This window comes from Periplaneta americana, chromosome 1, assembly GCF_040183065.1.
Source record: "Periplaneta americana isolate PAMFEO1 chromosome 1, P.americana_PAMFEO1_priV1, whole genome shotgun sequence".
NCBI lineage: Eukaryota > Metazoa > Arthropoda > Insecta > Blattodea > Blattidae > Periplaneta > Periplaneta americana.
In genome coordinates, this window is record NC_091117.1 from 82,777,795 (window position 1) to 82,849,883 (window position 72,089).

At 37.1% G+C, this 72,089-nt stretch overlaps 1 protein-coding gene across 1 annotated transcript; it reads right to left on the reverse strand.

Annotated features, from left to right (window-relative positions):
* Positions 1 to 18,462: 18,462 nt before the first annotated feature.
* Positions 18,463 to 45,723, reverse strand: LOC138700739 (tetra-peptide repeat homeobox protein 1-like). The gene is made up of 4 exons (XM_069827526.1): positions 45,262 to 45,723; positions 43,213 to 43,395; positions 18,535 to 19,219; positions 18,463 to 18,466 (listed from the first exon to the last, which is right to left on the reverse strand). The coding sequence occupies exons 1-4, from the start codon at positions 45,419 to 45,421 to the stop codon at positions 18,463 to 18,465; spliced, it is 1,032 nt and encodes a 343-aa protein (XP_069683627.1). The 5' UTR covers positions 45,422 to 45,723.
* Between the last annotated feature and the right edge of the window lie 26,366 nt (positions 45,724 to 72,089).

The window sequence follows — 72,089 nt, forward strand, 5'->3', positions numbered from 1 at the left end:
ACAGGGGAAATCACATGTCAGTTACTTCCTTAACCGGGCCTTTTGTTTTAAACACATTTACGTCTATATAACACTTTTAAGTTGCAACAAAATAATTTTTCATAATGGTTTTGTTACATTTATGGCTTAAAAGCCCTGTTAACTTAAAAATAAAGAGGTGTTCAAAATAAAGGTTTCGTTTAGAGAAATATAACAGTGAAAATCGCAAGTTTCTACGACTTTCCGTTCTCTTAAAACTGCGTGTATAATGATACACAGACTGTAGTCGTGACGTCACAACTCCAGGTAGTTCACTGCGATTCTTGAGCTTCACTCAATAGCGTTTCGTACGGTGAAGCAACTAGTGCCTTATTATTTTATATATAAGTTTGTGTGCTATTCTATCGGAAATGCCTCATTGTCTTATTTTTGGGTGTTCAAATATTACGAACACATTCATGTATTTCCTAATCGCCAAAGATCACCGATTAGATTCAAAGCGTGTGTGAATCGAATAAATCGGTGTAATTTCGAACCCACCCGGAATTCTGTCGTTTATTCTGAACACTTCACACCAGAAGATTTTGAAATTACATCTCGGCTTAGAAATGAACTTCTGCGTATCAAAATAAGTAGATCGGTTTAAAAAAAAGTGCAATTCCTTCTTTCAGAATTGAAACCGGATGAAATTAATGGACCTCATCAATGCCAGAGAAAGACTGGTGCATATGTAAGGAAGAAGATTATAAAACAAGCAATAGACTAGTCATTTACAAGTTCATGCAGCGAACTTTGTGAGGCAGTGAACGAAGAAGCAGGGACCAACAAGTGATGATACCAATTTAAACACACATACAAATTGCAATGAATTAGGTGTGCAGTGTGGGCTGGGGAGTGAAATTTTTAGGGGTATTTCAAACTGTGAAAGTGAGGAAGTAAATGATATCGATGTATCCTTCTGTGAAACAACTAGTAGCAGTAGTGACGAGTGCACTGACTCCATAGGAGAAGAGGTTTTACCGAAATATAACAATTTAAAAATAGACAAGAGTGCCATATTTTTTATTGTGTAGAAATGTTTATTCTCTCTATTCGGCCTTTGTCCAATAAAAATTTCGATGTGTATATTGATACAAATTTATCAGTTAAAACTTTGAATTTGCTTTAAAAAATGCAGGTTGTAACAAGTTTTTGAAATTGATTACTTTTTTCTGATCGAGTTAACACTAACATTGAAACAATTATTATAAATGGCCAACAATATGTTTATAGGAGGTAAAGTTATTAAAACCTTATAAATGGAAGGAGCAATTTATTGGTTAAAAATGTATCAATTAAGGTAATTTTTTAATGTTCTGAGTGTTGGTTGCAAAATATAATAAATTATGGTGATTTTTTTAAATTAAGAACAATTTCTAATTAACAAAAATTCTAAATTTCCCTTCTATCGGCAGTTTGAAAGTTTCTCTACTCATTGTCAGGTCGTGACGAATTTATTTTATTACACATGAAGGTATGACTTTTCTGTTTCCTATTCCGAGGGGATTCCAAGAATTAATCCAGTAAACAGTTTGTAAGCTACATATCGTATGTTCCTGTTATTTACCTCCCGTAAATCTTCCCTTTCAAAATTAAGACTTCGTCCTCACCATCATAACATGCCTAGTAGTATTCAACGTGTCTCTGTTTAGTACAACAGCGTGAAATGCATTATGAAAATTATGTACTCATAATACTCGTACACTCAACACTTTCCTTTACATACCTTACCATTGCACTTCCACAGCAACAGAAACACTCTCGATGAGTTGCTGAAGAAACACCAGTCCGCTCTATATTCTCACTGCTTTCTTTCCATATTCTTACAATTTTATATTTCCTGGGCTCAAATTGATATGGCCTGATTCCAGCCGTGATTCATGGAAATAACTATTTCATGTAAGACATGACACCAGACACCAAAAATTTACACTAATAATAGGAAGAGACTGATGCGGGAAGAAGCTTACAATTACCGTTTGCTGCTACTCAGGGCCTGGCATACTCGGCATAGTGGAGTTGTGACGTCACTTCTGTAACTCCGGGGTTTTAACTGTGGATTGTCGCTGTACTATTAATAGTACGACGCTCGGGTTTTCACAGAAACTAATCTCTACACCTACTCTGTTAGAATCATTTTCTACCTAAAAGTGCATTTTTTTAAGTTGACAAGGCCTTTAAGAGTAACTATTTTAATACTTTCATTAATAATAATTCAGTTTAAGTAATGAATAGTTTGCAACGCTGTTACAAGATGCGTACTTCACCCTAAGCCAGAGTACCGCGGGGACAGAGTGTAATGGCAGTCTCCTCATCACTGCCATCAATGCTGCAGGGAAGATTGTTTCCGTCTAGTGGCAAGTGCTACTGAATTCACTGCCATGTAGCAGTTTTTTCTATAAACCAGTGGCTGCTGATTAACTGAGGCAAGTGAGGCCAGGCCTCAGTCAATTGGCTTAACTGAAATGAAATTTTGTGTTTTTATATAATATTCTGTATTAGTCATTTGAATGAAGCATATATTGCTGCAGAAGTATTTGAAAACTTTGTGATGTATATAGACCTGTTTTGCAGTAAAAATTTGTTCCTGTGGCCAGAATCGCTCGTGTCGACTCTGACTTCTGCATTTCATAAGTTTTCGCGGGCTTTGTGGTTGAAATTGAAACGTTGTATCTGAGAAACAATTCGTCTGGCCTCGTGGCCTGGTCAGCTTTCCCTCCTCCCATCCATGGACTGTCTCAAGGGTGGAATGGATTGGGTATAGCAGTGACGACTTGTCTTCCTAAATAGGCCATAAAGAACATAAAAATTTCCGCTTTTTAGCAGGCAGAGACCCACATTGTTCTCACCCGTTATGTCTTAGTTTATGACTTAAGCGAGAGTGTTGTACTATTGTATTTCATAGTACAGTAGTGAGGTGGTTCAATGTTCTTATGTGTTTCGGAAAATATAAACAGAAATAGACGCCAGGAATAATGATGATGTATTTAATCCATTGTTAGAGTGTCCTTTTTCGATAAGAAATTATATTGAAAGAAAGGAAGTTTTAAATAAAGACATAGCTTATCGAGATACCTACAGCATCGCTGACAATTTTCTTGACAGATAATCTTAAAATGCGAGTTTCTATTGCATCCTGATATGTGCAACATAAATGCTTAAGTAGTAATGTGGTGCAAAACAAATTTAAATAAAAATAAACCTTGTTTGTTGTTGTTGAAGGAAAAAGATAAAAAGGAAAGAAAGGAAGAATACTGCTAGAAACAAAATCGATTTCGTAGTAAATAAAAAAAGAACACATATTGGCGAAGGAAGATCCTATTCCTCTTATCTTAAGGAATTAGTGTGAGAAGTTACTGTTATTGAACACCTTCCACTCTGCATGAATTTTCGTACCACCATTCACAGAAGAGATGCAGCTCTTTGCTTGTTTCATTCTCTTGAACTGAAACAACCCAGAACTCACCACGTGGAGGTGGCTGCATGTCGAGTCCCGCCCTGCCCATCCCAACCTCCCTACCATGTGGGCAAGTGCATTCCATCATTCCTTCTTTGTCATTTTCAATTAATGTTCGACTTGAATCAGTATTTAGGTTTCCATTTCATATCTTTTTTGTTTCAATTTATAAAAGTCACATGATTAAGGTACTATAATCAAGCACTGCATGTCAGTACAACGAAAAATATGAAGAAATGCTTGATGTCATGCTTTTAGTCTGTCATATATTTGTTTCCCTTCTGTAGGACCGTGCATATAAATGTATACACCATAGTTAAATGTAAGGTAACTTTCGGTACGATGGACAATATTTTTTACATGAATTTAGGTAAGTTTAATTCCTTTTATTACTGATCCAGGTTGTCGTACTGTACAAGATGGTCCTAATCACAATACCATCAGGAGTTACTTTCAGAGTATGTTATATTGAGACGATGAAGATGTTTTCCATGTAGTTCACACTATATTTTGTCATTATGAATAAAACGACGAAGTCTCTCCTTGTTCTACAACAATCTTTCATCCAGAGTTCATTTGTTCTCTTTCGTAAGTCACATTTCCGTTGAACATTATAGCAGTTCAGTCCAAATTCAGAATTAGTTACACGTTTAATAAATTCTTGTGATTTTTCTGTTTCAGCAGAAGAATCGTAATTTTCGATTGCAAGTATAAAATTTTGAACAAATCTTCAATGTAGGATATTCTAACTTTCTTGATGATGCAAATGATACTGATTAAAAAAATTAATATTCTTAAATCCATAGGCATTTTACATAATCATTTATATAATATTTAATTTTTAAACTTTCTAAATTGCATATTGTGGGCTACTATGATAACCACCTATTGTACTAATATATCCCTTATTTGTCTCCATTCCATATATGTATTTTTCTGGCATTGTTTTCCGGACCTATATGGTCATCTATCATGGTAGACGGATGTATTAATAATAATTATTTGTATCTAAAATTTCTGCATTCTTGTAGCATAAAAGATTATTGATTATTGCAGACAATAGTAAAATTTATTGTAATTTTAGAAATTACGATTATGTCCTTTATTATGGTGTTGCAATATCAAAGTTTAAAGTTTGCATTGCGATGGTGTAGGTCGATAAATGATCAACTGTTTAATATTTCAAGTTGTATACACTGTGAATTGTATGTCTCTGTTGGGTACAATTTTAGTTCTGTTTCTTATTCCAATTTCCGTTATTACGTCCATATATTTCTTCAGTAAAATAAGTGTTCTCGAATACAAGATTAATACATCTGTATAACATGTAATGAGATTTCTTGAAGTCATTCCTCAAAATTTAGGTAAACAAATTTTTTTGTTACAAAATTGCAGTGACAGTGACTATTCAGTGAATACTCGATGAAATAATTTAGAGAGCGGAATTGTAAACCATTATCTGAAGTTAACTCTGCAGTTTACTATTACTCGTCCATGTGAAAACAAAAGCATTACACTCTTTCCTTTATCGATCGTACAGTCGTATCCAAAGAAACTAGACACTATAAAAGAGTCAGTTTAATTTATTAACAGCTTACCATCAAGTACATATTGTAAACTTAAATAGTACATACTTCAACTGAAGTATTGTAGCTAATGTAGATGTAAATGTAACGCATTCGCAGTAGGTACCAACCACTTTCACTATAACGATCGCTATCGATCAACATATTTGAAGAGAATTATACCAGGTGTCCCATCTGCGCCGTTTTGAAAACGGTTATAGAAAACCTATCAACAAGAGAGCACAAAGGATTTTCTAAATTTCAGGGACAATGCTTTCATTAAATCAATGTGATAGCGATTGTTGCTGGTTTAGATCCATGGCTAAATATACCGAAAAAGAATTGTAGTTTGTAATTATTATTATTATTATTATTATTATTATTATTATTAATATGTTTATTATTATAATCATTATTATTATTATTGTTATTATTATCATTATTATTATTATTATTATTATTATTATTATTATTATTATTATTATTATTTATTAACATCACTTTCAAGCTACTGCCGGTAAAGCCTTCGAGTTGCAGTTGCATTTTGCTTTGTTTCACCGTAGAGCAGAACAAAGTCAGTGTCCTCATCATTCGTAAACGCACCAGGATCTTCGTTTTTATCATTTATTAGTAACAAAACAGGAACAAAGTAAATGGACCGGGCTCATAATCCTGTTACTAGTTGTACTTGACATTTCAACCAGTAGGACAGTCGAGTCAATCCGTTCCCTAAGCCTCAGAACTAGGCAGCTATTTAGCGTTTTATGTACGAAAGGAAGTCACGTTCAACAAAAGAGGACGCAGATGGGCCACCTGGTAGCTATGCTCTACATTAGGGTTGCAGTAAACAATGGTGTCTGTACAAATGAAAATAGCCGAAATTTAAATGAAGTGATCACTTAAATAGTGCTTACACTGCAAGGAACTTCTTTGAATGTCGAAAAATGTGGTAGATGCGTAAGAATAACATGAAATATCACTGATTATTTTTCATGACGAAATCGTCGTGTCACAAAGTGGATGGCCATTGTATGTTTTAATTTCAAATAAGAATTGATTTATTCTTGATAAAAATTGTGTCGTGTGTATCATTTTGGGGTAAATTGACTGGGCAACAAAATATTCAGCTGACGCTTCATAAACCGAAGATTCCTTATAATAATTATTTTTAAGGAGCTATTACTATTAAACTGTTACAGAAAATAAACGACACATTTTTTTAAGAATTTGAAATATAATTTATTTCACTTCAATGTAATTAGTGTCAGCGAGATGATATTTGGCGAAGTTGATTCTGAGATTTGTCATTTTATTACCTGACAATCGTTTTATAGTTAGTATAAACCTCTGGAAAATAGTAAACAGATAATCAACTCAAGTGGTAATCGAACCCACGCCTGAGCACACCTCCGATTTTCAAATTTAGTTTATCAAAACATTCAATTAATATGATGTAATTTTTGTTACTTACATAATCTTACTTCATGAGCTGCGTAATATTAATATGAATTGGCGATATCTGATTATCACAGTTACACGTCCAGTAAAAGCTCTCTGCACTTTTGTCCACTCAGTAATCACTGTAGTAAAGTCAACTTCAACTTGAAGAACTTAGAACAGCTGCAGCCCAGTACCTTTGCTGCCACAACTTGAAATGTTTACAATGTTAATAAAGGAAACGTGCAGTGGAATAAAAATATCTCATAAAGATCCAGTTATTGAAAAGACTACAATTTATTTTTAAATCGACAAAACTGATTGTGTAATGATACATTACTGGATTGTAGAAATTTAAAATTAATATAGGGCAGATCAGATCAGATCAGATCAGACACTAAGGTTTTAGTGCAAAAATAAGGTTCAGATTAAAATAAAGGGTGTATTTAATGTACGTAAATTATTAGATATCACGAAGTTACATGTCAGCATTTTTACCACAAATAAATTTATACAGAAGTTACAAACAAGCAATACATAAAAACAAACAAATAGAAAAAAAGACAGATATAGAAATGAAGCTCAGATTAAGAGTAGGGGAAGGCCAGAAATCTGCGATAACTAAGGATTTGGATATTAAAATTGCAAAGGATGCGATAAAAGAAATGTAGGGATGTGATCAAGAAATGCAACTAAAGTGGAACTGTATAAAGATCGATAAGTTTGAGAGAGAGAGAGAGAGAGAGAGAGAGAGAGAGAGAGAGGAAGTGTAGAATCAAATGAATAGAGAAAAAATATAAGTAGGCCTATTTATTGGAAGTGAGAATAATGAGAAAGAAAACTTATGTGTAGGTGGAGTAGTGAAAAACTGAAAATGAGCGCAAATAGCAAGAGTGAATAATAATAGCGAAAAAGTGTTAAGAGAATTGAATAAGTGACAACAAGAAAGTGGTGCTAAAATTTGAACTTTGTAACAGTAAAATAATATAAAAGAAAAATAGGAGAAAAGGTCAATGAAAAAAATAGGGTAAATGACACAATATGATAATGTATAGACAAAGTGAAATTAAGATTTTAGTGAATATTAGAGAAAAAGGGGGGTTGAAAGAAGTAGCCTATGTATTATCTCTGGTCCTGGTCCTGGTCCTTGTCCGGGTCCTGGTCCTGGTCCTGGTCCGGGTCCTGGTCCTGGTCCGAGTCCTGGTCCTGATCCTGGTCCTGGTCCGGGTCCTGGTCCTGGTCCTGGTCCCGGTCCGGGTCCTGGTCCTGGTCCCGGTCCGGGTCCTGGTCCTGGTCCTGGTCCTGGTCCGGGTCCTGGTCCTGGTCCTGGTCCTGGTCCTGGTCCTGGTCCCGGTCCGGGTCCTGGTCCCGGTCCCGGTCCTGGTCCTGGCCCTGGTCCTGGTCCTGGTCCGGGTCCGGGTCCTGGTCCTGGTCCGGGTCCTGGTCCTGGTTCTGGTCCTGCTTCTGGTCCTGGTCCTGGTCCTGGTCCGGGTCCTGGTCCGGATCCTGGTCCTGGTCCGGGTCCGGATCCTGGTTCTGGTCCTGGTCCTGGTCCGGGTCCTGGTCCTGGTCCTGGTCCTGGTCCGGGTCCGGGTCCTGGTCCGGGTCCTGGTCCTGGTCCTGGTCCGGCGGGTCCGGGTCCTGGTCCTGGTCCTGATCCGGGTCCTGGTCCTGGTCCTGGTCCTGGTCCGGGTCCTGGTCCTGGTCCTGGTTCTGGTCCTGGTCCTGGTCCTGGTCCTGGTCCTGGTCCTGGATACAGCAGTTTTCCTTTGTTCAAACATATTAAATTGCCCTTTCATATCATCTTTGTTGTATTTCTTTCTACGTTTTACCCTGATTACCTGTAATTTGTAAGTACGTTTCATGCAGTTTTTATTTCTTCCACCAGACAGTATTGTTATACCATAAAGAAATTTAAAGAAAAAAAATGGTCTTGTGGAATGAGAAAAACGCTAAGAAAATAACATCCCAAGATAATACTGCTACATAATCAGTGCATTGATAAGCATATATTTTTCACGAAGAAGTATACAATGGTAATACTTATCATTTAAAATTATTTGGACCACAAAAAGCAGCAAATATTCTTCATTTAACAAAGGAAATCGGATGTTGTATTCACTCACAAATTCAAAGCTACAAATCTCTTGAAGTAATTTCCAAAAGAACCGCTCATGTTATTGCAAGAGCGCAGTGAACAAAATCTATTTTATAGTACAACTTCTGTCACTTATATATGTCACCAAAGTTACACTTATTTGTAGTTTAATTTCATGGTAAATTTAAAAATAAATACCAGGAAATTATCCGTGTATCGAAATTAGCCGAGTTTTCCCTATTGATTAGGAATTATATAGCAATAAGTTTTTCGAGAAATAATACTAAGAGATTAATTATCAAGGAAATACAGTAATTTAGAGTAAGGTAAATAAAAATTACAAATTTTACTGAATAGAAGCTTGTGTGGAATTGAGGGCAATTTTAGCTACAGAACTACGACGGCACGAGAAGACAATAGCAGAATGCAGTTAATTCTCAGTTAGCAAGATGCAGTGTTCACAACAGTAATTCAGAAAACGGGAAACTTCTATAACACTATGATATGCCAAAGCATTTAATATTATCTGGAAAATGAAATTATGATTTAACAACATTCAAACATTATACTAATTTTATAATATTATAAAACTAGTTTATCTTCCTGTATTTAAGGTGCGATTACAATTGTAGCTGTAGATTTAATTTTTCTAGAATTTGTCTTTATTAAATTGGTCTTTTCAAAATTATTTCACACATATGTACAATACATATGCACTCATGTAGGCCTAATGGATACGAATAGGAAACTACATTGTGTAGCTGATAATAATTTATTTAACTGTTCTAATGTTGTTATGTTAATGCCGATTATTGTATATTATTTCAGGCACCTACCATCTGCCCAAAGCCATTTCGTATGTTTTTTTTTTAAATTGCAAGAAAACTCAATATTTTGTGTACAATGTAAATTTAATATCGATAACATTAAGTAACATCCAGTGTTATACTTAAAATATTGGTACAGTAACCATTTAGATTATATAAACGCAAATAATTTATTTTTATTAGCGTTTCTCGAAAGGATACATGCTTCAGTTGCCTTTGATATAACATTGTTAGTCCGAAATTACATTTATGACTATTAATCGCTCTTTAATTATTCCCTTTAATTTACATTTCCAAAAAAAAAAAAAAAAAAGAACATGACAAAGAGATTTATCAACTTACTTTAAATGATTTTTAATCCAAATAGGCCTAATATTCAAAGAAAATTCTGGACGCTGTTTTCTTCTCATAATTATGTAAATAATTTATATTTAACTATATATCTAATTGTTTTTGTAACGGCTGCTCAGAGTTCGCTGTGGTGCTCCATGGATGGTTAATTTTTTTAAACATTGATCTGCGAGTATTGCATGATATTTCGTAAATTATAAAATATTACGGAACTCATGTTCAATAAAAATGATTTGTAAGTTTTCTGAAACTAGTTATGATAGTAAAGGGAAGTTGACAGAGTCCCTTTTCTTTATTCTTTGTAACTTATTTAATTTGCAAAAATAAACTGTACGAACTGTATGCTTTCAACGGTTTCACTACATCTAATACAGTTACTTAACCTTTATTTTAAAAAACATCTTTGTAGAGTGGAATGGATTGTACAACTAATTTCATCTTCGGAATATGTATGATAAGAACTTCCTTGTGTTAAATATTAACGTACCTTGTTAACATGTTTCGACCTATTTTCAGTAATCTTCGGAACTGGTCGTTGTTGGTCTTGGCGCCTCTTGTTTCCTGTGTTGGTGCGTTCGTAGTGTAGAGTCAACACACAACTCAATTTCAAAACACATACACTCTTTGACTCCACACTACGAACGCACCAACACAGGAAACAAGAGGCGCCAAGACCAACAACGACCAGTTCCGAAGATTACTGAAAATAGGTCGAAACATGTTAACAAGGTACGTTAATATTTAACACAAAGTTCTTATCATACATATTCCGAAGTGATACAGTGTTAAAAGTTGTGTAATCAAGATGTACAACTAATTTCAGTTGGCTCTAAATACATTGATACAAATGGTGCGAACTTGAGAAAGAGCCTAAACTATGTTTTTCCTTGGTATCATTAAATTTAAATGTACTTATTGTCTGTTTCTATGTAGAACGGGAACATTGGGATATTTTCTTAGAAATCGTCCTTTTACTTTTCAAAAATCCCTGTTTTTCAGATGTCATTCATTAAAATCCTTTGCTCTAATATAAATTTCAGTGGTGTAATTTGAGCGAGCTAATCTAGAGAACTGAAATGTGAGGATTCGATCGTTAAGTGTAACTGAAGTGGAGCTGAGGAAAAGATCTAGGAATAATTAGTTAAGTGTTAAGGAGAAGACGCATAGAATAAACCAGTGAAAGGGAAATTAGTAAAGAGAGTTAAAATAAGTCATAAATGGTAAATAACCAACACTGAGTGTTTTATGTAGTACAGAGAGGAAGAATCTGGGAAGTGCAGTAGACAATAAATGAAAGTGAGTGCAAGTAGGGAGAAGATATACCAATGAAACAGAAAGAGATATAAGTGAATTGAAGAAGACTACTAAGGAAGTTACTACAAACATTCGAATTTTGTAACATTGAATGAATGTAAGAGTAAAATTCTGAGAAAATGTCAGTGAAAAATAGGAAAAATAATGTAGTACAGTAAAACGTAGAATATAGATACGTAAAAATTAGTGAATTTTAGTCAGAGATAAATATGCTTGAAGATAAAAAATTAGGGATAATAGTAATAGAAGATAGCAATGACAGTAGAAGAGGATTAGTTGGATTGTAGCCGAGAGTGTTTCTAAACAAGAATAATGTACACAAGTATTGCATAGTTATCAGGAATAGGATAGACAGAAGATAAAGAGTATTACAACTACTACTACTGCTGCTGCTGCTGCTGCTGCTGCTGCTGCTGCTGCTGCTGCTACTACTACTATTGCAACTACTACTGCTATTGCTGCTAATATAAATTGTTGTTTTCTATTTGTTTTTACAATGAAACGACTTAAGAGCCATAATCAGATAGTTCACCCTTTTCAATGTACCAAAATAAAAAGAAAATAATTGTTATTAAAAATGAATTTTGCTGCACTCATCTCAAAGTTTAAGTGTGCTGTGATTTCCGAAAACGGTTAACAGCTACTCACTAACGTGTGCTTAATAGTAATATATTTTTTAATTTCTGTAGTGACTCTTGTCTTCGTCTCCCTCTGGAACTGAATTGATATTCTCACTGAATCAGTTATACTGGCTTAAATATTTAATACTGGGTTGCAAGGGACAGTGAAGTGCATTCCATAACCTCTCCTATCCAACCTCAACCTGCTCGTGGTGCAACCTGCTTTTACAGATGAGGCTCTGGGGACCGAGTATTGGTGGTATAACCACACCATCAGGAATAGAGGAAATGCTATTTCATCTCTTACGCTGGCCTGCCACTGCGTAGAAATGTTCCACAAGTGGTACTTGTGAGAAAGGTCGGTGGACTCTAAAACTCCTCCCGGCCAGGTCCGATGGACCCATTAACCAACGACAGGTGTGGCCTTCCAGTCATACTGGGGGTTTACGTGAATGGGTGATGTAACCACCATTACAAACAAAAAATTGGTGCCCACTTAAAAAACGGTTACACTTATGCTAATCTGTGAAGTTCTACCTGATGGATCCACCACAGAGAAATATTGGAGAGCAAGAACGCTAATGGCTTCGTTGCCAAAGCCCGGCATTAGATAACAACAACAACAACATATTTAATACTTTAATTTAGACGTGTAGTTGCAAAATCAGATACATCACTTTTTTTCCGAAATGAGTTAATGTTGTATTTCATATCTTCATATGATTCTACAACTGTTATAGCACTGTTATGCTCCAAAGCCAGATACATAACATGGATTTGTATAATGAAAAAGAGAATTGGTTGCAAATCCTTAGTTCCTTGCAAACGTTTTTCCTTCGTACTGAAAAATTATGTTTTGATTTTGCAACTATACGCCTCAATTCACTAATGGAACGGGTTTTATAATCTTCACATAACCGATACACACTCTTACCCACCCATGCACACGACAGACACAAGCTGTCACTGGCCTTCATAGATTATTTCCGATACATGTAAATCTTATTTTTAAGGGGAGATGTTGTATAAATTGAATTCTTACCTATTTTATGATAATTTCTTCATTTTTGTATATATAAATATCATTGCTGCAACAATTTAAATTTGAGATTACTTACTTACTTATGACTTTTAAGGAACCCAGAGATTCATGGCCGCCGTCACATACGCTCATCATCGGCCTCTATCCTCATCAAGATAATCCAATTTCTACCATCATATCCCACATCACTCAAGTCCATTTTAATATTATCCTCTAATCTATGTCTCGGCCTTCCCAAAGGTCTATTTCTCTCAAGCCTCTCAACTAACAATCTATATTCATTTTGGAGTCGCCCATTTGAGTTTAGTAAAAATAATTGGGGCAGAAATGTTGGGGGGGGGGGAGTATCAAGGCACTGTAGGTCACGATAGTGAATATATCTGAGCCATTTTTAAGATAAGTTCAAAACCTCTTTGTCATTTTACTCCTAAAAGAACATTCTTTAAAATGGTTGTATCATAAATTTGATATTCGTTTTCAAAATGTGAAAATAAAGAATACATCTTAAGAATCAATTTTGGAGATACCATTAGAGAAACATGTGAGATATTATTTTATCAAATGCAACAAAATAACAAATCTCTGTTACACAGAAAGTTTCCTAATTATCTAAGAATGTGTGTTTCAAATAAAATCCATGTATTAATAGTTCGAAGATATAAAAATATTCACTCTTTGTATGAGAATGAAGCAAAAAATTAAAGTTACCAGAAATTGCAATTAAAATTTAGTGTAATTTAAAAACTCTGTGCTTTAAAAATGACAGCCTAAAGGGTTATATAAATGTGCATTAAATTTTGTGCGATGAAATTTTGAAATTTCAAAGATTATTTTAAACAAAGAATTTTTCTTTTTAAAAATTCACTCGTTTTCCACCACATTTTAACCATTCTTGTTCTTTGAAAACCCTATGCATCATAGTTTTAAAGATAGCGCTGCAGTAGTTGACAAGGGCATATATCCTCATTAAATTTCATGCCATATATATTTCTCACATATTAAAGTGTATTTTACAGCAAAAACATTATTTTTCATTCAATGGTTTTCCACCATATTAAAGCCATCCTCCCTCCTCAACATCGCAAGTAGCATTTGCAATGAATTTTCCTATTGCTTTTCTTTTTGTATTAAAGTTTTATTTTCTCATTGCTTATCTATTTTTATTTAATTAACATTAAGCAGGAATCTGAATGTTTATAGAATAATCCATTAACTGTACGTAAAAAAAAGAAAATATGACGCCCGAAGTTAATTTCACCTCTGTCCATTTCAAGTGGTGGATAGTGGTGAGAGTTGCTGGGAAATATACGAATATATTCCCGCATTAATGGCAATTAGTTCGGTTTGGTTAAGTGGTCATAATTTTACCTTAAAACATTGGCGATGAAAGAGTAATGGAACAGAGGAAAAATTCTCTCCGGCGCCGGGTTTTCAGCTCTTGTGGATAAAGCATCAGCACGTAGAGCTGAAAACCCGGGTTCAAATCCAGGCGCCGGAGAGAATTTTTCTCCATTCCTTTACTCTTTCATCGTATTATGATGCAGAATATCTGCATGGAAATATCATATGTACTTCGGTACATTAGAATAATATATATGATATGCGTAAATCACTTCGTGATTTAAGACGGCGATTGTTCCGTCGGATCCCTACCAACTAGTCACTCATAACGAGTGCACCTCAGCACATGTGTGGACTTCAGTCCTACGTTCATAGACGTCTATGACGTAGTGCAGAGGGCGGCCACTAGAGGGAACCCAAGAGTTGGAACTTAAACTGAGATGATTCTGTCCAACGCCGGGTTGGGTATCCGGTGTGACTTAGCGGATAAAGCATCAGCACGTAGAGCTGAAAACCCGGGTTCAAATCCCGGCGCCGGAGAGAAACTTTCTCCGTTCCATTACTCTTTCATCGTATGATGACGCAGAATATCTGCATGGAAATATCATATGTACTTCGGTACATTAAAATAATATATATTAAAACATTGAGTTTAGAAAAAAATATTTCAAAATTTTTACCATGTTTCCTTATTAAACTGAAAGCTAGGATGGAGTTTTTAATGTTGCTGTTGTTTTCTAATACCAGGCGTTTGACAATAAAATCACTTGACCTCCTGCACTCCAATATTTTTCAAAGATATTGTCATGGTCAGCCACTGAAGCACAGATTTTGAGGGAGTTGTTAATGTAGTTTCAGACAAAATATCACATAATTTTAAAAACTGCTAGCCATTCATAATTACTAACTACATTCAAGAAAACAAAGCAAATGTATGAACTTACCTTACAGTAAGTCCATTGCCATCCAAACATTAATTTCAGTGCACTCTAGTGACAGCAAGAGAAAAAAGGATTTCTTAGGACTGAGGTTAAAAAAAAAGAATTAAGAAAAAACGTAAATCTCTTTCCTATTGTATGGCCATAAAGATATAATTAATTCATAATGTACAGGTCCAAACGTTTCTAAGCGTGATGTGCCTATCAGCAAACAAAATATTTAAATGGAAAATGCGACCACAAGTGTCTATTTATCGCTATATTGAGTGGAACCAAGGGACGGAGCGTGATATTCAGACATATTGTTAGAACATAAAGAAACAGGTAGCCAAATAAAATGAAAGGTTTGATGATAGGTAACATTAAGGAGTATATATAAATTACTATTACTCTAACAGAAGCTTTACTATGAACAAGTGGGGAGAGAAACATGGGAACACTCGGAGGGCAATCTATCTGAAAATGGCTCTTAGAAGTACAATATTTATACTACTTACGCCTCAAACGACAACAAAGCAAACAAAATATATACCTTAAACAAGACCAACACGTCGTTGTTGTTTCCTCATCTTCATCTTCCGTTGCTAAGTGCTCCAATGATGGTCCAGGCATGGAACCTGGCAAGGATTCAGGCATGGGATCTTCCATCGATGATGCTAGCAGAGGAGTTATCATGGGATCTCGCATAGGCGCTGGTAAAGGATTTTGGATGGGATCTAGCATGGGCGTTAACAAGGCATTTGACATGGGATCTAGCTTGGTTTCTGGCATGGGAACTGGCAAGGAATCTTGTATCGGAGTTGGCATGGGTGTTACCATTGGAGCTAATATTGGTAATGGCAAGGAATCTGACATGGAAGCAGGCATGGAATCTAATATGGGTGCTGGTATGGGATGTTGCTTGGTTGGTGACATGGGAGCCGGCACGGGATATGGCCTGGGTGATGGCAAGGCATCTGACATGGGTGATGACAAGGAATCTTGCATGAAAGTAAGCATGGAAAATGATGTGGATGTTGGTATGCGATCTGGCTTAGTTGGTGGTGTAGGAGATGGCATGGGTTCTGGCAAAGCATCTCGCATGAGTGATGGTAAGGAATCCGGCATGGAAGCAGGCATGGGATCTGGTATGGGGTCTGGCTTGGTTGGTGGCATCGAATCTGACAAGGCATCTAGCATGGGTGATGGCAAGGAATCCGGCATGGGATCTGGTATGGGGTCTGGCTTGGTTGGTGGCATGGAATCTGACAAGGCATCTAGCATGGGTGATGCCAAGGAATCCGGCATGGAAGCAGGCATGGGATCCGGTATGGTGTCTGGCTTAGTTGGTGGCATGGAATCTGACAAGGCATCTAGCATGGGTGATGGCAAGGAATCCGGCATGGAAGTAGGCATGGAATCTGGTATGGGGTCTGGCTTGGTTGGCGAGATGGAATCTGACAAGGCATCTATCATGGGTGATGGCAAGGAATCCGACATGGGAGCCGGCATGGCATCAGACACTGGAGCTAGCATGGGTTCTCGCAAGGAATCTGGAATGGGTGATGGCATGGAAGCTTGTATAGGATCTGGCAGGAGTGATGTTATTGAACCTGATATAGGTGTTGCCATTGGAGCTAGAATGGGGTATGGCAAGGAATCTGACATGGGATCTAATATAGGTGCTTGTATGGGGTCTGGCTTGGTTGGTGGCATGGAAGCTGGCATAGGGACTTCTATGGGTACTGGCATGGGATCTGAATAGGTTGCTGACAAGGAATTCGCCATGGAATCAGACATGGGAACCAGCATGGGGTCTAGCATGGATCCTGGCATAGGCGCTGACATGGAATCTTGCACTGGTAGTGGTATTGGATCTGGCATGGGAGCTGTCATGGGTCCTGGCATATCATCTGGAATGGCTGCTGGTCTGGGTACTGGCACGGGATCTGGCAAGGATGATGTCACAGAAGTTGGCATAGGTGCCGGCGTGTAATACGTCTCGTCATCTAGTACGGGACGTGGCCCAAAAAATATATATCTTAAACAAGACCAACAGGCATTCCTTCTTCGGTGCCTACCTTCTGCTGGCATGGAAGCTGGCATCGGTAGTGGCATAGGACCTGGCATAGGCACTGATATGGAATCTTGCACTGGTAGTGGTATTGGATCTGGCATGGGAGCTGTCATGGGTCTTGGCATATCATCTGGAATTGGTGCTGGTCTGGGTACTGTCATGGGATCTGGCAAGGATGCTGTCACAGAAGTTGGCATAGGTGCCGGCGTGTAATATGTCTCGTCATCTAGTACGGGACGTGGCCCAAAAAATATATATCTTAAACAAGACCACCAGGCATTCCTTATTCGGTGCCTACCTTCTGCTGGCATGGAAGGTGGCATGGGTAATGGCATAGGACCTGGCATAGGCGCTGACATGGAATCTTGCACTGGTAGTGGTATTGGATCTGGCATGGGAGCTGTCATAGGTTCTGGCATATCATCAGGAATTGGTGATGGTCTGGGTACTGGCATGGGATCTGGCAAGGATGCTGTCACAGAAGTTGGCATAGGTGCCGGCGTGTAATATGTCTCGTCATCTAGTACGGGACGTGGCCCAAAAAATATATATCTTACACAAGACCACCAGGCATTCCTTCTTCGGTGCCTATCTTCTGCTGGCATTGAAGCTGGCATGGGTAATGGCATAGGACCTGGCATAGGCACTGATATGGAATCTTGCACTGGTAGTGGTATTGGATCTGGCATGGGAGCTGTCATGGGTCCTGGCACATCATCTGGAATTGGTGCTGGTCTGGGTACTGGTTTGGGATCTGGCAAGGATGCTGTCACAGAAGTTGGCATAGGTGCCGGCGTGTAATATGTCTCGTCATCTAGTACGGGACGTGGCCCAAAAAATATATATCTTAAACAAGACCACCAGGCATTCCTTCTTCTGTGCCTACCTTCTGCTGGCATGGAAGCTGGCATGGGTAATGGCATAGGACCTGGCATAGGCGCTGACATGGAATCTTGCTCTGGTAGTGGTATTGGATCTGGCATGGGAGCTGTCATGGGTCCTGGCATATTATCTGGAATTGGTGCTGGTCTGGGTACTGTCATGGGATCTGGCAAGGATGCTGTCACAGAAGTTGGCATAGGTGCCGGCGTGTAATATGTCTCGTCATCTAGTACGGGACGTGGCCCAAAAAATATATATCTTAAACAAGACCACCAGGCATTCCTTCTTCGGTGCCTATCTTCTGCTGGCATGGAAGATGGCATGGGTAATGGCATAGGACCTGGCATAGGCACTGATATGGAATCTTGCACTGGTAGTGGTATTGGATCTGGCATGGGAGCTGTCATGGGTCCTGGCATATCATCTGGAATGGCTGCTGGTCTGGGTACTGGCACGGGATCTGGCAAGGATGATGTCACAGAAGTTGGCATAGGTGCCGGCGTGTAATATGTCTCGTCATCTAGTACGGGACGTGGCCCAAAAAATATATATCTTAAACAAGACCACCAGGCATTCCTTATTCGGTGCCTATCTTCTGCTGGTAGGTAATTGGAATATGGTGGTGGCATGCGACCTGGCATGGGAGATGGCATGCGGGCTGGCCTGCGAAATGGCATGTCAAATGAAATGGGAGCTGGCCCACGAAACCTATATCTTAAACGAGACCAGAGGCTCATTGCTCTTGGCGTGGGAGCTGGCATTCCAGTTGGCATGGGGGCTGGCACGGGATCGAGTATGTGACTTGACATGGGAGCTGGAATGATATCTTGCATTGAAGCTCGCATGAGGTCTGGGTTTGGTTCTGGCATGGGAGCTGACATGGTTTCTGGAATAGGTACTGATATGGTATCTTGCATGGGAGCTGGCATTGAATCTATCATGGGAGATGACATAGGCGCTGGCATGGATGCTGGCCTGCGATTCGACATGGGAAGTAGCCCACAAAATAAATACCTTAAACAACGCCAGAAGCAACTCTTCGTTCTATTGTCATCTTCTTCTTCTGGTGGGTTCTGTAATGATGGTGCTGGCACGGGTGATGGCACGGGTGATGGCACGTGTGGTGGCACGGGAGGAGGCACGGGTGGTGGCACGGAATGTGGCACGGGTGGTGGCATGGGATCTAACATGTGAGCTGGGATTGGTTCTGTCATGGTAGCTGGCGTGGTTTGGGGTATTGTACCTGGCTTGTCTTCCATGTATCCTGGTAAGTCTGCAAGAAGCAAAATAAACTTGATTGTTATGCATGTGTCACTGCATTCACTTGCTTTCAGTGAATGACATAGACCTAGTAGTAAGGCGAGGATACGTATTCAACTGCATAATTTACTCTCCATTTTGAAGTCATACAAAATCATTTTGTACATGTTTTAAACGACAGTAGTAACGAATATACAAAATTAACTGTACCTTTTTTTTTTCATATTTCAGGCGTTCCTGTGTATATTAACTATTGAGCATGCTATGCAGCATATTTTCAGGACTTCATGGCATAAAGCTCCAAATTAGCATACTTGGTAAAAACAATAATAATCTTAATTGTCAGCACATAATATTTTTCTCTTAACTGTATTCGATGGCGGAAATTCCTTGCATATGCAATGTGGAATGGCAGAACCAAAACAATCACACTATGCATTTGTTCCATTGCACTACTGCGCAACAAGAACCATTTCCAAAGACATCTATCTACCTGACTTCATCATCATCCATACAAGTTTTAGGTCATGTGGTCTATTAGATCTCATAATAAAGAGTAATTTTCTCTCAAACTCTTTATGGGGCTTCCCAGAAATCTTTTCCCCTAAGATAGATAGTGAAGCATAGCTTTTGGGATTCTGTGGGATCTCATACATCGCAAACGTCTCATGCAATTGTTCTCATATTTTGTATGAAATTGAGTATTGATTACAGGCCGAGTTCTTCCATTACTTCATCGCTGCGCTTATGGTCTCATTTTTATATAATACTGTTCTTCGCATAAATCTTATTTCATTAGCTGTTCTTTCCCCTTAATATATTTGCCTCACTACCATAAGTCCATTCCTGTGGAGTAACGGTCACCTCGTTTGGTCGCGAAACCAAGTGGTCCGCGTTCGAATCCCGATCGGGGCAAGTTACCTGGTTGAGGTATTTCCGGAGTTTTCCCTTAAGGGAATAAGAGCAAATGCTGGGTAACTTTCGGTGCTGGACCCCGGACTCATTTCACCTGGATTATCACCTCCATTTCATTCAGACGCTAGTAACGTGAGATGTTGATACAACGTCGTAATATAACTCAATAAAATAAAAAGAACTGCCATAACAGAGTACAGGGTTTGTTGAAGTCGTATTCTAGTGCTTTTCTGTACCAGGGAAGGTTTCATTACTCTATTGATCATTTACATAGTCTTGGAGTGTTTTACAGTTTTGCTCATTATTCTAAATAATTATCAAATGTTAATTTGTAGCCAATATATGTAATATCATTTGCTCTTTCTAAAATTTTGTCTTCCAAACATATTTTACTAGGGACAAGCTATTTTCGCCAGAAGGCGAAACTTTCTTTTTCTGTATTATTTCCATGTTATATTTTGCAATGATATTTTACTAATGTACTGAGTATTGTAGATAATTTTCTGTAGGTGCTATTAAAACTAGGTTATCCACAAATATTAATTAACATATTTTTAAATATCTGTTTATCTCCAACTCTTTATATCGCATGGCTCTCCATTCCTGAATAATTTTTTTCGTGTGCATTATAAACAGAAAAAGAGAAACACCGCAAATCCGTTTCACTCCTATGTTAATTTCGAGCTATTCTGAGGTCGTGTTATTCATTTTGTCTAAAATTTAATTTATCCTACCTGACTTAAAAATCCCATAACCACCTTCTCCTGTTTCACTTATTCTCAGTTGGCATCTCTTTTGATAAGTTTATTCATACACACTAACATCTATGATCGTATCACGTGTGTAGGATCTTTGGGTATATCTCTAGGCCATGGACTTTTGTTCTGACTCTGTTTTTATTGTCGTGTGTTATAAATGGCTTGTGTTCATGTAATTGATTTAGATTTTATTTTAATGTTCATGATATTGGTGATTAAGGGTGTTATGAATCATGATATGCAAATTTCCAATCCAGTATATGCCTTCGTGACTGAGGGAAACCATGAAAAACATGAGTCAAATTGGCTGGGCACGGAGTTTTAACCCAGAATTTTTCGAATATGGGCCTAAAACATTACCAGTTTTCTTTATTGCTTATCCATTTTTGTAATTTTATTGTTAGTTACAATTATAACAATAAACGTTACATTACAATAGACTATTAGGTCATGCTGTTTTGTGCAATACTGTCCAGTTGTGCAAATAAACGGTCTTCGGAGTAAACTTTGTTACTTAATCTTTCATCCAGTGTTCGCACTATGTAAGTTTTCGGGGCACTGTACTGGAATGTGACGCTTTTTAGATTGTAATAATGGTGAGGGTATACCTTGCACCAAAATATATGACGGTCTTTCTTCCTGGAATTGTAAACCCTCGTAAATCCCTATCTTCTTAACCCTTAGGCGCGTGGCATAAATACAATGTGATAATGACTTCAGGAATTGGCAACTCAGCTAAATTTTATATAAGTGTCTATCTGTAGCATACAAGAGACGTCTAATTTGGGTCCGATGAGATCGGTCGAGATCGGTCGCGCTGTGAGGAGTAGAAATTTTCAGGTGTAGCTAGCTATATTGTATGTCGAGTTCTTATTGGCTATCATCGACTAATGTGTGATTCGGAGACAAATAGAAATGTCGCTCTCAAACATTCCATGTGACGTCATAGAGAGGTCGGGCTTCGCGATCAGCTGTATGCTCTGTGCTATTGAAGAGAGATAAACGTTTCAATTTCGATTATAAAGTAATTCATTTCACTTATAGAATTAGTTACAAAACACTTTGACATTTCGACGGCTTAGTGTCAAAGGACACTATCGCCAAAAATCGACTTTCTGAATTATTTGTAGTATCATGTTGTACAAAGTAGCCTTTATAATAGTGTGAAAGTAATATGTCTCTACAAGTAATAGTTTTTTTTTTGTTTTTTTTTTTTGTTTTTTTTTTTAGATAGTGTTGTGTTAATTTAGACAGATGCTGAGTGTCAAACAACACTATCTAGACTTAGTTTTCTTTGACAATAATAAAATATAAACTAGAAGAACACTGAGTTGAGATAGTGTTCTTTGTCTCTAAATTATTTAACATATCTAAGATTTTATTGGTGACACTTCCTCAGAACATACAACCAAGAATGTAATACAATCACCATACTGTTTATTGTTAAAGATTTGATAATTTTTTTATTAATAGAACACGCATTCTTAAATCAATTCAGTTTGTAAGAAGTTTACAGTTTGTAATAAACGTTCTATATCTGGACTGTACACCTTAATCAAGGTAACAGGGTTGATGAATTGGTATTAAATGATAAAACATAGGTAGCACAGTAAGCCTAAGGTTGCGGTGCATCCGGATCAATGATGAGCCCAAATGTTGGGGGGAGGGAAATTCAGGAATGCTAATGTTCAGACAGAAAACCTTTCATATTAACGTCATATTTTCAAAAATAATTTTAATATAGCTTTTCATAATCCCAGAAAGCATCAATGCAATAAATGTTATAAATATGATCACATGTTTGAACTTAAGAAGATAGAAACGGAGGCAGTTCGTCAGTCCCACATTGAAAGAAAGGAAGCAGCTCAAGTAAAAGAAAATTACAAAATTATGGCATCAGTGAACGTTCTTTACTTTTTTTAATTTTATTTCGAAGCTGTGCGCTACAATCCAAGTTTTAAAATGGAATGAGTGTTTTATAAACGTAGATTAGCTGTAGGCCTATATAATTTGACCGCGTATGCTGTAGCCAACAGAACAGCACAAAATTTTATATGAAACGAGATAATTGCAGAAAGGGAAGCTGCAGTAGTACCATCACGTCTCTTTGCTCAAATGAAAAAACTGCAGAATGGTAAAAGGTTCTATTTCATGTTCGATACTTGTGGAGGAATGTACTTATATCAACCATGCTCCTCTACGCTGCGAATGTTTTTGACATACCTCAAATTGAACATATTTTTTTTAACCAGGACATTCACAAATGGACACAGTCCACGCGAACATTGAAAAAAAAAACAACCAAACATACAGAAATATTTGATCCATCAGGGTGATACACTATACTTTAAGCTGTATCAAAAATAGAAGTGAAACAGAGTGATTTAATTATGTAAGAGAAATTCAGAAGACATTAATAAAGAACAAGAAAGTTGACACTAACGGAAACATTGTAAGATGGCTGGATATAGTGTGGTTCCAGTATCGGAAAAGTAACAGTGAACACTTATTATTTAAATACAAGTATGATGAAGAATTCCAAAAATTCAATGTACAAAGCAAGATTACACTTGGATTTAGGCTGGATAATCGTCAGCTTAAACCAAAGCATCAAGGAGCACTAAAAATATACAAGATTAGAAAATTAAAAATCTATTGCAACTGTGTAAACAGAATATTTTACCAGGAAATTACCAATTCTTTTACAATAGTTTAAAAATGGAGAACAGGAAATCGTAATATAAGATACAGTACTCAAAATGAAGAGCAATGAGTGATTATAAAATTAAGAGGAAATTTCAAATTTTTATATGAGAGGTGTAGATATTGATACTATTCAAAACATAAAATACTGAATCAAATATAATATAATATATTCATATTATAATTTTATTCAATGTCATTTAGGGCACAAATTCTGAGTTAAGTGTGTGTTTTCTTTTCATTACGTGCAGACAGACTTTTAAATGAACTGAATTTGTAGAATTCATTATTTTTTAAATAAATTGATCATTAATTGAATAACTTTTTCGTCCAAACCCTCATCAGCTGTGGTATATTAAAGTAACATTAGCAATATTTAAAAACACTGATGTTCTAAAATGCAATGTAAAAATGAAGATAACTTTGCTCTTTTATTATTTTATAAATGCACTGTTAAAATTATTATTTCAGATAATAGTATAAATTGATCTAATAATGATAATATTATGCTTTTATGCTGCGTAAATAATATTAACTGGTATTTTTATAATCTTACTGATATGTTCTAAGTTTAGATAATATTCCTTTATGAAGAAGAAGAAATTGATATTTGCTGCTCACCACAATAATTAAATTTATTAATTTGCATTGTCAAATAGCTATAATTTTTTATTAAAATGTTTAAATTCAATATTTTGGCATTTATTTTTAACACTGTCTACTAAATTGAAAGCTTCGTTAGTAACAAAGAACACTATCTCCAAAATGTGTTAATTTTTAAGACAATACTAAAATATTTCTAGAAAATATGTACTGTATTGTATTGTCTTTAGGTTTATATTTGATATATATACAGTATATATGATTTAAATTTTATCAACATATCTCTTAAATTAAAGCAGTAACAATAAAATGTACACAATTAAACTGTTTTTTGCCTCCCCTGTAAAGTTGTGATTTTGGAGTTAGTGTCCTTTGACATTAGGCGTCGATTTATTCTAAGTCTCAGATATTGTGTTTCTCTTGAAATGAATAGGTGTAGTGGTCTAATAAGTGTTACATACATTTGTACGCCAATTGCTTTTAGACCTACACTTCTAAAATGTATCTTATTTATAATTAATAAGTAATGATTGTACAATAAAACATTAACGATTGTACTGTTGGGTCGAGTGAAATCAGTCGCGCATGTGTGATTTTGGTTCGATGCTTGTTTCCTGCATGTAAGGTTCCTATATTGTACTAACATAATATGAATATCCCCACAAAAAATTGATTAAATCCAACATAAATAATTAATATAAGAACATCATTAATAGTATGTTATGAAATACCATATAGGTCACTCACCATTTAAATCCAATCTACAAATGAATGTGTAGATACCAGTTTTTCACTTTACACTGCTGAACTGTACATCACTGTATATAAATCTTGCCACCCATAGATAATGTCAGGATAAAATGAATAAACTGTCTTATGAAGAAACGAATTTAACAAATACAATATTACTAAATAACAAACAAACAACAACACTAAAGAAACATGAACTGTTCATATATTTTATTGATCTGTTTCCTTTCTTTGCAAAAGTGACAGAGAAATATTTAGAACTTCTTTGCGGATTGGCTTGCTCATATCAGATTTGTTTTTGTATTTCTCTTTTGTTCAAAACGGTCAGTCTGTCGAATAGTCTATCTCTGGTTAATTTCATGAGAGTTGATATGTCTTTGTCTAGTCTTCTTGTTTTTTTTACAGTGTAGGTATATGTGCTTTAGAGCACTACGTTGCATCCGTTCTATGTGCATATTAATATCTATACCACAATTATTTCCTACGGCAGCAGGCCCAACACACTACGTTCTTCATGCAGTAGTAGTAAAATATTAAAAAAATAATGATAATTCAGTATCACCTGTTAAATACTGAAGGATTCCTACCAAAAGTTTAGCATAAGTGTTCTCGTCATTTTCTGTGTGAAGAACTCGTAAATACTTGTATGTTACGGCCTGCTAGGTTAAATCGTTTATTTTATTCCTAATGTTCTTACTCCATACTTTTTCGATGTGCCAGGTGTAAAACAAGCGTTTATCGGGAGGGCCCATCGCAGTTACCCAAGCTTTATACAGTGCGATCCAAAAGTCCCTCCGCAGCTCCATTAGTTCTAATAATCCTGTAGACAGCTGGTACGTAATCTTGTAGAAAGTTGACATTTTCCCATTAATTCCGGTTTGACAACCTCACATCCCCAGTCAATCATATGCTTAGCAGCCAGTGCAGCCACTTGAATTCTCTGCCTGGTGGATTCTTGGCTGCACCGTGGCTACAGAAGCACTGAGGAGAAACTTCTCGCTCGCACTGTAGTAATATCTATTGCCCAGGCACTTGGAAGTTCTTCATTCGCCTTCTAGCTTCCCGGTATAATTTAGAGTCCTAATCCAAAAAATTTGATGCCAAAGCTGGACATTTTCGTAAACCTTTATAAAATTCTTCTTTCATGTCACTCATGAAGATTTTGTGGCCAGGATACTAATTTCTTGTTTAACACAATTAAAAAACAAAAGATAGCACATTTTCATCTGTCCTATTAGATATTAAGAAAGTCCCTGGAAATCCCTGATTCATTTCATCAACTGTCATTATTGCGATAAGTTGAAATCCATAATCACCCATACCATGGGTAGGCCCTACCATCAATAATTGAGGGGTTTGCCGGAAAAAGGGCGTATACGTCAATATGGCTAAATGAGATACATGCAATCTAAGATTTTAAAACGCACCTGAATAAAATGTTATACACGCATGCAGCCCTTTCCTGCAGGTATGTACAGTACAATCAAAACAAAATTCCGCTATTATAATTAGCGAATTATTCACTACATTTTAAACCGTTTTTCCGAAGAAGGGCATATAGGTCTATCCGCCTTTCTTCCGGCAAAGCCCTCAATTATTACTTTCTCTGAGCCATATGTTTTTAAAATTTCTCCCTGGGCTTTGTATTATAAGAACAAAATCTTCTTCTTTCAAAAAATGTGCTGTCATGTCAGGAGCAGTTCCTTGTGGCTTATAATCAGGGAAAGGAAGTTCATGCCCTAAAAATGTGAAGAACATGTATGCATTTATGCCGTAAAAATTGTTGATAAATATGCTACAAAGTATTCATTATCAGTCTGAGATTATTTTAACAGAATAATAAGGTATAGGTAACTTACGTTTAGTCTATGGATTTTGAAATGCTAGCCTCATTGCTGAATGTTCCATTTATGCTGTTACAGTTCACAACTAAGCAGTGTCGTATGTTTTCTGTTGTCATTCTTTGCCTGTTGTCTCTAAGCATAGCTTTGTAGCGCGATAAATTTCGTTCTACGTCACAAGAAGTAAGAAGGGCTTGCACAAAAGCTGTGAGCTGTTCTACAGAACATTTTGTTGGTTTTTGGGGTGTTTTTCCTTCGAGAATATCTTGAATTTCTTTAAGTTGATAATATCCAGGGTTTTTGGAAAGAATATTTGCTGTTTTCTCATTCACTTTATCTCCTACATTTTTTTGGAACTGATGTTAAACTGGATATTGTTCTATCGAAATCTGCTCAAGACTGCAGTAAAGGAATACTAATTGCTAACTCAAGAGGCTCCCTATGGGGGCGCCATCGTTATGTTCAAAATTCATAAACATAAATTAGTCGTGTTTACAAGGTTACATACTTTTAAAAATGAGGGAAAGACAAATAAACATACATAATAAGCAGGTTCCCTGCATAAATGTTAAAATATGATGCTTTTATAAATAGAGGCAAAATATGCACATTAATGCACAATAAAAGTAATATAATTGTATTCAGAAATGTGTGATTCATGTAGATAATCTTTCAGCATATTCAAACAATGATAGAGAATAAATATGCAAATACATGAACTTCCTTTCCCTACTTATAATACAGAATACACTGATCACTGCTTTCTGTAACTTCCTGTGTCCAGCATTACGCATCCCCTCTTCCGAAAGATTGAAGGCTTTCTCAGTATTATACAGTCCTTTTTAGTTAAGAGATGTACTGTTTCTAAACTGGATTCTGTGACAGAGTCTCGTATCTCATTCAATATGGTGTCAAATGGTATCTTGTTAGCTATCTTACTGGCTGTTTCCAGGCGCTGAGAAGAAGAGAGAAACAAATGGCCAAGGTCACTTCCATGCCCAACATGTGTGTCCGTAAATTATAACTTCCAACTCTCTTATTTTCATACTGGCCGGACAAAAAGCATTAATTTTTGCTGCCCTGTATTTGTATATATGCCTTTGTCTGTTTCACGTAGGCATGTAATACTCAACTGTGGTAACAGGAAAAATAGTGATGCTTAATGTTACTTGCTGTTTTCTGACACGCTCTAACTTACTGTATATAAAGTTTTCTCTGGTCTCCACTTCTGTGTTTTTCTTCCATTTATGAACTTCTTCTAAGTTTAGAAATGTTTCCGATTTAGTTGTGATATATTATGAATTTCATTATAATGTTTTAATCATTCATATTTGGTTGTTTCATATGAACAAAGAGAGCAATGATGTTTTGATACATTCTTACGCGTCACTGCTTGTAACTGATGCACCTGACTTTCGTGTTATTTCAGAGTTTGTTTTCTTGATTACTGAGCATCACACATTTCACATTTAAAGATTTTGTCACTTTTAAACCTATTATATACAATATTATGTTTTTTTTTTTTTTTTTTTTTTTTTTTTTTTAATTTCATGCCTTTTAAGATTCTTCACATGATTGAACTGCGCGTCATAATAATCGCACTTGAAGGACTTGCTTACTTTCACAACATGCTTTACTTTCTTATGAGTTTGTACATTACGTTTATAAGAAAACTGAGGAACCACAAAACTTACATAAAAAGTATGGTTATTACTAGTTACATTATATCAATACACATCTAAATAGCACAAATAAATAAGGAAACAAATTTAACAAATTACAGAAAAAACACAGACAATTCTATGAGATTTCGAAGGCTGCCGCCAGGATGATGGCATTGGCCTACACGATATAGACCACAGTCTAATACGCGTATATATACACATACACGAGATGGCTCTTACAACGGCAGACGACCGATCTCGACCAATCTCTCCCGACCCATCAGACACGCAGAAATTGAGACTCCTGTTTGCTACAGCTAGACGCTTGTAAATTTTACCCCTTGCTCGTTTCTACAGTTAAGTGGTGAAAGGTGTGAAGGAAGGGCGTCATGTTTTGGAGCAAAGTATAAATGTAAAGGTGTCGGCTTTATATGCAATGGAGTCATTCCACGTCAGACCGGACAAATTTTCGATCTCATATTTTTAGAATTGTTTGAAACTTCTTGTATGCTTTCTAAGGGTAAAAATAAGAGACCCATATTATTTTTCTTGGCCCCAGTTCTGGTTATTTTGAGATCTATACAGCATCAAAATTATTGAAAAATTGTACACATTGGCATATACAAACATTCGTTTCTCCCATTATGTGTATCGTATGAAATCGAGGTTAGTTTCATTTGGAAGGTTAAATAGCAGACTTTTAGCCTGTGTATAATCACTTTCCATTTTTATGTATTCACAGTACTTTATGCCATAATTATTATATAGGTTAATTTTGTTGTTCATAATGTTAGCAAACTTAGAATACCATTTTTAAATTATCAGCATGTTCTCCATTTAATTATGTGTAAGTAGACCAAAATTTCATAGTGGAAAAGCAATAAATGACAGAGTAAAAAAATACTAAATAAATACGCGCATAGAGCTCTGTTGCGCTCTTAATCCCTTGTAGCGGCACACTGTTAACTGTTGGCTGAAGTCTGGCATGCGACATCACACTGGCGACTGTCAGTCCTCTTTGTTTATGTCTGGAGAAGATTGGCTGGGATATACAATACCATACCTAATCCAGGTCCAAGGCGGAATGAATTCTCTTCAGTTTGTTCCGAGATTTTCAAACGTTAGGGCATTAATAACACTGTACTATAGTATTACCGCGAGTGTGTGTGGCGTAGTTTCTGTTATTGTTTTTAGTTGGTGCAATTAGTGTGTAGGCTAATCACAATGAGTAATAACAGAACCTAGACATGATCAGTGTTTTAATCCTTTCAAAATAAGCAATCATAGTCGTAGGTTTAAGAAAGGGAAATTAAGGTGCGTGACTTCCAACATGCTTAAAAATTGAAAATGCAACACATTAAGTTGTCGTACAATCTTAGGATTTGTGAAAATTGTCGTAAGAAAATTTTGTTAATGTCAAATATTAGTGAATCAAGTGCTGTTCAAACCAGCAGTGTTGATATCTTAGGCGGTTCTAGTGTCCAGAACATTGAAGAAGAAACAACAGGCAATTCGGAAATAGATAAATAATTCAGAGGTGTCAGAGGTGTCAGTGACGGACATTGATAATTTTAATGAAAGTTTGATGTCAAGGGTGAGACATCAATTAAGAAGAAGAAATTATCACAGAAGAATTATCCCTAACAGAAATATCAGAAAATAAAACAGACACATAAGGAAAAGATTTTTCGCGTTGAGAAAAAAGGAAGTAGAAACAACACCAGATGAGAAGAGTAGCGGTGACATAATTAATAAGCTACCAGAGTGTTTCGGAAACACTATTGACTTCTGTCAATACTATATATTTGAAGAGTGGTCATACAGTAAAATTAGGGAACACTGTGATGCATCTAATCACATGATCAGTGTTGCAAAAAACTTAGCTGCAGAGAGGGGAATTCTCTCAAATCCAGAATCTAGAATTGGAAAAACTTTAGACACATCCATAGTGGAAAAAGTACTTAATTGACCATTACACTAATAATGATATAAGTCGCATCATGGCGAGAAAGTAAAACTTCGTTTCTGTAAAAGAAGACGGCCACAAAGTACAGAAACAGAAAAGATTATTGTTATCAGATTTAAAAGAAACATTTTGAGCTTTTAAGGTCAAATATTCAGACATACAAATTAGTTTTTAAAAATTTGCGGAACTAAGACCAAAACAATGTGTGCTTCCTGGAGCGAGTAGTACTCATTCAGTCTGTAAGTGTGTGGTCATCATGAGAATATAAAGTTGTTAATTGATGGTGGAAACATTGCGAAATTAACAGCCAATCTACGACTGAGAAATTACAAAGATATGATTTCACAGATTGTATGTAACCCTGTATCCCTTGAATTTTATTTTTGTTCCTTCAATCGAACAAAAAATTTGACAGAAATAAAAAACATCAAGGTTAAATTTCCTTTATATTTGTCCTGTTTGAAGTGGAATGACTCAATGAAGATATTTGATGGCCAAGGAGGTGGAACTCCATGCCGAAGATAACTCCCAGATCTTGTGAGAAGAAAGTAATTATAGAGGATTTCACGTTAAGAAAAAAGCATTGATTATAGGCCTATGGGTCTTGCCTAATACGAGCGCTCCAAAAGTCGCTCACATTAAAATTATGGTGTCTATATTGAGTAATGCAGTTGGAAAGTGCTATCGGCTACCGCATCATGGGTATTAACAGCAACAAACCTTGTCGTCATTGTGATGTGTATGTATACACTGACGCTTGCAATAGTTCTTTGTTTATTGCTCGGCAAACATGTCGTTTTCCAAAGGGCAACGAGGTTTCGTTGTTGAACATTATTTTTCCAGTCGTCCTTGTACACGTGTTGTAGACGAATTTCGTAGGAATTATCCGGATGTGGTAGTGCCCAACATTTCGACCATAACGAGAGTAATCGTCAGTTTCAGGGAATGTGGATCAGTTGCAGACAAGAAGAGAACCGGGAGACCGGCCATTTTAACTCCTGCTAAACTGGCTGAGGTGAGAAATGTGATGGAGCGTTCGCCTTCAAAACGTTCGCGGAGACTCTGAGCTCCACTCTTAGAGTTCATGTGGAAGTGCTCAGAGAGCGATGAAGCAGTTACATTTTCGTGCTTATCATGTACGCAGTGTTCAAGAATTCAAGGAGCCTAATAAAAAAAATCGCGTAGTGTACTGTAGCTTACATGGTTGCGGTCATTAGTTGACAACCATGGAATTGCAGAGCTTGACCGTGTGTTCTTCACAGGTGAGGCGTGGTTTCACCTTAGTGGTTAGATGAACAGTCAAAACTCTCGAATTTGGTCCACCGAAAATCCACATGTGTTCCATGAAACCCCCTTACACTCTAAAGAAATTGGAGTGTAGTGTGCCGTTTCACGTCGTCGTATAGTGGGCTCCACTTTCTTTGAAACTACAGTGCCCAGTGTTGTGTACATAGATATCATTATACAGTTTATTGCGCTTCTTGACAGTGATGAATGTGATTGTTGGTTCCAGCAGGACAGTGCCATATGTCACACATCTAATGAAACCATGCAGTTTTTGCGCGAGCTTTTGGGTGAGCGTATCATTTTTCGAGGATTGTAGCGTCCATGACCTCCTATTTGACGTCCCCAGATTTCTTTATGTGGGGTTATCTTAAAGGAAGGGTATACAAAAACAGACCGCACACTCTGGAGGAACTAAAGAGTACCATAACAACGGAGATTAACAACATCAGTGTACGCGTGCTCAAAAAAGTGGCCGCAAACATGGTAAAAAGAGTTCGTACATGCCACTGTAAGTATAACACGGTACATGTCATGAACTGGATGCGCGGTAGCAAACTCTGTCTCTGGCGTCAGCCGTTGTACAGACCGCTTATTTAGTCCTGACAGCTCAGCGACGCGAAAGAGGGGAAAAGTTCCGGAGTAGAGATAAGGGCGAGCGGTCGGTAAAGGAATGCAGTACAGCTTAATTGTACTGGAAACATGCCGCTCCACCGCACGCATGACATCCCGATCGCTTCGAAGGCAAGCGAATGAATAACCCATACACCCCTTGGCGTAACTAAATGGATTCGCCTGATCTAGGCGCACATCTCCGGCGACTGTCAGGACTAAATAATCGTACTGTACACTCCAAGTGGCGGGGATTACCAGTCTTACAGTAGTTTGAGGGTTTGAGTGAAAATTGTTTGTTTTTTGTGTTTGTAAATAGTGATTGTACATATTTTTGTGTTAGGTTTAATAGAGCTACTTCATTCTGTACATACAAGTAAGTTTCATCATAAGGTCATTTGTTTTAATAATAATTTCTGGAAAATGTTAATATAAATAATGTTTATGCTATCTTTCTCAGTCAAAATATGTCCTACGACCGTATATTGCATAACTGAAATATAAATTTAATTGGTCTAGTTCTAAGGACTAACATTATGACGTACTATTGAAAGTAGCTATTGCGAAAACAAAACAAGAAAAAATGCCTTTTGTATGCGCTATTGCTACCTGCTCAAACAGCCTACAACAAGGATTTCTGCCCGCGCGAGTATCACTTTCCACAGATTCCCTAAATAAGATGTGCGTAGGAAAAGATGGGCATATTTGTGTAAAAGGGAAGATTCTTTCAATGAAGAAAACGCAACAGTCTGATCTTATCATTTTGGTGAAAATTATTATGAAAGGGATCTTAAAACGGAGCTTCCAACTTTGAAACATAAATGGATATTACGTGAATGAGCTGAACCCCATCTAAATAGGCCTATACCGAATTCTAATCCCGAATCAAATAATGATCCTTCAGAACGCCGGACCCAACGCATGGAGAGGAGAAATAACAAAAAGATCCTAGAAAATGTGTTGGATTCCAGCGTCTCGAACACGGGAGAAAATTATTGTCCTGCAATTAATAATGGAAATGAACAAGTGTTCACTAATCCTAGTATCTCTGACACGAAAAAATTGATATTTTGAAAAAAAAATTGTTGAAATCCGAAAATGAGATGCTTTCGGACCAAATTACAGAGCTAGAAGAAACTTTGAAGGAATTAAAACATGAAAATATGCACTTAGAAGCCCGTATTAAGACTTTTGAAAATGAAAGTATTAAATTATCCTCCATTTTCAGTCCTCAAAAAAATCCGTGTTAATAACTAGAAGAGCAGTAACTTGAAGGGGGAAAAAGTCGAAGATGTTGCTGTAGCAGTCACGTTACGAGCTCCGTCTAAAACGCCTATGATTTTAAAAGACAACTTAAATATCCATTACCTTCTCCTCGAACATTACAAAGGCATCTCTTCACCATAAAATGCATGTAGGTTTGATCTCTTTTAGTTTTGAGATCTTAAAATATAATATAAATAATACGATTGACATGGAAAAAGACATAATAATAATAATAATAATAATAATAATAATAATAATAATAATAATAATAATAATAAATGCAAGTGCAGCATAGCATTTCTTACGACAATACATTTGACTGTTTAGCAGGCTTGTGTACCCATGGGGCGTGAAACGCTCGCGTCAATTTAAAAATATCGTGATTGCTCCACGCCAGTTCCTTCTTGCTGGAAAGCGTGGTCCGTTCACACGGAAGGACAAAGTAGTCAGTCGAGACGTAGCCATGGTTAGTTGCTGAAGAATGCATGGCAGGGATCGGAGAAAATGTCATCGTGATCATTAGCAATAGTGCTGTCGAAGGGGCAGCGCAGTAAACTGTCTTTGCTTCACTCTCTCCCTTCCAATCAACTCCCCTACAACTCCAGTACACAGACATCTATCAGTGGATACCTGATTATATTAGATTGTTTCTTTCTCAAAACCTTCAACGTCTGTTCGGAAACGTGTGTTTAAGGAAGAATGGGAGGAACAGTAGGTGTGCATATGGTGACAATGTAGACGCCTCTTCTGTTCTAAAATTATAATAGACACTTAAAAATCAAACATCTAGCGACATTACGACACGTCATAAGATTATCACGAAATCATAGGTAAGCATGAACATATCCAATGTAATTGTAAACGGAAATGTATGCAGTACAAAATAAGTATAAAAATAATTTTCTTTTCGTAGGGCTAGACGGAGTCAAGCAATTAAAATATAGAAGAACGAAATTCAAATAACAGTTCCAGTATTAAATTATGATGGAACAAACTGAGTCAAAGGGAACTCCATGCAAGTTATATTATTGCTTTGGAAATCGCAAAATAAGGAAGGGGGGCTATCAATTAATTTCAAGAAAATAAAATACATGGTTGTGGGTAGTCGCAGCAAGGTAAATTTAGATACTGGGGATACACAAATAGAAAATTCTGAATCATTCAAATATTTGGGTGTTACCCTCAACAGTCAGGCCAAAAGTGATGAAGATAATAATAAGATTGGCCAAGGAAAGCGGGCCATAAGACAATTAAATACACTCCTGTGGAATGACAAGGTAACAAGAAAAACTAAGACAAGTATATATAAAACTATAATAGAAAGTATATGTACCTATGGATCTGAAACTTGGGAAATGAGAGACAGGATGAAGAAGAAATTGTTGGCTCTAAAAATGGATTACTGGCGCCGTAGTTGTCAAGTTTCGAGGATGGACCACATTAGGAATCAGGATGTCCGAAATATAATGCAGGTATCAGGAGATATCTTACAATCAGTGGAAACTAAACGCCTGATATGGTATGGGCATCTCCAGAGAATGTCAGCCGACCGCTGGCCTAATAAGGTCTTCAACTGGACTCCCCCGGAAAAAAAGAGAAGAGGAAGGCCAATGAAGAAATGGAGCGAGGAGGTTCAGGAGGATATGATCTGCAGGGGTCTACAAATGGGCGATTGTCAAAACCGGAGTACCTGGAAGTTGAGAAGCGGGAGACGGCGACAGCCGTAAAATTACTCGCAATACATACATACAAATCGCAAAATCATTGAAGTGCTAAAATAAAAGACAATTCATTAAAACATGTCAGAATAAAGTTGCTAACATTATTTGTCCCGAATAATCTGATGTTTTTAACAGTATGAAATTTCCACACAGACATTACAAAGGAGGATAAGGGATATTGAAACACTAGCTGAACGAGAAATAAAATCAAAGATGCATGAACAGTGGTCTAATCTCTCGTTTCAGGTGAAAACACAGATATTGATGCAGTATAAATGGTAATGTTCATCCGCGGAGTTACGAATTATCTCTCTGTATAAGAATATTTGCTCGATGTCATTACACTCGAAGGAAATACAATAAGAGAAAAGTTATGCCAAGCATGAAGAAAATATATAGAAGAAACGAATCTGAACAGAAAGTAATTAGTATCTATAGTAACATACGGGACTCGAAATACGACTTTAAAAAAGTCTACTAGGTGGACTAACGTGATATTAAGAGAGCTGGAAATAAGTGAGGACATTAAACGTTGTCATTGTATAACACACCAGACTGGCTTAGAATTATTTAAAATGCTCTCCATAGAAAATATCTATAGTATTATCATAGGTCGCCTGCCGCGACCCTACATAGCCGCTATGTTTGTCTCTACATTCGATATATTTCCGAACAATTTTTTTCTGAACGAAAACTTGTAAAATCTAAACAAAGATCGTGACTAGCAGACGAAAATTTACGAGTTGTATTAAGAGTGGCAATTTGTGAAGTATTTTCCTAGGTTGTTGTAGCACAGCAAACATAAAGGTGAAATACAATACAATCTGTTCATCTATAAAACAATATTGTGTAGTCTACGTCAGATGATTGGGTTGAGAGTCCGCCACTGGGATCCGAACGGAGTGCTCTATACTCCTCGACTAATATTACATCTTACGTACTGCGGCTTGCGTCCAGTGATGTCATCGCGAGTACAAAATTGCCGACGGTTGGGTTATATGTTCAGTTTCAGCGAATGAAATCGTTTCTTGCAAAGAAGAAAACACAAGAGAAGGAGATGGTGGGTTAGGCAGTGGACACTACAACGCAAAGCTTTGGGAGCTTGAAGATTTATTGAAGGAGAACTTAAAAATCATCCTGAGGATTTCAAAAATTCGTTAAGAATGACAGAGGTACAATTTGAAGATTTGTTTGAGTGAGTTCGACTTCTTATAACAAAATATGACACAAAAACTGTATGAAACAAACAATAACTGCCAAAACAGAACTAGAATGTCACTTGAAATAGTTTATTTTCATTAACCAGGCAGCTTTAGGTTTGTAGATCTCATCGGTAGACTTTTCTGATCTCTCACTCTCAGAAACTTTTCAAGTTTTTAAATTTCATTATAAATTCCTTCGGTCCAAATGTTGGTATATTTAGGGTAGCAGACATTCGTTTATCCGCTGCTGCTTGTTTATCACGATCCCGATACTCGCCCAATGTTGGATTGTACAGAACATGTTTTATTTGATACCTATAGTTCCAAAAATTGTATTGTATCACTCTTACTAAATCTAAAAACAAAGCTAACAAGACATCTTGCTTCACTAAAGCCAGGCGGCTTACGACTGAAAATCAAACATGTTTGATCCCGTCACGACCGAATCGTGAGCTTTTGACGTCACCGGCAAGCTTACTACACCGCGTTCACATGGATAGTGGCTTACGAAAGGGTACTTGACAGAAGCGTTTCACGCCCCGTGGGAAATGATGATACGCATTCTTATAGATAATATTTTACGATCCGACAGCGCAGTAACCCCTGCCATTCTTCATACTGCTGTATATGAATTGAAGAATATAGGCCTAAGGATGAGAGGATTCGTAAATGACATGGGGCCGTGTAATATGTGGATTCTGTTAAAGTTGGGTCGTGTCCAAAATAAAACCCAATTTCAGAATACTAACGTTCCTGAAATAAGTATATGGGCTTTTTGTGATGTGCCACATGCGCTGAAATTCTTAAGAAACGATCTTCTTGATAGTGGTTTTGAAATTTGTGAATGAGAATACATTTTTAAAAGTTCTGAATTACAACAAAAGAGATCTGAAATACACATACAAGATACAAAATGATCATTTAACTCTGTGTGGAATGGAGAAGCAAAATGTAAGAAAGGTCGCAGAAGTTCTTTCTAATACAATATCCAAAACCATTTTGCACCTTATTCCCGAAGAAAAGCATGTATCAGAATTCATAAAATGTGTTAATGATGGATTCGATGTGTTGAACTCTAGCCAGCCACTAAATATAATTTAAAGATCATCTACGGCATAGAAACTGAAAAACAGGATCAAGTTTTAGATTAATTATTTCAATTGTTCAACTTAATGCGTGTAGTGGTAAGAAAGTTATTTTGCCATTTCAGAAAGGATTTTTGATTTTTATAAAGAGTGTTCGAGGTCTGTTTGAGGAACTGAAGAGAGACAACTACAAGTATCTTATGACATCTAGATTAAATCATTTCCGTCAGTAGCTAGCTGTTTTCAGCTTTTTTTTTTTTTTACCTTGGGGACTTAGTGAAGTGAATTTTTAATGGCAGGCAGAGTAACTATCTCATGCCCCCATGTTTTAGATTGCTACCAGTGCACTTCATTAGAACCAGGTACCCAGCTTCGAAGCCGTTAGCCCTGTGAACTTACAATATATTTATGTTCCCCTATTGTCATAATTGAGGGTTGGTATCTAAGAAATTAGCAAGTTCTTTGTGATAGTAGAAGAGAAAGAGTGGGGGATGGGAAGTGGTCCGTGGCCCATTTCTTTTAGGGCACATCCCGACATTTGTCTTATTGCTCAAGGGAAACCACGGAAAAACCTAGAGCAGGATGAGATGTCGTGCTGACGACAAGCCAATTGGCTATAGTTTGGTCGGAATATGTTCGGGTGGGAGGTTTTAATTTAATCATTGTTCAAAATTCACATACATTAAAGGTCCATAAAAGTGTTAACAATTGGAACAATGGATCTAAACTGCCAATAACGTGATGACCCTGAAACAGAGAAATAACATTATTAATGCATTAATAGCCTTGTCTGTGTGTGGAGTCAAGTGGTTATTTATTGTTCAAGTTGGTATTCGTCTTGTACGTTGTCGTTCCAAGCTAGAGGGTGGAGTACGCTCTTAGGTCTTTTATGTTTGTCTAACGCAGGGTTGTAATTTCCTAGTGAAGAAATTAGTGCGTTTGTGCTGCTGTACGACTTTGTGTACGTGCAGTAGGCTTGATGTGAAATAAATTCTTGAATTGTCGAAATTTCTAGTTCTTCATGAATCAATCTAACAGGAGTTACTCTAGGAAGTCCTGTGATGAATCTTAAAATTTTGTTTTGGAAAACTTGTAATTTTTTACGGACTGTAATAGGTGCATGTCCCCAAGCAGGACAAGCATATAATATTACTGACCTAATTAATGTTTTATACAAAGTTAGGGCTGTGTGTATATTTAGGTTTCTGCTTTTATTTAATATTGGGTAAAGCTCCACCATTCTAGCATTGGCAAGTCTGAGTTTTTGAAGTATATGTTCTGAAAATGTGAGCCGTCTGTCTAGTGTTACTCCGAGATATTTAACTGAAGTTTTCCACTCGATTTGTGATCCATTTATAGCTAACTTCGTGTGAGTTATACCCGGTCTATTGAATTTATTTCTTCTGCTAAATAAGATGGCTTGTGTTTTAGATATATTTAATTTGATTCTCCATCTGAGGAGCCATGGTTCAATGTCACTCAGGTGACCTTGTAGCCTGGTAATGGCGACAGTTGGCTTCCACGAAGCAGTGAGAAATGCCGAATCGTCAGCGTATAGTGCTAAAATACTATTATTGAAATTTTGATTAAAAGGTAGGTCATTAATATAGATTTTGAAAAGAGTCGGTGCCAGAATGCTGCCCTGAGGCACACCAGCGTTAATACCTCGCGACGTGGAGTGCACGTCGTTCAGTTTAACCTGGAACGTTCTGCCCCGAATATAATTTTCTAACAGTTTTACTAGTCGGCAATTTAAATTATTGTTAATTAATTTGTATATCAAGCCCGCATGCCATACCCTGTCAAAGGCTTGTGTATAATCTAGGAATATGGAAGCTACTGTTCGATTTAAATTGAATGCGGTGGTAATGAATTCCGTTGTGCGCAGCAATTGCTGTGTGCACGAGTGACCTGAACGGAATCCAAACTGTTCGTTTCGGATTAGATCATTGTTTCCGAGTTCGGATTTCAATCTTTTCTGTATGATCTTTTCCGCAATTTTACCTAAAACATTTAATAAACTAATGGGGCGATAATTACGTGGATCGGATTTATTCTTTCCTGGTTTAGGAATTTGAATAATGTTCGAGTGTTTCCAAATGTTAGGAAAATATCCTATCCGAAAGATAGCATTTATGATATTCGTAAGTAATTTAAACGATTTTTGTGATAGCTCTTTCAGTACTTCAGCCTGTATGCCATCGGGGCCAGGAGCTTTTTTATTTGGCAGGTGTCTAACTTGCCATTTTACCTCGTGAACGCTAGCAGGACGGATCTGTGGCGCGTCGTTATTGTTGAGGTCCACGTTAAGTAAGTACGTAGTTATGTCTTGTGTTATTTGGTCATGTATTTGTCTGTCATACAAGTCACCATGTGGATTGAAGGAGTTCTCGAGGACTTCCGCAAAAACCGTAGCTTTCTCTTCTGGACTATGATATATTCTCCCATTGTGCTGGATGGGAGGGATATTACTATATGGCTTAGTGAAGAATTTTGTGATTTTCCACACCTCGCTCATATTGTCGGTATCTAATTTACTAACTTTCTGAGTCCAGGCTTGGATAATCTGATCGTTTATTTTCTGAGAAATTTCCCTTTTCAAACGATTTATCCGTGCTCTTAGGCGAGGGTCCCGCGTTCTTTGCCAGGCGCGCCGGCAGTCGTTTCTTTCCCTAATTAATATTAAGGTGTCATTTGGAAGCTCTAATTTTCCCGGAATGATAATTTTTGTTGGAATTACCGACATAGATTCCTGTATAGCGTTCGTTAGCATTTTAGCAGCTTCTTCGATCTCATCAGATGACGTAGGAACCAAGTCATCTGTGAGAGCGTCCAACTTATCTCTAAAGAGGTCCCAGTCAGCTGCTTGGTACATTAGCACAGTTTTTGGGGGAGATAATTCTTATATAAGAGCTTCATGTCAGAGTTTTTAATTTATAGATCCTAAAGCACAGTTTAGGAATCACAACACAACTTTTCTGCTCCATTTTATAGTTTTTCTCAGAATTGAATAGTAGAACAGATATTGACTTACTCTGTGTACATATTTGTTCTATTGAATGATGCAAGAGAGCTTTCACACAGCCTCCTCTAGCATTTTCCTTTCTTCCTAGTGTCACCAAGTACAAAGTGCTGGCCATCCTAACTCCTCTCTTCTTTCGTATTTCGAAATCTAAAGAAGACGCCATCCTCCCTATATAATACGCTCTCTTCTACTGTTAAATTATTTTCATCTTCAACGAAAGACTTCGGAAGCTCTCTGTTGCTTCTTATTGTACCGTAAACCCTTGTCTTTCTTTCAAGAAAATGCCGTAGATAGAAGTTCGGTTCCAGAAAGTGTATATCGTGTCTATTTCTAATCTCTTTCCTTCAGTAGCATATGAGTATATTTCCATGTTACATATACGTTGTTATGACCTCACTTACCATTCTCACGAGTATGCCGTGTTTTACTAATTTTCCAGAATTGCATGTCCATACTCTTAGACGGCTTCTCTAAAGAATAATTTCCTCATTCAGGGACAGTTTCAACTGAAATTTTATTGACGGTTTGTGAATGTGTCTGTACGCTATAAATTTTTAGGGGAAGGAGGGGAGAAGAATCCAAAGGTAATAAGAAACTTCCTATTCAATAATATGTTACGACAATTAAAAGCCTGTGACTTAATCTACAAAAGTTGACATATGACAAAACAAAACCTTACGTAAAACCAGAAATCTCCGTGGCCCCCGACACCTACAGCTGGCCACCTAACTATGGAGATTTCCGTAGCCAGACGCCAATGTTTTAAGTAATAGTGCTCATTGTATTTTGCTGCGTGTATGCATATATTAGAGTGTTACTGTTTTCCTCCGTTTTTAATGCATGTCTGTGGCGCGTAAGCTTTCACACTTTGTACAACGGATGACGTAGAGAAGGGCGGGGCTTGCCTCGTAGTCTGCGCGTGGCGAGTACCGTGTTATAGCCTACCTACCGTGGTATAGGTCTCGCAAGTAGAGAATACCGAAGGAAGGAATGCGAATGAAACAATGCGATAAGGAAGAGCGGCGGACAGGAAAGGTCATGAGATAGATTAAATGATATTCAAGAGTACAGTCGGAAGAGAAATGACATCTATAGAATGAGTCTTGCGTTATGATAGTTACATCACGACTTTAGTTTGTTCCGTTGCATGTGAATACGTGACTTGTATCGCACGGTATTATTATTTCATTCATAAACATATGTTACGCGTTTAATTAGCTTCAAATTTTTCTCTTGCTACGTTCTTCATTTCCACAACTGTGTCCTCATATGTTCATCTTGTTGGAAGAGACAGTACTTCAATCGGCCAGCATTTCTCGCCCCCTCGGCGTGCCTACATACACACGTCAAAACAGACAGCAACGCCACCATTGCTTTTCGGTAATCGTTCCTTGCGCGAGCTATACATGCGTTACTGAACGGGGCTGCAATTTTCAGCATATGTTGTGAAAAATGATGTAACTTAAGTTAAAACTGATGTAGTAAATGTAACAAATTCATCTTTATAAATATATGTGAACGTATTAGGACATAAATACAGACGGTATACCAAAAAAATTGTTATAATAAGGTCTACCCATTTATTCATCCATAGAACCCTATTAAGATGTGCGCTACTTTTGGATCGCTCTGTACATTGTACAAGCTATGTGATAGGTAGACGTTTCTATGGCAACTGGTCATTTGATGGAATAGCCCCATATGTTCAATGCTTTTTTCTTAAAGTGAAATCTTCTATGGGGGATTCTAAATAGACAGAGTAATTAAATAACATTATTTCATGATATGAATACTAAGCTTTAGGTTGTTCCATGTTAATTTATCTACGTAGGCCTATTTCCATGATTTCAATTTGGATTAAGTTCAACAATCCTTTGATGATTTTTCACAGTAACATGAAGCTTCAAAATTCAGGTTTCTCAAAACTTTAAATTTTGAGTTGTTTTCTTTTCTAAATGGGCCGTCGATATTATATTCCTCCTCTGACTGTCTGCACACTTGGTTAAGAAACAACGATTTAAAAATATGATACGATTATATTTACTGTCATATTAAAAAGCTAGAGAATTTCATGTTAAAATGTTTAATGTTCTTGCTTTCTCTCAAGAACCTAATGTATTTTAAACTTCAAACATTTAAGAATAGATTCTACGAATTGTGACTAATTCAACAAGTGAATCGGGCGACTAGTAAGAATTGGTTACATGACATCTCTGGATAAATGCCATATTCGCTACTAATAAGAATTCAAGTCTCCTGAACTTGTGCACAGAGTCCGTAGATATCCAGAGTACCACAATCCTTTGCGCCGGAAAACCGACAAATCAGTCATTGCAATTCCAGCGCAGCGCTCGCTATTTGTCGTATATGCTACAGTTGTATAGGAATGAAATAATATAGTCTAAGTCAGAATCAAATAACCTACTCTTAATTTTAAGGGCCACGGACACTGCCTAAATTGAGCTTTACTTTAAATATTCCTATCCCAAGAGTGTTGAAATGGAATAACAATGGCGGCCGATTAGCTGATTGCGCTTCTCTGGGTATCCACGAGCTGCTTGTGCATAGCTGAAAGCAATTGTATACTTCGGGATGTAAACAGTTACTGTACCTTCCCGGCTATCGAATTGGAAATAATGAAGTCCAGCCTCCAAATTCTTCAGATTCTGCGGGTCCCCCTGCCTGACTCTCTTCTCCCACTCCGCATTCCAGTTGTTAAATGCCCGCTGTTGGTCGCTGCTCGAAGCCTCCACCATCATCGGAGTTTCCATCTTGTCATTTTCTTCTTGTCGATCTAAAAGGAAGTGTAATTCTTGGTTAAAATCTTCGTAATACACTGATTGGTAACTACGAAGAGGATAAATGGGTAGCTACTGTCCAGCCGAATGCTTATGTCGCATCCAGGTTTGCCCCAAACGTTTCTCCTGTCCTCTCTGTAAGAACTAGTGGATACTCTTCTCTGCAAATATTTGCTGTACAGAATTGGAAATTTACGTAGTATTATACAACTGTTTAAAATAATTTAAAAGAAAGGGCACGGTTAAGTAAGTAGGCCTAACTGCTATGTGATTTCCCCTGTTTGGACGACCCTGCGAAATAACCACTCGGACGGACAGTAGTATGGTAACTTGTACGTCTCCAAACTATTAAAAATAAGTGAATCATAAAAGTGAAGTCTGAAAAGGAATCAAAAGATGAATCGCATAGTAACGGTTACTTCTAGTATAGGTACAGTATAACCTAAAAGAAAAATACATTCAGGGAACTGAAATGATGGAAGTTTAGACTTTCATTTAAAATGAAATTAATTTATCCATATTCTTTTATTCACAGATGGCTCCTAAATGTTGTGTGATTGTGTACCAGCAATTACCAGAGTGCTATAAGTGAGAGTGTTATGTTACAGTTCTCAAATTTCCAAATGAAAAGGATAAGTTATGTGGCTAGAAGCTACTCGTATATCTCGAAGTGTCTTCACGTCAACAAAGCATTCAATTGTTTATATTAAACACTTTGAAATATAAGAATTAGATACGGATTATCATTTAGTTGTATCCCCTATTAGAATACCATAACCATGGAATAAAAGAAAGAATAAAAATTTCAAGCAAGAAAATAATAGGCTTAGGTCTATATTTAAAATAGATTTATTGAGAGATAGTAGTATTCAATGGCTTTATGAATGTAGAATAAAGGAACACCTTCAACAAATCAAAATTTCAGGAAACATAGAAGAAGAATGAAATAACTTTACATATATTTAAAAAAAGGCTGCATTTGAATTTAGTGCCCTAAAAATTATAGGCAAAAGAGAAAAAAAGGCATACCAAAATCGAATGAAGATATCAAAAATGGTAAAGGGGAAGCATATCTCCGATTTTTACAATAAAAAAACTTGAAGATGAAATAGTACAGTAGAAAGTGGGCAATTGCATTGATTAATGCACAAAATCCCTTTATCCTCGCCAGATATGCAATAGCTTCCCCTACATAATCTGCGGTCTTTAACCGTAACAAAAAATACATTGTCATTCAGTCATTCATTCATTCATTCATTGTTCTCCCAAGTCCAGGTTTTCCACTGCAAACCCAGCGTTCTCCAATCTTTCCTATTTTCTGCCTGCCTGTTTGTTTCCTCATATGATCCATATATCTTATTCTCGTCTATCATCTCAGATCTTTTTCTGCCCCCAACTCTTCTCCCTTTCTCCTTTCCTTCCATTGCATCCTTCAGTAGGCAGTGTCTTCTCAGCCAATGACCCAACCAATTCCTTTTCCCCTTCCTGATCATTTTCAACATCATTCTTTCTTCACCCTCTCTTTCCAACACAGCTTCATTTCTTATTCTGTCTGTCCAATTCTCATGTTCCATTCTTCTCCATATCTACATTTCAAATCCTTTTATTCTCTTCTCTTCACTTCGTCGTAATGTCCATATTTCTGCTCTACAAAATGCTAAACTCCATACGAAACACTTTACTATCTTTCTTAGTTCTTTTCCCAAAGGTCCGCAGAAGATGTTCCTTTTTCTATTAAAAGCTTCCTTCGCTATTTCTAGCCTCCTTTTGCAACTCCCCACTATTTTCCCACCTCCCTCCTGATATTCCCATCACATCCACTCTGTTTGTTCTTATTGCTTTCTTCAAATTTTCCAACTTACCTGGCTGCAGAGTAGCTCCTGTTCCAGTTGCAGTCGTCAGTCTTCTTTCTTCTTTTTCATGTTCTGGCATGAATCGTCCTTCTCCTGTATCCCCCACCCGGACATCCGATTGGGGGGATAGTTTACGTCCGGAATTTTTTACGGGAGAAAAACTCATCATGCAGTTATTTGTAATACTATTCTTCTTGGGATAAATAAATGCGGAAGCTTCCCATTGCTTTCCGCACACCACTCTCTCTTTCGCATCTTAAAAGATCCCAGGGGGCCCCAGCGTGGAGGTGAGGAGAGTGGATTTGACTAATTAGGCCCTCCGGACTTCACCGAAATTCACCACAAGGGTTAAATATCAGTTCCATCAGGGTTTTTGACCCGATCAGAGACCGGGAAATCCCAATTAGTCTTTGCCCCCCTTATTGAGTCTAAAGCATTATGAAGGTCATCGATGTGAAAAGGCCAACTAAGATCCTTATCGAACATGATGCCAAGAAAGTTAGGCTTCCAGGATGATTTATGATTAAAGTTATGTCATTGAAATACTAGATATGTGAAATTAACATTATTACCTACTAAGAAATAAACATGATGTTCTGGCTACATTAAGAATAAAATAATTAGAACGACACCATTTTTAAATTCACAAATACCATTAATTATTAATTTTCAGTTTGCGCAATACCTAGATGTGAAACAGGAACAAGATGAAGTTAAACTTATGTGAAGATTAAAGAAACTAGCACTTCAATATTATTAATTTATGCAGTGATAAGAGAGATTTTGAAACAAATGCTGTGTGGATTGGGGGCACACAGGTAGGCTTGGGATAATTTGTATTGTTCTATGAAAGCCCCTTGAATCTTGGTGTCCCAGAGTGAAAATATGTCTAGCAGAGCTCACATTTGAGTGGATGAGAAATTGCATGTGAAAATTATTTTATGTGCTGTGCACTTGTCTTTGGACTGACACTAAAGACAGGTAGGTCCAAACATTGCAAGTCATCATGATGATCAGCACAAACACAACTACCGCTCAGACAACACTTTCTATAGGTTATGTTTTGCAGAATTCCCCAGTATTAGTATTAAGTATTCATGTTGTAAATTCGTGTACGTTACACTGTTTAATATGAATACTGGAATAATCTTACTCTCGCTGTTTGTGTTTGTTGTGTACATCATAAAAAGCATACTTAAAATTACAGCACTTTTCATTTCCACGACTGATCCATTAAAGTTACACTAAAATGTTAACCAGATTGAACAGGCGTTACAAAGAGCAAACAGCCCGTCTCAACAAAATCGTAATAAAAAAGAAATATTACGCATTCTCATACGCACTAAGTATTTATTCTACTCAAAATTCTTTCATGGAGTGAGTCTTCATGGGAGTCCAACTGTATCTAGGCAACAATGTCACACGACTGTCCACAAATAGCATATAGGGGTTCTTGTTTACTGCGCATGCGCAGTGTGTTGTAGGCGAAACTTATACAATAAGGAAACTCCAGATTTTTTCCGTATCTGTACATACTCGTAGATCTGTGTTTGTAACAACTGGTGTTGCCTAAACTCCAAAAGACACATACTATTTTGTAGTCGTTAAAATCTACATATTTCCACACATTCGAATATACAAGCTATAAAAAAATCGGTATAAATTAATTTTAAGAATTAAGAGAATTGCCCATTCAAGACGTTATGGACAAGCAATAACTTAACTTGAATATTTCTCAAATCAAAAGCCTTGTATTCCTAGAGGTAAATAATCTTAAACCCTCACTTCCCTGCTACTGCACTGTGGACCAGGAATATTGCTGGAGTAATAGTTCATGTTATTTCAATTATTTTACCTAGACTGCACTCCATTTCTGAAATCTGTGGAGTAAATCGACGCATTTGGGAGGAGCCTACGACAAACAAATGGGCGGAGTCTATCAGTGCGGGAGTATATTGCGAGCTGCATCGGCTCACAGTCGCTATGGGGTAAGATGCGCATGACAGAAGGTGATAGGTAGAGGTGGCATTTTAGACTCTCGTCTTCAATCAATGTTTTCCCCCAGAGCGGTCATTGGACTGGCCCCCTCCACTCACCACTTGCGCAAAGGACTTGTTTCGGTTCCTATACTCTACAGATTCCAGAAACGGAGTATAGTACAGAAGATGAAAGCCACAAGGTCTAAACCTGTTGGTGAAACGTTTATTCCATTAATTCCGTTGAGTATCCCATCTTTGTCTGGTATTCTGATGTAACCTGATGCTCGAATGGGTTAGTTATAGGGTCCCACTCCATGGGCTGCATGTCATTCTCTGCGTCGATGTCTTCCAAATGCATGGGCTCCTGTTATTCCTACAAAATTTCGAAAATGTGGAATAATAGATGGTAAAATTATAATCGACGATGGAGTAGCTTTAAGGGCAATAAATTTCGTAATTTTGGCTCTCTTTAGAACAAAAATAAAGTGGAGTGTCCCATGTTGTACATTGACGCAATTAAATTAGTCTTATTCCTGAATGGGTGGATTCTAGCTATTAAAGATTTAAAGTTCACTTTCTATGAAAATTATCTCTGTCGCAAGGTAGATGTCTCAGTAGACCTACAATACTTACTTACTTACTGGTTTTTAAGGAACCCGGAGGTTCAATTCCGCCCTCACATAAGCCCGCCATTGGTCCCTATCCTGAGCAAGATTAATCCAGCCTCTATCATCACATCCCACCTGCCTCAAATCCATTTTAATATTATCCTCCCATCTACATCTCGGGCTCCCCAGAGGTCTTTTTCCCTCTGGCCTCCCAACTAACACTCTATATGCATTTCTGAATTCGCCCATACGTGCTACATGCCCTGCCCATCTTAAACGTCTGGATTTAATGTTCCTAATTATATCAGGTGAAGAATGCAATGCGTGCAGTTCTGTGTTGTGTAACTTTCTGCATTCTCCTGTAACTTCATCCCTCTTAGCCCTAGATATTTTCCTAAGCACCTTATTCTCAAACATCCTTAACCTATGTTCCTCTCTCAAAGTGAGAGTCCAAGTTTCACAACCATACAGAACAACCGGTAATATAACTGTTTTATAAATCCTAACTTTAAGATTCTTTCACAACAGACTGGATGATAAAAGCTTTTCAACCGAATAATAACAGGCATTTCCCATATTTATTCTGTGTTTAATTTCCTCCCGAGTATCATTTATATTTGTTACTGTTGCTCCCAGGTATTTGAATTTTTCCACCTCTTCAAAGGATAAATTTCCAATTTGTATATTTCCATTTCGTACAATATTCTCGTCACGAGACATAATCATATAACTTACTTTGTATTTTCGGGATTTACGTCCAAACCTATCTCTTTACTTGCTTCAAGTAAAATTCCCGTGTTTTCCCTAATCGTTTGTGGATTTTCTCCTAACATATTCACGTCATCCGCATAGACAAGCAGCTGATGTAATCCGTTCAATTCCAAACCCTCTCTGTTATCCTGGACTTTCCTATTGGCATACTCTATAGCAAAGTTAAAAAGTAAAGGTGATAGTGCATATCCTTGCTTCAGCCCATAGTGAATTGGAAACGCATCTGACAGAATCTGACCTATACGGACTCTGCTGTACGTTTCACTGAGACATATTTTAATTAATCGAACTAGTTTCTTGGGAATACCGAATTCAATAAGAATATCATATAAAACTTCTCTCTTAACCGAGTCATATGCCTTTTTGAAATCTATGAACAACTGATGCACTGTACCCTTATACTCCCATTTTTCTCCATTATCTGTCGAATACAAAATATCTTATCAATAGTTGATCTATTACGCCTAAAACCACACTGATGATCCCCAATAATTTCATCTACATATGGAGTTAATCTTCTCAAAAGAATATTGGACAAAATTTTGTACGACGTCAACAAAAGTGATATTCCTCGAAAGTTATTACAGCTAGTCTTGTCCCCCTGATAGGTACGATTATGGACTCCTTCCTTGTTCTGGTACAATTTCCTTTTCCCAAATAGCAAGTACAAGCTTATAAATTTCGTTACATAATGCGCCTCCACCCTCTTGTATTAATTCTGCTGGAATTTTGTCGATACCTGGCATCAGTTCTCAATGAGCAATCAGCCGAGCAAGACGTGATTGACCGCGAGCCCGCTAACGTAGCAAAGTTCAGTAGTAGACGGAAGCCGTTTTATAGTGAATAACAAGTGAGGTGAAGGATCTGTGGAGTATGGATACCTTAAGTCTAAAGGCGACCATCGTTAGCATTAACAGCAAACTGGAAGATCTTCAAAAGGAAAATAGTCTATTAAAAAAGAAGGTAAAATATTTAGAAGAAGAGAAAAGAAGGAACAATCTGATCTTCTTTGGTGTTGAAGAGCAAGTGCAAGAACAGTCTTGGGACACGTATGAAGTGATAGTGAACGTGTGTTGGGAGTGGTTAGGTATTGACATAGGAAATGGAGAAGTGAAAGAAGTGTATAGAATGGGTCATGGGGAAAATAGGCCCATCTTGGTCAAACTGGCAAACAGGATGATTAAAGAGAAGATCATGTATAGTAAGAAATCATTGAAAGACTCGAGCATTAGTATAGATGAAGATTTTGAATACGAGACGAGGTGTAGAAGGAGTGTCTTAGTGCCATTTATGAAAGCAGCTAGACAAAATGGACATTACGCTAAATTAATCAAGGATAAATTGAAAATTAATGGAGAGTTATTCGATGTCGAATTTTGTTTAGAAAACTTAAATGCACCGTCAAATGAAGAGAACATTGATGAAAGAAAAAGATTAGAGATAAAGGAGAAAGTAAGAGAAATTGTAAATAATAGCGGAATGAATAGAAAAGGTAAAGTTGCGGAAGGCAAGAGGGCAGCGACACAGGAGATTGCGATAGAAGGATGTCGGAGAAAATCAGCATTATCATCAGATTCCATTCAGGCGATGAACTCAAAGGCAGCGGCTGCATCATCAAGTAGACGAGCAGGAATGACGTCAGCCCAAGGCCAAGTCGGCAAAACTAGCAAAGCATCAAACAGCAACAGAGTTGGAGACCTTGGAGTTAGAAGGCAGAAGGGGGGAGAGAAGAATGCTGAACCATCGAAAGAAGAGAGCAGTGATCGAGGAAATGAAATAAGTGCGGGGAATAGAAGGGGAAATATTGAGAGTGCAAATCGTACTAGGAGTGCGAAACGAGGGGACAATAGAGAAGAAAAAACTGTTTATAATCTCAGAAAGTGGTGTATTAGTCGGTTCAAATAATAGCTTGTGTAAGTTATGTAATGGATAATTCAAATTGAACTGCGACATTTTTTCAGGGTTATTGAATAATAGTTTTGTTCTAATACGGTTATAAATAAAGTGTAACAAATGTGCTAGGCTGCGAGCGCGAATGTGTAGTATAAGAAGTGCTTAGTCAGTGTATTTAATAATAGGGTGAATTTTTAGGGAAATAGTCAACGAGGGTTAGGGTTCTATATTAAATACGTAAGGTTAAATGTATTATGTTATTTACAAGACGGCAGTATTTAGTTAGTTATGAGAAAAGGGGAATGAAGTTGAATGTAGGAACAGGACAAGAAATTAATATTAAGTGAAAGTGAAAGGAACATGGACAGGCTTCAAGGGTCACATCACGGCTTTGTTAAAATTGTAAATAGTGTAAGTAAGGAAATGCTGGCCCGAATACAGAAATGTGAAGGGCCAGCAGGACCGAGTATATTGAGAAATATACCATATACCATATACCATATACCATATCGATACCTGGAGACTTATAATTTTTCAGATTTTTTATCGAAATTTCGACTTCAGAAAGTGTGGGTTCGGGTATAAATGGCTCAGCAGTTTGTATTTCAATTTCGTCCTGATCATTTGTACTTTGCCTATGTATATTTCGTAGTTGCCCAAAATAGTTTTTCTATCTGTTCAGGATTGAATGAGAGTTTCATCCTTGATCACGTTTATCCTTGCCAGTACCAAATCTCAAAACCTTATTCCTTTGCTGTGGTCGTGCCAGAGAATCAGTCCCATTCCGAGGCTTATTTGAAGGTTTCGTAACAAGCTGCTTTTTACGGTGATGGGTTGTTAGCCCTTCGCCCAACCCCCCCGCTGGAGGACCACCCCTCATCGGCTGTCCGCTTATTCAATATATTCACAACTAACCTCCATATCTGGAGGCCGTCTCCTCGATCCGCAACCTGAGAACGCGCCATGCCGGTAGACCTACAATACTGCAAGAAACTTGGATGATCTAATCAGTGAATTACATGTAGATCCCTGGAATTGTTTCGAAAATTCTGAAAGACTTGTAAATGCCGCCTAAAAAATTTTCGGAATGCTTGGAATGTAATTTAACACAGCTAGTGATAACCGGCGTAGATGGAGTAGGGAAAGGGACACAAGTGTTGGGGATGTGAGTTTGATTATACTTCGGTTAATTGATTATATGTGCATATATTTTTTCTTTCCATGCTCTGGGGGACAGTGCCGAAAATGCAGTACACAGTGCAGCTTTCCACATTCGACCGTGGAAACACAAAATGTATAAACTTTTTTTTTTCCGGCAGCTTATAAGTCTGTTATATAACGAGGTCACTCAGCGTCGAATGAATTGGTGGAATGGAGATGATATTGTTATGCGACCGTCAACTTAGGTCGGATGACTTGCTGAACGGATGATTACTGTGTTCGACTGCCGCTCACACTTAGGCTTATCAGGATTTCTGACATCACCATTACACGTATAATGTAAAAGAAAATATTTTACTGAAAGAGCTGGGACTCTCAGGATATCATAGGAAAACTACATGATTACTGAACTCAGGTTCTAGACTGAATTAGTTATGAATGAAACTATGCTCGATTTATTAAATATATACAAATATACATAACAAGTTACTTACAATAGTATATCTCTTGTCTCTGCCGACGCTATTACGACTTGGTCCTCGATCCCTGCCCGACCGTGTCACCATCCGACTGTATCCTCTCACCATCACTTTTTATGTTCTCTTATCGGTCTCCCGAACGGGGTACCACCCACGCTATCGGACAGGTGAGATAGGCTTTAACCCCTTTTGATTATTCGTGCTTGAAGATGTCGTCTTAATCAAACCTCTGTTACAAATAATTCGATTGATTGCAATACAGTGATAAGTCGCTTTAATGAGATTACGCGTAAGAAAAGAAATCGAACAATGCGTGATTTAATTTAACCAATTAAAATGCATGCTTTGTTCCACTGGACCATTGCGAATAGTCCAGCAGTAATTCGTGGCGTAAGAATACATTTATCGTAGGCAGTGATTTACCGCTCGCGCGACAAAACTCTTTAACGCTGGCTAAGCATCTATTTACTTCACAAGCTGGAATTGTATTACATTTCTGCTAAAGACCATGTATTCCGCTGACACTGTTCCTGGACTGTTTCAGATTTGACACCCCACAGGAAATCATGCTACAGGGCGTTCTTATGCCCTGAGGTATAACAATCCCCAGGGGCGTATTTTGCGGGCTACCGGGGCTACCGGCGGTAGCCCAAGGAAATTACAAAAGAAAAAGTTTATAATATAACATAATGTAATAATTTTGTATTATTAGTTTTACCATAGTAATTAAAATTAAAGTAATTGTTAGATATATTTTGTGTAATAATAGGGTCAGCGGAAGCCCAAACCCTTTAACCAGTATACGCTACTGAATGCCCCTTCATTTCAAAAAGACGATGCCTCAATGGCACGTGCTTTTTCATTGAACTTGTTGTCTGGCCTAGTGATTGTGGATTAGATTCTGGAATACATTCACACACACAAGCAACAGAGAGAGTTTACAGAGAGTGTCATATATAGAGGCATAACGAGATATGATTGCCTATCTATCGAATTAATATTGTATTTAGAATTAATATTATATATTATTAATCTGTATTATGTTCATGGAACAAGCTGAGTCTAGTTGTATCAATATCACGAGGAAATGAAGTCGCCCGCATGAGTAGTCTGTAGTGCACGTGTATAAACAATCTTAAATCACGCGCAGAGGGCCACAATAACATTAACTCTCTCATCACAAGTAAGATGGTCAGAGTAAGCAGCATTCATGTGATAAACTTAAAAGATGTTATCCATACATGCCTACTATTGGCTATTCATGACCTCATGGTTAAAAATACATCTACCCCTAATTGGATGCTAATGACCTCATGGGGAGGTAATGACCATATGGTTCTGAATCTAATTGGCTGCCGATGACCTCATAGGGTGGAGTTTTTCATTTCCTCGGATAATATAAGCATGGAATTCATTACCAGAGGGGCCTTTTGCTACTGGGAGCTCTACAGTTGAGCTCAGTATTTGTATTTTGTATATATTATAATAAATATACTCTACAATTTCTTCGAGTCATCATTTCGGGACTTAGGTTCCGAACGAACCCTAACATTTACAGTTTATGTGACTACACCACAAGAGTTAATCTCGTGTCAGGGACTCTTTCTGCTCAGAAAGGCTTAAGGGGTATTTATTCCCTCGCCATTGGCTTTCACATGCACATCATGTATACTATAAATCTGGTGGTCGCTGAATTACATAGGCAGAGCGGAATCATTAATAACGTTCATTTAATGTATTCTAATTGGTTTTGGATTTTCCGTGTTAAACTTTGAGATACTGTATTCTATGATTTTGTGTTGGTTCGGTTCGTTGCATGGCGCCAGCTATAACACTTATCAACTCTAGGTACAATAATAGATTTTGGATACTTCTTTTTCGTTACAATAAAATTTTACAATATGGGATATTATTAAGATAACATTATTTCTCTCTTTCTCACACTCATTCACTTTTATTTTTTCTGGCCCCGATATATATTCTTTTCTTCTCATGCATACCTCACACACACACACACACACACACACACACACACACACATTTTTTCAATGTAATTCACTCCATTCTTAAGCTAAAATGTTTATCCTAAAAGCATTCAAGTATTAACTCTGTTTTTTGTGTTGGATCCCTTTTCGTACATACAATATTCTCCTTCTGCTGACACATGCGGTTGAATCCCATGCTAGGCGCTGATAGTGTTCCAGCTGGCGAGTGACGTCACCTATCCTTCGTGGCTCCCGTTGCTTACGCTGCTGTTCATGTTACACCACCGGCGTCCGGCAGTACGTCTTGCATTCTCGAAGCCTAGAGTACATACAGTACATAAGTTCGAGTAGCACAATGATTAAATTAAGATAATCATTTACTCAACCACGAAAGAGTTTTAGTTATGAATGTCTAACTTCAATTTTCACATCAACTGTCTTTTCTTTAAATCATCACTTGAGATACGTTTGGATTTGAATATTTATACATATATATTAACCTTCAAGACAATAATATCCTTATGTTAAATTGATCCTAAGCTTAGAAACATATTATGTCATTGTTCAAAATGTTTCGAAATCTATATACATATTACATAACAGTTAACTCGATGAACAGAATTATTTATGATACAGTTATTTTAAGTTACAAAAGTAGAAGTAAATTTTACAAGTCTCATTTTGAACTTTGGCATCTCCAGACGAGCTTCATGCCCAACCTAACATTATACAATATACTTAGGGTTTTTCTTGGAATGGACGATATCACGTCGAAGGTCGTTCAGATCCGATGACACAGGCTTCCTCAGTTTACTCTGGCTAGAATTGCGGCTGAGTAGCTGAAAATATTGTTACATCCGGGGAACAGAGAGTATAATTCTCGTCCCCATATTTTATTAGATCACTTTTTTTTGCGACAACAATTAGATAATCTGTAATCCAATAGGTTAGTAAATATTTCTAGTTCGCAATCCGTAGCGAGGTGAAGTTGGTTGGCTCCTCTGTTCGGCTGTTTCATTACTCACACTGGGAGCATTAAATGAATTATGAGGAGAGTCGAACTCATGGTCTGGTTCAGCAGAATTGTGTGCCTGGGGAGGATCATCTGATCTCACTTTCCACGAGGCGAGAGGGATTTCGTCCTCGGACTCAAAATCTTCATCTCTTCCTACTCTTTCTCTTAATTCGCTTAGCGGTATCTCATTTCCCGATGCCCACGCGTTTTCTTTCGCCGTTCCTGACATTTCACTGATTATTCCTTCACCTTGGGGTTCTCTGTTCGATTCCATTCCCAGGGGTCCTTCATCATTCTCCCAATAGTGCGTATACATACTTTCCGTATTATTTTTGGTAGGATGAATGTCGTCAACCTGACATCGGCACAACTTTAATCTATTTACACGAACTACTTGTGTTCTACCGTCTCCGTAGCGAATGCGGTAATTGACTTCATTTAGTATTTCTACTATCTCAACTGGGCTTGTCCATGGTTTAGCTAATTTCTTCGTTACTTCCTTTTTCAACACTGTGCTTTGTATGAATACTTTGTCTCCTAGCTCAGATGTTTGAAGTTTCACATTTCGCCTCGTGTTGTACTGTCTCGCTTGCGTTGTCTTACTTTGCTTTAACCGTTCTCTAACCACTTTGTAGGCCGTCTCTAGTTTCCTGGCTTGGCCAACTATAGGGTCGGATTCTATATTTTCTCTTGGAAATTTCGGACTCATATCAACTGGAAATGGCAGAGGCATTTCCTTGCCATACAAGAGAAAGAATGGGGAGTACCCGGTCACCGAGTGGGGTGTAATTCTGTACGCCTTCTGTACTATAGCTATCCACTTATTCCAATCTCTTTGGTCTTAACGCACAACGTGAAACATCATTGCCGTGAACGTTTGATGACTGCGTTCAACTAGTCCATTCGCCATAGGATGATACGGATTTGTCTGTATTTTCTTTATGTGTAGCAATTTGCAAACTTCCTTGAACAATGTAGATACAAAATTTCTGCCTTGATCAGTTAATACTTGTTTAGGGGTTCCATGACTAGCAACTATTTTTGTGACAAATTCCCTAGCTACAGTTTCCGCAGATTGGTCAGGTATCGGAATAGCTTCACTCCACTTCGTGAAGGCAACCATGAAAATCAATAGATAGACGTTTCCGGAAGTGGTCTTTGGAAATGGACCAAGGATGTTCATGCTAACTAATTCAAAGGTTTCACCACTTCACCGAACTCCTGAAGAGGGCTACAGGATGTTTTCCTGTTTTTCTTTCCCAACATGACATGCAATTTGCAACATAATTTTCCACGTCTGATCTCATATCTAGCCAATAGAAACTTCGACTTAATAAGTCATAGGTCCACCTTTGACCTTGGTGTGCACCGATTGGTGAATCATGATATATTTTTAGTATAGTCAATCTCAATGGTATAGGTACTACCAAACAAGGTTCACGGTCATTTTGGATTCGAAACAAAATCCCATTGTCATCTAATTTAAACTGATTTGCGTCATTCAACCATTGTGCATATTGCGGTTCGGCAATTGTAGATTTCGAACGGATTGAGATTCCATCTTGTCGATCGTAACAAAGGGCACTTTATGAATTCTAGATAGAGAATCTGCGTTCTGATGTTTTTTTCCTGGTTTGTACTGAATCTGAAAATTAAATTCAGAGAATCTGAGCGTCCATCGGAGCAGTCTCGAACTCGGCTCCTTGAGACTCATTAGCCAACGAAGAGCTGCATGGTCGGTCACTGCGATGAACTTGTGACCGTATAGGTAACATCTAAAGTACTTTGTAGCTCATACAGGGACATCACTTTATTTTTACCAACATTTTTAACCTGGCTATACTCGGAAACACTGTTGCCCCCTTCCATTACAGGAGTTTGATGTTACTAGTGCAATATGTAAACAAATCATTTTACTAGGTATATGAGGAGAGAAAAGTAGTGTATCCATTTATGTTGTAGGGAAATACGATATATATTTCAGTTTGATCATCACTTTTACGGAATTTATTAAAATACAGTAGAGTAGTAACATTTTTTTTTTTTCAAAAACTCAACTTTTCAGGCGGCTATGTTCGTTATGTAATGTCTACTTTATTTAGCATACTAATTATTGGTGTTAAAATACAATATAGATAGTGCATTTAAATTGAGGGGGACATAAATAAAGGGCTGTAAGTGCACTTAAGTTACTTTTGAGAAAATTGGGTTTAAATATTTAAGCTTTCGTAAAATCGGTGAAATTTTTATTTAAATTTTAATGTGTGATGCGATTAAAATATCCCTTTGCCACTAAAATTTTAGATACTTTAGCTTACACTGGATGCACTTAACTCATGTTATTACAAATGTTCATTCATTCATTCATTCATTTATTTTATTCCATAGATCTTACATGAGCAATGAAGCTTTAAGATGTGGAACATGTCAACATTTTACAATATTACAATTACAATTTTTACAAATTTTTATAGTTTTACAATTTAGTAATTTTCTACAATTTTTACAATTTTGTACAATTTTTTTACATTTTGGCGAGATGTAGTGAGATGAGATGAGGTCCGAGGATTCGCCAAAATATTACCCGGCATTTGCCTTTTCGGTGGGGGAAACCTCGGAAAAACCCAACCAGGTAATCAAATCAAAGGGGTTGATGCCAAGGACTCGCCATAGACCATCCGGCTTCAGTCCCACGGCTGGGGAAAACCTCCGAAGAAACCAAAGTCCAAAGGGGGATCCAACCCAAGCCCGAACGCAGCTCCGGATCAGCAGCCCAGCGAGTCTGTCGACTGAGCAACATCGATGGCTCTACTAAAAGTATACAATACATAGCCAATCAGATTATTAAATTTACAAACGCAAACAATCATTCATAAGTTGAGCTATATTATAATACAAAACAATTTAATTAAATTTAAGGCATAAACAATTCAACCAGTTGTGATATACAGAAATTGATAATACATATCATGCAAACTACTTCAGATTACAAACACAAACAATTTATCAGTAGAGCTATATAGATTACTATTCAATTTAAAGCATATACAATTCATCGGCCAAAACTATACAAATATATACAATACAAAGTAGCATACTTTCATTAAGCTATACAAATTTGTGCAATTAATATCAAGTAGATTAATTCAATTTATAATCATAAACAATTCATCAGTTGAGCTATACATATTACCATTCAATCTACAGTAGGTCTATATACAATTCATCAGTAGAGCTACACAGACTAGTAATCATTTTAAGAACATATACAATTCATCAGCCAAACTATACAAACATATACAATCAAATTAGTTCAATTTACAAACTAATTTTCGTTAAGCTATACAATTCATATGAAGTAGATTAATTCAATTTATAAGCTTAAACAATTCATCAGTTGACCTATACAGTATACTATTCAATTTACAGTACATACAATTCATCAGTTATGCTAAACAAAAAATACAATACATAGTAAACAGATTAAGTCAATATAAAAACATATTTTAGTTGAGCTATATACAATTGTACATGTCATTTAAGTAGAATAATTCAATTCACAAGCATAAACAATTCATCAATTGTGTAGAAGGTATGAGTATGTAGAAATTTGGTTAATTCTTTTCTGAACTTTTCTCGTTGTTCTTCAAATCTTTAAGATAATTAGGCAGTGCATTGAAGACTGTTATACATGAATAGCGAACTCCTTTTTTAAAACAGCTTAGACTAACAAAGGGTAGATGAAGATCTGATTTATGTCTTGTATTAAAAGGATGAATGTCTTGATTAGTACTGAATTTATCTTGGTTCTTAATATACAGCATCATTAGGGAAAGAATGTATTCACAAGGTAAAGTCAAGATTTCTAAGTTTCGGAAAATATTTTTACATGAGGTCCTTTTATGCACACCGGCCATTATTCTTATAGCTTTCTTTTGTAAAACAAAAACGTGTTTAGCTTCAGACGAGTTACCCCAGAATATTAATCCATATTTCATTACAGAGTGAAAATATGCAAAGTATGACATTTTAAGTAAGTTTATATCACCAATAGTAGATAAGGATCTTAATGCATAACAGGCAGAGCTCAATTTACGAGTAATACATTCTATATGCGTTTTCCAGTTCAAGTGATTATCCAATTCTAATCCGAGAAACTTTGTGCTTGTAGATTCTTTGAGATGAGTTCCATTTAATCGAATACTGTAGGAAACCTGAGCACTATTGTGTGTACTAAATTTGACTGCACTGGTTTTATCAACATTAAGTGCTAGTTTATTTGCATGGAACCATTCATTCATTAGATTCAGCACTGTATTAGAAGTGTTTATAAAATGATCGTATTGTTTGCTTGAAATAATTACACTTGTATCATCTGCAAATAAAATTACATGGGATGAATTGTTTATGGTCAAGGCTAAATCATTAATATAAACTAGAAACAACAATGGACCTAAAATTGACCCCTGCGGAACACCATGTTTAATATTTCTAAATTCTGAATAAGTAACTTTATGGCTATTTGGTACATTTATTTCTACTTTTTGTTTTCTATTTGATAAGTACGATGTAATCCAACCCAACATCTCATCTTTAATGCCATAAAACTTCAATTTTTTTTACTAATATACTATGGTCTACACAATCAAATGCTTTAGCCAAGTCACAAAAAATCCCACCTACATGTAGTTTCGAATTTAATGAATTTAGTATTTCATCCACCAAACTAAAAGCAGCATTCTCTGTCGATTTTTGTTTTCTAAATCCAAACTGTTCTAAAACTAATATATTGTTGGACTCCAGGTAATGATATAATCTATTATACATAACTTTCTCAAACACTTTTGAAAATGTTGTTAATAATGATATGGGTCTGTAATTAGCAATAGTACATTTATCTCCCTTTTTGTATATTGGTTTTACTATTGAATATTTGAGTCTTTCTGGAAAAATACCACATTGCATTGACAAATTGCATAGATAGCTTAACGGAGGGGATAATATTTCAGAACAAGCTTTCAGAACTTTACTTGGAATTTCATCATATCCAGAGGAATATTTTGTTTTTAGTTGTTTTATCACATGCATGATTTCTGCTGCGGTAGTGGGAATAAATTTGAGACCTAAAAACTCAGTGTTAAATGCATCAGTTAGGTAACCAAGTGCAGCATCTTCTGCACAATCTTGAATGTTTAAGTTCTGAATAATATTTATATAGAAGTCGTTAAAATGATTTGCAATTGATTTTGGGTTATCTATTTTACTATCATTGATTTTAATGCAAGTAATATTTTCACTCTTTGAATATACTCAATCAACTAGTTGAAGAATTAAATTTGAAAGATGCTTGGAAACTTCTCCATCCTACAACGGTGCAGTTTACATTTTTTCGGGGGCAGTCGGCATCTAGATTGGACCGAATCTATGTGGATAAGGACACCAGTAATGCCATTTACGATGCAACAGTCATGCCCATAGCATTTTCTGATCATGAATGTTTTACTATGACCCTCAGAATAAAAGAAAAGCTCGCTACCACAGGACGTAGTTATTGGAAACTGAATCCATCATTATATAGCAAAGAAGACGATCAAAATGATTTTAGCACTTATTTATCTGATCTAATCAACAAAAAGCGACCCTTACAGGCTAATTCACCTTTTAAGTATTGGATCAACACAGTCAAGCCGGCGATCCAATCATATTTTAAGCGCGTAGGGTCAATAAAATCACGTGAGCAACGCGCGACGCTTTCTTTTTATTATGAAGTACTAAATGAACTACATGACGAGATTCAGAAAGGAGAAAAGGTATACGAGGAAATGAATAAAATTAAACAAAAAATATTTCAATTCCATGAACATATAATGCAGGGCGTGATGATAAGGTGTAGACCCAAATCCAAAATGGACAAGGAGAAAGGAACATTGTTTCATGTAGTGAAAGAAAAGAAAAGAGGTTATCAAAAATACATTCATCATCTCCGGACCAATGACAATCAACAAATTTCGACAACTTCAGACTGTTTACATGAGGCCACGAGACATTTCCAAGAACTTTTTAATGAATATCCCATATCGAGTGAGATGTGTAATTCGTTATTACAAAATGTTAATCGACACATCAGCCTAGAAGATCAACAACTACTACAACAGCCGATTGATGAAGAGGAACTCCGACAAGCATTGTTAGGCACAAGAACAAACACATCCCCTGGAAATGACGGCATCACATATGATTTTTATAAAACATTTTGGGATATCTTAAAAAATCCCCTCTTGGCAGCCTTCAATGCCATTTTCACTACACAAGAAGAGCTTTATAACTTTGGAGAAGGCATAATCATTTTACTTCCCAAAACAAATCCTCGTACCATTGCCGATTACTGTCCCATTACCTTGCTTAATACAGATTACAAAATATTGATGAAAGTTTTGGCCAATAGACTTAAACCGTTACTCCCACATTTGATAGAAAAGGAACAAATATGCGGCGTACCCGGTAGAAATATTTTCTGGAATTTATCTGCTTTACGAAATATCGTTGAATACTTACAAGCGCATCCCACAGAACAAGCTGCGATACTATCCTTAGATTTTGAAAAAGCTTTCGATCGTGTTAATCACTCTTTCTTATTCATGGTCCTTGAAAAACTTAATGTGCCACACTTTATGATATCCGTTATCTGAAAGCTTTATGCTGTTGGTAGATCAAAAGTGCAACTAAATGGATACTTTACGTCAAGTTTCCCAATTAAGAGGGGAGTTCGACAAGGCTGTCCGCTTTCAATGCTATTATATGCTCTGTCATTGGAACCATTTCTCCGCACGATACACAATCATATGCTAGAGCTTCAACCTGAACGTCTCCATTTTACAGTCCGGGCTTATGCAGATGACGTGACAGTACTACTCCAGTACCCTGAAGATGAACAAATTGTGGTACACACGGTGAAGATGCACAACTTGGCTTCTGGAGCGAATTTGAATTACAAGAAATCATCTTTGTTGCCTTTGGGGGCTTGGCAGACTGAGTTCTCACCATCTCTGTTCACAGTGCGTGATGAAGTCCGAATTCTAGGAATATACTTCAAATCAACATTAGAGGGAATGCTTACCCGTAATTGGGAACAAATAGTTAACTCCGTACGTCATGTCATCAATAAACACAAGATTCGCAAACTCAACTTACTTCAGAAGATTTGGCATATCAACACTTTTTTCTTATCCAAAATTTGGTACGCAGCTTCAATATTGCCAATGCCTGCAAAGTTTTCACAACAAGTGGAAAAATCAGTTGGATTCTATATTTGGTCAGGTCATGTATATCGAATCAGTAGATCTCAACTTCGTAATAAAAAGGGTAAAGGCGGTCAAAACCTGGTCGATGTAGCAATCAAAGCCCAATCGCTTTTGATACGACGGATACTGCTGTCTATGGAAGGTAGTGGGGATGTCGTGGATATTCAGAGATGGAACAACCAACACGTAGATGGACCCAGCGTTTCAGGTGCGTATCGCTGTGTTTTCAAAGGTTTGAAAGAATTCCAACAAGCAGAACTGAAGCCAGACTCTCTGCGCACCTCTAAAATTATCTACAAAGTCTTACGGAGCCGTATGACTACGACGCCTTCTGTGCAAGAGAAATTCCCAAATCGTCCCTGGTCCCGCATCTGGAAAAATCTAAATTTTCCGCATGTGCCAACAGAATGGTTAGTAACATCCTACATGATGGTTAATGACGTCATCCAAACAGAATCCAAGAAACATAAACACAACATGGTAGATTCGCCAGCATGTGGAAAGAGTAATAGACTGGATACCATTCAACACAGACTAATAGGCTGTCAAGGTACTAGAACTATCTGGACGTGGCTAAAACATCAACTGTGTAAATTTGATATGTCGACTAACCCAAATGATGCTCTACGGAAAATACTCCATTTTGATTTTGGTTCAAGTGAAAACCTTGAAACTCAGTTGTGGCTTATTCATGGTGTAGTGCATTACGTCCTGTCTAGTGAACATCCTGAAATTCGTGAACTGAAACGTGTGCTGTATGATGAAAAACAATCTATGTTACGTGTAACTCCAGCTAAGACATGGTTCTTAAAACTGAAAGACATTGAACTTTCTTTAAAAAAAAAAAAAAAAAAAAAAATACAACAAATGTTTAGGTGATCTTATATATCATCGCATTCAATACTCTAATGACCACAGTCATTGATTTGTGTTTATAGCTCTCTTTCTCTAAGAATAAAACAAAACGCCTCAGACTTGTATGATGAAGCTGCTTACAGAAGAAGAAAAATCATGTAATGAAAAAAAAAAAAAAAGTGTAAACACATTAATTGGAATTTTTGACAGCTGTTAAATTGTATTTGTTCTTTAATTTCTTTGTTTTTAAATAAAAGTATATGAAAAAAAAATATATCGATTAGTTTCATTTTTAATAATATCCCAAATAGTTTTAATCTTATTATCTGAATTTTGTATTTTTTCATTCAGATACATTTTCTTTGCATCTTTTATAACTTTTGTCAAAGTTTTACAGTAATTCTTGTAGTAATTAAGAACATGAGGATCATCACTATTCCTACTCATTAAATATAGATTCCTTTTTCTAGCACATGATATTTTAATTCCCTGAGTTATCCACGTGTTTTTACTTTTACATTTTTCACCACCTTGACTGGAAAACATTCATTGAAATAATTCGTAAATGTAGTGAAAAATGCATTAAATTTAGTATTAATATCAATGGTATTGGTACTATATACATTTTCCCAAGATTCATTTTGTAGACATGTATTTAAATGATGAAGAGATTCAGCATTTATAATCCTTTTTTTTATTTTTAGATTAACACTTTGGAATTTTTCACTCATATTGAAAACACTTAGAATTTGTGCATCGTGATCAGACAGGCCATTGACTAATGGTACTGTTGAATAGGAATTCAATCTACTTTTATCTATAAATATATTATCAATGGCAGTACTACTTCCAGCTTGTGTTCTGGTTGGAAAACTTACTGTGTGACTAAGATTATAAGTTTCAAGAAGTGAGTTTAATTTTCTTTTACGTGAGCTTTCTGATAGATAATCTATGTTTATGTCACCACAGATTACAAATTCGGTATGTGGTTTATAAAGTCTTTTCAATAATGAATCTAAGTTAGTTGTAAATTTCTTATAATCTCCCATTGGCGCCCTATAAACACATAAGATAATTAAATTTGATATCTCATAACCAATTTGTATTCCACAGATTTCAATATCTTGTTCAAGGCAAAAATCAGATACATCAATTTTACTAAATAATAGATCCTCTCTGATAAAAATACAGGCACCCCCTTTTTGGAAGACATGTCTACAGAAATGAGAACCTAATACATATCCATGTAAAGACAGTTGTAGTATTTCCTGTTGCTTCATATGATGTTCAGTTATACATAATATCTGAGGTTTATGCTTTTGAGTTGCTAAAGAAGTGATCAATTCATCAGTTTTTTGTTTTAATCCCCTAATATTTTGATGAAAAATAGTGAAGTTACTGTGTTCATTACTAGAAACATCAGAGCATTTACAATTTAGTTGAACTTGTTTCAAACACCTTACTGGTGGGAGGTTTAACCTAAAAAAGGAGAAGCCCTAGCATTAACTAACACAGGAATATTACAACTCTGCTTTTTAACATGGCTGCCTCTGATGCTATTAGCAATAAGAACCGAAAGGTGCTCCTTGCCTCTACCATTCAGATGCAGGCCATGTGACGTATATTCATACCTTCTTATAGGGCTTACATCTATCAAACCAATGTGTGATGCCCCAGGCCTCATCAGAGCCCGCTCAAGCCGCATATTCACGCTCCGCACCCTCCTGTGAAGATACGGCTTGTCGTACCTGCTGAAAAGACCGAGAAACTCCACATTGGTATGGCTGCTCATCTCAATTATGTTGTTGACATCTTTCTCAATAGAATAGTTACAATCGTTATCAATACTATTACCTGGCCCACCCACTATAACTACATGATCCCTCTTAGAAAAATCTGAACTCAATTTCATCATATCCTCAACAACATTCTTGAGAGGAGCATTAGGCTTACATACACTAGATACTTCAAACTCATCGCCCAGTTTCGACTTCAAAAGTGAGGAAATACCTGGCTGCTTCCTAAAATCAATACTTTACTCCTACAATCATTAACCTTATCTGTTTTCTGACTTACCTTTACTAGTGTCGATACTGGGTCTGAGTTCTCCTGATCAACATTCATTGCTTGAAGAGCACTGAATTTGTTGGTCAGTTTGATTGATGCAGCATCATCCGCAGAGAAACGTCTACTCCTAGATTTGGAATTCTTCGGTTTCATCCAAGTGTGAGATCTCTCTTTATTCGAAACACTAATGCTATCCTTCAAAGCTCTCAATTTATTAATTTCACACTTTGCCTCATCTAATTCCAATTCTAGGGCTCTGATTCTCTCCAGTTGATCGCGCATCTTTCTATCATATATACAATCACTACATTCCCAACTACCTTTGTCAACAAAATTATCAGGATCTATATCTATACATTTCCAATGAAAACAGAAATTACAATTATTACATACCAATCCTTTCACTACAATCCTTCTACAACTACGACAGTTTCCAGACAGAGCAGCCATAGCACACATTATGTATATACTGTACCTTATTTACAAATTCAATTTCACTCACTTTTCAATTTAATGTACTTACGTATATTAGTTTTAGGTTATTTCTACCCTTTAGTATCACCACACTATAATATTTCAATAGGCCAACACTACACTTTATGTCACTAGCATTCCTTTGCTTCTAGCCACCTCAATTCAAAAAAAGCTAAACTGAATTTTTAAACAAGTTGCTGAAAATGGTTGCCGTTCATTACAATGCAGGCTTCAATTCAGTACGCATATTATTAAAAACATTTTGAAGCATATTCTCTGAAAATGAATTTATCGTTTCTTGAATATAATTTTTTAGTACGATATTATTAATATAGGTTCTTTCTTCTATAGAAAACGCAATCATATTTATGAAACACACTATACACTGCAGTGTTTACTTCACTGCTTGAAGACTTCGAATGTAACAGCGGCCGTAAGTTTGTGTGTCTGACGGGAGCAAGGACATTAGTGAAGGGGTGAGAGTAAAGTACATTCAGAAATGCAGGTACAATAAAAATGCAAGTAAAAATAAAATGATGTCCCTGTACTAGAGCTAATAGCTCACGTTCTGTGGTGGAATAATTCCTTTCAGATTTTTATAGTACTCGTGAGACATATGCAATTGGGTGCTCTTTCCCTTCTATCTTTTGAGATAAAACGGCTCCTAGCTCAGTCCCTGATGCGTCTGTCGCTAGTATAAATGGTTTACTGAAATCAGGATATTTCAGGATTGGTTCACTACACAGTGCTTCTTTTAACGTGCTAAATGAATTTTCCTTTGTTTTGGTCCAAACAAATGTGGCGTCCTTTCTTGTGAGATCTGACAATGGTTTAGCAATTTCAGCAAAGTTGTCAACATGTCTACGGTAATAGCCTGCTAGACCTAGGAATGATCTATGTGTTTTGCGTTTTTCGGAACTGGAATTTTGAATTTTCTGTAGGTCGGGACGTACGCCTCTCGAGTCCACTACATGACCTAAGTACTCGATTTCGGGTACTGCAAAAGTACATTTTAGGGGATGTGCTTTCAGATTCGCGTCTCTTAAACACTGAAAAATCTCTTTTAGCCTCTCTGTGTGTTACTCTATTGTTGAACTGTAGACAATGACGTCATCAATATAAACAAAAGCCGATTCGCCTTTTAAGCCTGCTAGAACTCCATCCATTAGTCTTTGGAAAGTACTCGGGGCTCCTACTAGACCAAACGCCATTCGATTGTATTCAAACGTCCCCATGGGTGTACCGAAGGCAGTTTTCTCTTTATCTTTTTCCTCAATTTCGACTTGTCAAAAGCCACTGAATAGATCAATTTTTCTGAAGTACTTAGTACCAGATAAACTTTCGAGTGTTTCTACGATGTTAGGGAGTGGATATGAATCACCATGGGTAACAGAATTTAGACTTCTGAAATCAGTACAGAATCGCATTTCCTCGCTACAATCAGGTGATTTCTTTGGGACTAAAACTATGGGTGCGCTCCACGGGCTGGCAAACGGTCGGATTATGCTCTTATCTAGCATGTCCTTGTAACATGTCCTTGACTACCTTTTATACTTGTGCGGCAACCTATAGAGTGTTTTCTTGATCGGTAGGCGTCTCCTACGTTAATCCTGTGTTTCACCTTACTGGTGCACCCTAATTCATTTTGTGTAGGATCCTGGAAAACATCTCGGTATTCGTGGAGAACTTCTCTTATTATTACTTGATCTGTTTCGCTCAAATGGTCTAAGCTGATAGATTCTACAATACTATCTGAACTTTCGCTTATTGCACTTACAACATTACAATGGGGACTTATCATGTTCTTGTGGTGAGGCATCACTATACTGGTACTCAATTTCTCCTAATATTCGTCTCTTATGCACTCGTATTTCTTCTCCCGTACAATTTATGATTTTCACGGGGACTAACTGACCCTTACTTGGCTCGATTGTCATTGAGGTTTCTAGCAACATATGCACCATTTATTCCGAAACTCGCCGGCTCGAGAATAATCGGAATTTTGTCTTGAAATGTCTTCGCATTTCTCTTATTGGAACCTACCCCTTCCCTGGTGGTATTTCCATTAACCCGTCCTAAGACAACTACTTCGCTTCTTGGCGGTATAATAGCTTCCTTGCTATTTCTAACAACCACACCTCGGGATTCAGATTTAGGATGTGGGTCTTCCTAAGACATTTTGACTTTTCCCTCTCACTGTGTTCTACTTAATGCGATGGACTCAAATTCTGCGTCTGCTGCGCTCGAGTCATTGACCTATTTTAGGTGGCCGTTCCAAAATCAATTACGCCTACCTTTTCGTGACATGTGGATTCGCTTGCCAAATTTATAACCCAGCCTTCCTTCGTCTTCAACCTTCGGCTTCCTACATCGAGGATACAATTATGTTTCTGTAGAAAATCTAGACCTAGGAATCACCTACTTCCGGGCCTGCATTTATTGGTCATACTATAAAACTGTGCGGGATCCTTATCGCATTAGTAAATTCTAATTCAAGATCTTGTCTTCCCTTTATCTCAAGACTCTTCCCGGTAATACTTATCGCCCTTTTATCGGTATCATTAATTGTATTCCCTGCTAACCCTGGTCGGACGATTGATATGGTTGTCCCTGTATCTACTAACCACTTAGTTACCTTCCCGTTTACCCTTGCGATGGCCAGGAGTCCTGCCACGCGTGAACTGGTAAAGAGGAGAGTGCAAGCGGATGGTTTATTTATTGCCTTGACGTTACGAGGTTTGGAGCCAAGGCATCCCCATTTCCCTGGTTTGGACTATCACATCCATTACGAAAACGCTCTCTTGCTTTATGACTTCTTTTTCGGCAAGAGTAATACACTGTAGTATCCCTACGAAATCCATATGCGGCACCTCTATTTCTATTGGTGTATTGGTAGTGACTGTTTCCCTTAGCGTCTCTGCGCTGCTGGTGACGCGGGGTGGAAAGTGGCTTTTTCGTACGGCAATCTTTAGTCATGTGCCCGTTGCGGTGACATTTGTGACGGAATTTATGTTCTGTTACTACGAATACGTCGCGATGACCTGTTTCCTGTCTCGCTTCGTTCGTCGCGGTGACGGCTAACTGGACATCGTCTTTCATATTCTTTGGCCTTGCTAACCGAACATATTTGGCTATTTCCCCTCTTAATCCTGCTACGTATGCGCCTAACAATCGACGTTCCGTCTCTTCTGTGAGTATGCGTCTTTCTAACGAGTCCCTTGTCTCTTTTAAGGTTTTTAAACTGAGAGCTTTAATCCTATCCGCAAATGCTTCTGGGCTTTCCGTTTCCTTTTGTGTGGCCGTTTGTAGCTCTACAATTATACATAATAGAAATATCAGGCATTTTTCCCCTAAATCTCTCCTCAAACGCGGCTCTAATGTCTGCGAAGGTGGCGCCATCTTGAATGAGATCCGGTCTACTTTGCAAAAATTCGAATGCTGGTCCTGCTATTTTAAGTCTGAGTATGTGTTTCTTATCTTCTTCACTTAAATTTTCTAATAGCGCAGCGGCGTCAATATTGTTGAAAAATTCATAAATCGGTAAGCTGCCTGGTAAGCCTGACCATTCTTTCAACGCGGTAGCTGAAGATAGATCTTTAGTTCTCCGTTACTTCGGTTTGTAATCAACAATAGCTAAAGCCTACACTACAAGATTAACAATAGCTTGTTCGAGATTGTGCGCCATTTTGTTTTACTGGAGGGAATCAGCCAGTATCCGCCACACGCAAATTATTACGTAGCATCATATTATACACTATGCACTATAACACACATTTCTTATAAAATAACTTAACTACTACACTCTATATCAGATGTCTTTGGAGCAGATATAAACGGAACGAAATGCAAGAGAGTGCGGTTCACACGATACTAAATATATGTGTATGAATTAAGTGAGGTGCCTAGAAGCAAAGTCAGCAATCTCCACTTTGGAAAATATTACAGTAGAAGCAAAAAACTTTTCGAGGTGTTCACTGAACGACAATTCCATCAAAAACTATTTTCATATGTAAATAGACATCGGAAAAGCAATTTTACATAGTATCTTTACTTCAAAGTAACTGTGGAACAATATATTAAAGCTTTTAATATGGAGATTGCTGTTTTTGCTTCTCAGATATGGATATTATAGTCTTTGCATGTAAGATGAGGAAGATTGCCAGGTTTTATTGCAGATTTCAGAAGTCATGTGTAATTATCAAATTTAATTCTGAATTATAAGCATTATTTTAGGGATAACAAAACATACAATTTTTTTTTTCACAATATTCAACATTTGAAAAGTCTTATTGTTCATCTTGCTACACACACAATTCTGGAGATTCTTCCATGAGTTCACACGCACAGTCATTAGTGTCTACCTCATTAGATAAGTCCAATGTATCAACATTGTCAATTGGCGGCTTGTAAAAATTCAATTTTGCGTTCTGACGCCAGTTTTCACTGAAGTGGATTTGAAGCAGTCGTTTGACATCAGAAATTTTCTTAGGTTGCACAAGATTTGGTTGTAGAGGTGGAATGCGTTTTGGAACCATTTGAGTGACTGAGTTTCTTTTTTTGTTATGTATTTAAAGCAGCCTGTGTCACGCAAGTAAAAGTTTTCACCTCTCATTGCGATTATTGTTGGTTGGTCTCTTGAGAATGTTTCTCTATACTATTCATTTTACTGGAAATTTTATGATAGCTGTCTTCATTAAAACAAAGTAATTTAGTTTACTTTTACCTCAGAGAAATAGAACTGACACTGTAATAACCATAATAACAATGAGAAAAAGGAAAGAAGACAGCTGACGGTCACATGACCAAATGGGATTCTCTGATTGGCCAATGTGGATATTGCTGGCTTTGCTTCTCAGATTATCAAATTTGAGCATGGAGATTGCTGCCTTTGCTTCTAACCCCGGTTTTCAATATGAAAATTAAACCTTTTACAGCTGCTTTTGCTTCACCTCTGGAGATTGCTAGAAAACACCAAGGTGGAACCAATGCTGCCATAATATAAGTTTCTAAAAAAAGTGGAGATTGCTGACTTTGCTTCTAGGCACCTCAAGTAATCGACTACGTTCATATAACGAAAAGTGAAAAATAAAGTAATGTGTCTTTGAACATACCTTCTTGCATCAGTCACTAGTTGTACTGCTGTCGTCTGCTCATACACCGCACAGACGCAATAGAAACTGTAGTAGTGGAAGCGTCTCTAAATAGTCTCGTAACCAGGATATGCACGCGCTAGTGTCTACAACACTCTCAGCTAAGTAATGACTCGCCAACCAATGGGAGCGCAGCGATAACATGAGATGCATTGAGACCCTTGTTATGGTCTGCTCCAAAGACATCTGGTGTAGAGTGTAGACACATTATTATCAGTCTGAAATATATAAACATTATTCAGTAGTTTCCCTTGTATCCTGATAGACAGCTACATATTGAATAGAACGCGTCTATGAGTAGTTCGCGTCGTATCTCGCCTCTGAACACCATTTTTGTTGTGCCACCGTCAACTTAGGTCGGATGACTTCCTGAACGAATGACTACTGCGTTCGACTGCCGCTCACACTTAGGCCTATCAGGATTTCTGATATCAACATTACACTTATAATGGAAAAGAAACGATTTTACTGAAAGAGTTGGGACTCTCAGGATATTATAGGAAAACTACATGGTTACTGAACTTAAGATTCCACACTGAATTAGTTGTGAATGAAACTATACTTGACGTATTAAATACATACAAATACACATAACACGTTACTTACAATGGTATATTTCTTGTCTCTGCCGATGCCATTACGACTTGGTCCTCGATCCCTGCCAGACGATGTCACCATCCTACTGTATCACTGTCTGCCGCCAAAAAATCCTCTCACTGGACTGTTTCAGATTTGACACCCCACAGGAAATCATGCTATAGGGAGTTCTTAAGCCCTGAGGCATAACAATATTAAGGTAAAATGAATCCATAATGAGCTATGGGATTATGTGACCCAAACAAGTAATAAGACCAAGTGGAATACAAGCAGTTATGGGAATCAATGTGTTTCAATTCCTTTTAACATTGAGACTGCTTCGATAATAGAAGGACCATAGAAGAAATATGAGTTCATGTCAATTTAGCTGTTATCCGAGGAACATGTGATCAGTTCGTGGCCACCTGTAAGGCCTCTAATATTGTGAGTTCGTACCGTGGGTAGATGAAAAATTACAAACATTTCGAAGCAGTTGTTAATTCGTGCAATACATTACTCTTAA

Bases quoted from the DNA above. Each gene is read 5' to 3' on its own strand.
- LOC138700739 (XM_069827526.1), bottom strand. From the start codon at position 45,421: ATGATGAGTTTTTCTCCCGTAAAAAATTCCGGACGTAAACTATCCCCC. The intron at 43,396-45,261 runs GTAAGTTGGAAA...ACTTCCTTTTAG, and splicing joins AGGAGCTACTCTGCAGCCAG to ATCGACAAGAAGAAAATGAC. The intron at 19,220-43,212 runs GTACAGTAACTG...TGCTTCTTGCAG, and splicing joins CCAATTCGATAGCCGGGAAG to ACTTACCAGGATACATGGAA.